We start from the raw sequence: 70,722 nt of genomic DNA on the forward strand, positions 1-70,722 counted from the left end.
TAAACTTTCACCTAAAGCACAATTAACAAAAAAAGAAAGAAAATCTTATGGGCCAATTCTACTCTGTCACATGGGGTCACTATGAGTCAAAATTGACTTGATGGAACCTAACAACAACAACACATCCTTACTATGGAGGAATAAATAATTGTAAAAAAGCATAAGGAAGCTTCAAATGTATTCATGCACAAAGATATTAAAAATATATATAAATGAAAAATCTTGCAATTCAACATTTATCAAATATTTGCCAAGTACCACTCATCGTACAAGTGCTGGAAAAAAAAAAACACAGTCCTGGCACAGGAATTCAAAGATGAGTGGAGAAGACATAGGTAAACAAAAATTATAATACACCATATAATATGATACAGTAGCACTGGTACAAAACCTTATGAGAAAGAGAGCAATTAATTCTGATCTTTGAAAGGAAGTGACACACGAGCTAAGTTTGGAAAGATAAAAAGACTCTACACACAGAGAAGAGGGAAAGAACACTTCTAAGCAGAGGGGCTGGCACAAGCAAGCGTAAAAAATGTTTGGAGAATATACTGTACATAAGGGGTATCAGGACACTTCCAGCGTAACTGTAGCATGGGGTGATGATAGTTGAAAAACAGAGTTAAACATAAGCTGTTGTGAGATTGTGCAAGGCCTTAAATATCATGCTCCACAGTTTTAACTTTATTCTAAAAGCTGGGTGGAAATGTGAAAAGTCTCCTGAAAAGTTTTTAAAGACATAAGGGACATAATCAGATCTGTACTTTAAAAGTCTAATATGGCAGAGGAGTAGACAATAAAAAGGAGGAGAGACCCACACAGAGAGACAATTTAATGACAACTAAGATAGTTCAATTGAGGGAAAAAAACCTGAACTAAGGCCTTACCAGTAGAAAAGCTAGGAGGGAATGGATTTAAGAGGCACGTGGAAGGCAAAACCAGCCATCAATAAATTAGAGACTGAAGCAAAGAGAGGACTTGAAGTTGCCTAGCTTAGGTGACAGGGTAGATGAAAATTCCAATAAGGGAGACAGAAAATACAAGTTGAACATTAAGTTTTAGTAAGGAAAGTAGTAAGTTCAATTTTGGCCCTGTCAGTTTCTACTTCCATAAAGATTACAGCTAAGAAAACCCTATGGAGCAATTCTACTCTGTCACATGGAGTCCCTAGGTCAACGGCACCCAGCAACAACAGAATATTTGAAAATACACAAGCTATTCACACTAATCAACACTTACTAAATGTTAGGCGATATGAAGTGTATTTTTGAACAGTTCTTATCAGCAACAACCATTCCTTCAGTTGCCCTTGTATCTGCTCCAAGAACTATGCCATCCTATTAAAAAAAAAAAAAAAAGTTTTGAAATAATTTTAGATATATAAATCACAGCTCTCTAGTCTAGTTCAGGGAAAACAATAATGTTGGCCATCCCCTGCTCCCCCAACCCCACACCCCAGCCAAATCTCCTGTCAAAAATATTGTGCCACACTAAACCTTATTAGTTGAATCCTGAGTAGGTGGTAGGAAATGCCATCCCCATTTTCAGATTTTAAAAATAAGGTTCAGAGATTCAGTGAACTCCTTATAAATCACAAAGCTAATCTAGGCAAAGTCTGGACTAAGACCCAGAAATCTTTCCATTAAAAAGAGCCACCTCTGTCAATTTCTTTTTAAAACGTTCCATTCTTTATCTTTCACAACAGTAATCATTATCTCTTTTGACCCTTACAACAATTTAAGGCAGGAGTTATTATCTCCATTTGCTGGATAAGAAAAGGGTGGCTGTGAAGAGAGAAGTGGCTGCCCGAGGTTGGAAGTAGCACAGAAGTGACCCCAGATGAGTAGCCCCAAATCTTCTGTTCTCCGATTATATCATCCTGTTTCCTACAGCAGTAACTTAAAACAAAGAAGTAGATTGCCCCCCGTCAATAACTGCAAACACAGAAAAGAAAATGAAGTGTTAACAAACACACATAATCCAGCGACAAAAGCAATCGCTCCAACGGGCCTTTTCCTAATGTACTCTGTAACATCAGCCCTTCCTGATCGGGCAAGGGGCGGTAAAGGAAACTAAGCAGTCTAGGTCCTGTTAACAACTCAGTCATTTCTGCTCCAGCTTACCTTATAGACGACCCCCGCGATGGTCGTGCCAGTTTTCCGGGCTGCTGGAAGCTTGTAACCTTTCTTTGCAAACTCGGCTTCCAAGCTGGCATTCCTAAATTCAAAAGAAAAAATAAAGTACTGAAGGGCAGGACCACACTGGGCCGCAGTGGCACGAGAAGTACTTAATAGAGAACTCAGGAAAAAAAAAACTACTATTTCCTTTCTCGCCCATCTGTCCACTGAATCCTCCCAATATCAGGGGTATAGTCCCCGTTTTTTAGAGAAAAGTGCCTAAAGAAGGGCTGCGATTCGTCTAAGGAGACAGTGTCCGAGGGAGCTGGGGAGGTGGGAGGGCTGACCCGGCATCAAGAGAAGCCCACGCTCAGGCCCAGATTCCCCTGAGTCACTCGATCGCAGGCCCCGTAGTCCCCCTAACACTCGGACTTTCCAGATCAGGCCGCGGCAAAGCTCCGACCCGGGCACCTCACTCCAACTCCCGCCCCGTACTTGGCCCCACAGCAGCCGCACCTGCGGCAGTTATCAAAAGAGAAACCTCCAACCGGTCGCTCATACACCGACACAGCTGCCATCTTCCCAAATAAGCACTTCCGGGCCGAAGGCGGGGACAAACAAAAAGAGCCAAGCACTTCCGGCACCGCCGATGACTTGGGCTGATAGGGCGGGGCGAGCTCCGCTCCAGGGCGTTTGGTCTCAGAGTGCTGGACTCATAGACGAGCCCGGAGATATTTGCAGTATTTCGCCCCCAGTGGCAGGGAGGACACCTTACGCCCGGAGCAGGAAAAGGACTTGTACAAGGTGGACAGACCAGAGACCAGGTCTCCAGCCGCCCAGACCAGATCTGTTTTTATCATTAATTCAGCTCCGCTGTGACGCGGAAGGGAAGGGCATGGGCTTCGGAGACAGACACAACCAGGTTCCAGGCCAAGCTCCACTATCTCCTTACAGTGAGCAAGTCAGCTTGACTCTCTGAATCTCAGTTTCTTCCACTGTAAAATAGAGATGACTCCTATCTCAAAAAACTTCCGTAAAATGGCCAACAAGCACATGAAAAGGTACTGGATATCATTAGTTATTATGGAAATAGAAATCAAAACTACAATGAAATGTCACTTCACAAATGTTGCTGTTGCTAGGTGCCGTAGAGTCAGTTCTGACTCAACGCCCATGCATACAACAGAACAAAACACCACCAGGTTCTACACCATCCTCACAATCATTACTATGTTTGAGCCCATCGTTGCAGCCATTGTGTCAGCTCATCTTGTTGAGGATCTTCCTCTTTTTTGCTGACCCTCTACCTCACCAAAGATGCTGTGGGACAGGGCAGTGTTTTGTTCTGTTGTAAATGGGTTTGCTGTGAGTCAGAACTGACTCGATGGCCCCTGACAACAACTGCTTTACCAAGCATGATGTCCTTCTTCTCCAGGGACTGGTCCTTCCTGAGAACATGTCCCGAGTATGTGAGACAAAGTCTCACCATCCTTGCTTCTAAGGAGCATTCTAGCTATACTTCTTCCAAGATAGATTTGTTCGTTCTTCTGGCATTCCATGGTATATTCACTATTCTTCACTGACACCATAATTCAAAGGCATCAATTCTTTTTTGGTCTTCCTTATTCATTTCTAGCTTTTGCATGCATATAAGGCGACTGATGGTACCATGGCTTAAGTCAGGCACACCTTAGTCCTCAAAGTGACATTTTTGCTTTTTAACACTTCAAAGAGGTCTTTTGCAGCAGATTTGCCCAATGCAATATGTCGTTTGGTTTCTTGACTGCTGCTTCCATGGGCATTGATAGTGGATCCAAGTAAAATGAAATCCTTGACAACTTCAATCTTTTTTCCATGGATTATGATGTTGCTTATTGGCCCAGTTGTGAGGATTTTTGTTTTCTTTTTGTTGAGGTGTAATCCATACTGAAGGCTGTGGTCTTTGATCTTCATCAGTAAGTGCTTCAAGTTCTCTTCACTTTCAGCAAGCGCGGTTGTATCATCTGCATAATGCAGGTTGTTAATGAGTTTTCCTCCAATCCCGATGCCCGGTTCTTCTTCATATACTCCAGCTTCTCCGATTATTTGCTCAGCATACAGATTGAACAGGTATGGTGAAAGGATACAACCCTGATGCACACCTTTCCTGACTTTAAACCATGTAGTATCCTCTTGTTCCATCCAAACAACTGCCTCTTGATCTATGTGCATGTTCCTCATGAGCACTATTAAGTGTTCTGGAATTCCCATTCTTCGCAATGTTATCCATAATTTGTTATGATCCACACAGTCGAATGCCTTAGTATAGTCAATAAAACACAAGTAAATATCTTGCTGGCATTCTCTGCTTTCATCCAGGATCCATCTGACATCAGCAGTGGTATCCCTGGTCCTCTTCTTAATCCAGCCTGAATTTCTGGCAGTTCCCTGTCGATATGCTGCTTTTGAATGGTCTTCAGCAAAATTTTACTTGCGTGTGATATTAATGATATTGTTTGATAATTTCCACATTCGGTTGGATCACCTTTCTTGGGAATAGGCATAAATATGGCTCTCATCCACTCTGTTGGCCAGGTAGCTGTCTTCTAAATTTCTTGGCATAGATGAGTGAGCACTTCCAGCGCTGCATCCGTTTGTTGAAAAATCTCAATTGATATTCCATCAGTTCCTGGAGCCTTGTTTTTCACCAATGCCTTCAGTGCAGCTTGGACTTCTTCCTTTAGTACCATTGGTTCCTGATCATATGCTACCTCTTGAAATGGTTGAATATTGACCAATTCTTTTTGGTATAATGACTCTGTGTATTCCTTCCATCTTCTTTTGATGCTTCCTGTATCATTTAATATTTTCCCCATAGAATCCTACACTATTGCAACTCGAGGCTTGAATTTTTTCTTCAGTTCTTTCAGCTAGAGAAATGCTGAGCGTGTTCTTCCCTTTTGGTTTTCTATCTCCAGGTCTTTGCACATGTCATTGTAATACTTTGTCTTCTCAAGCCGCCCTTTGAAATCGTCTGTCCAGTTCTTTTACTTCATCATTTCTTCCTTTTGTTTTAGCTACTTGACGTTCAACAAGTTTCAGAGTCTCTTCTGACATCCATTTTGGTCTTTTCTTTCTTTCCTGTTTTTTTATTGACCCCCACGTGTCTGTCAGTTTGTCATACTATGGGGGCTTGCATGTTGCTGTGATGCTGGAAGCTATGCCACCGGTATTCAGACACCATCAGCGTCCCCCATGGCAGACAGATTTCAGCTGAGCTTCCAAACTAAGACAGACTAGGAAGAAGGAACTGGCAGTCTACTTCTGAAAAGAATTAGCCAGTGAAAACCTTATGAATAGCAGCAGATTTTCAATTAGGACGGCTATAATACAAATAAATAAATAAATAGTGTTATCCAAGATGTGGAGGGATTGGAACCCTCATACATTGCTGGTGGGAATGTAAAATGGTGCAAGTGCTCTGGAAAATAATGTGGTAGTTCCTCAAAAAGTTAAATACAGAGTTAACATATGACCCAGCAATTCCATTCCTAGGTATTTACCCAAAAGAATAGAAAGCATATTGTCTTAGTTGAGTGCTGCTATAACAGAAATACCACAAGTGGATGACTTTAACAAACAGAAATTTATTCTCTCACAGTTTAGGAGGCTAGAAGTCTGAATTCAGGGTGTCAGCTCCAGGAGAAGTCTTTGTCTCTCCATTGGCTCTGGAGGAAGGTCTTTGTCATCAATCTTTTCCTGGTCTAGGAGCTTCTCAGCACAGGGATCCTGGGTCCAAAGGACACGCTCCACTCCTGGCTCTTTTTGCTTGTTAGTAATGAGGTCCCCTTTCCTCTCTGCTCCCTTCTGTCTTTTATATCTCAAAGAAGACTGACTCAACCTCACTATCCTATAGATTGTGTCCTACCTCATTAACATAACTGCCTCTAATCCTGCCTCATTAACATCACAGAGGTTAGGATTTACAACATATAGTTAATTAGATCACAAAATGGAGGACAACCATACAATACTGGGAATCATGGCCTAGCCAAGTCGACACACATTTTTGGGAGACACAACTGAATCCATAAAATGTGTGTTCACAAAAAAACTTGCACACAAATGTTTATAGCAGCATTATTCATTATCTCCAAATAGTGGAAACAACCCAAATGTCTATCAACTCATGAACTGATAAACAAACTGTGGTATATCCATTCAATGGAATATTATAAAAAGAATAAGATACTGATACATGCTGCCACATGAATGAACCTTGAAAAGATTATGCTAAGTGAAAGAAAACAGACACAAAAGGCCATCTATTATGTGATTCCATTTATATGAAATATCCTTAATAAGCAAGTCTTTGGAGATGGAAAGTGGTTTCTGGGGGCTAGGAGGAGGGTAAAATTTGGAGTGGCTTTTTAATGAGTAAAGAGTTTCTTTTTAGAGTGATGAGAATGTTCTTGGAATTAGATAGTGGTGATGTTTGCAGAACACTGTGAATATACTAAAAACCACTGAATTGTATACTTTAAAATGGTTAAAGTGGTGATTTTTATGTTATGTGAATTTTATCTCAATTTTTTAAAAAGACTGCTGTGAGATTTGGTTGTACATGCAACAAATGTCTATCTCAGTATTTAAAATGAAGTGAAATACGAAGAAAACATGAACCTTAATTGTGTCAAATGCAATAAGAAACGATTGTTCATCAGTCTCCATACCCAACGCCATTTTGAAGACAGAAATAAATTATAGATTCAAGTATTGGTTATTTTTATTTAAAAATTGAGTAAATATATCTCAATGCATTTGACATATGATCTATATTTTGTGTCTTAACATTTTGAGGAAAGTATATGACAGATTTTAAAATCTGGCACATAGCAGATGCTTGATAAATAGTAATTATTATTAAAACAGTCATTTAATTTTGTCAACAACCCAAAGAGGTAGATGTATAATTCAACCAATTTTACTGATGGAAATTAAGGCTCATTGAGGTGAAGTGACCTGCACAAATTTGCATAGCAAGTAAAAGACAGCCTCAATGATGGTGGAATGAATGGATTTATTTATTCAAAAAATATTTATTGAGCACCTACTATGTGTCAGGCATGGTTCTAGGTACAAATGAATGAATGGCATTCCAGGTGCCTGGAACCAGTGTCTGTCACAACTATGTGTTCAACAAATATTTGTCAAAGGTTGAATTCCCTTTCATTACTATTCTGGGTCTTTTGTGTGAAATAAGGAGAAGAAAGCTTTGTCCACCCACCTCCATGAGAATCTACTATTGGAAAAGTTTGCATATCTCCTTTGTGACCAACTTTCTGCTTTGGTCAATGCAAAAAAAAAAAAAAAAGTAAAAAGATTTGGGCTCTGCTCTAAAAAAGTCCACTTCCTGATAAGAGTACTGGACTATAGAATCTAGGCAGGAGAAGTCATAATTTGATATGCCCTGAACGCTGCAGGATTCAGAAAATAATTATAGAACGAGTGAGTGCCTCCACAACATTCATCGAACCCTCTCACTGCTGCCCTGGGCTTGGCCTTCAGGGAATGGACACAAAGATGAATTGATGTACTTCCTCCCTCTTGAGCTCACAATCCCAGGGAGAGGAGAAAGTCCCCAGAAAGACTCAGCCCTGTGTGCCAAGGGCTGGACAGAAGGCGGCATGGGGGTGGGAGTGGGGGTGCTGTGGAAGCCTAGAGGCTTGGAAGGAATGAGTGTGAGCTCATCAGAGTGAGAAGGACACTCCAGGCAAGAGGGACAGCATGAGCAGAAGTTTGGGATATAGAAAAAAATAAAACAAAAACCCTGGACACTCATCATTTTCAGGGAGTGTGATGAGTCTCATGTGGCTGCAGGAAAGGAAAGCAGGGTAGACTGTAGACCCCAGGGGGGGGTGGCAGAGCACCTGTGTCCCACCAGAGGGTCTGGGTGGGAGCTAGAGGAGCCAGGGATGCATGTGGGAATGACTCGTGACCGCGGTTTTTCCACAGAGCGTTTCTCTTCTTAATTGGGCTCCTTTGGTATCCTTTTCACATCCAGACTGAGCTGAAAGGCAGCAATGCCTCATCTCATGGCCTCTGGAGGTGGCACAGCAGAGGTGAGCAGGGTCCAGTAGAGGGCGGCCGAGAGCCTCCAGGCAGCCCAGGCAGCCCAGATCTGGCCCGTGAGTCACTGAGCCCATGACCAAGCAAACTCCACTCAGCCCCACACAGCACCAGGCTGCAGCCTCAGTGCCACCAGCCCACCAGCCTTGTTGGGGGCAGCCATGGGCCCGCAGTGCTCAGAGACCCTGCCTCACCATGGCTGCTGCTCCCCCAGGACTGCAGCCCAGCCCAGAATGCCCTCCCCAGGGCCTTGACACAGTCCTACTTAATCCCTGGCAGTGCCACCAAACCCAGTTGACCAGGGATGCCACCACCTCTGCTCTGGCTGTCGCTGTGACCTCAGGGGAGTCATCAGGCTCTCTGTGCCCCAATAACATGGTAACAACCAACATCCCCTGACAGCACCCAGCATCCTAACCACTGTCCTAACCAGTGTCCTAAGCACTTTATATAAAGGGTCTCATGAGATAATCCCACTTAAATGTGCCAGCCATCAGGAAAACAGATGAGCAAGAGACAGATACAGTGAGTGCCTGCCCTCAGGGAGCAGGTAGTCCCTAAAGATCGGGCATCAGTGCCTCACTATACAGATGAGGCAACCCAGGTCCAGAAAGGTGAAGTCACTGGCTCAAGGTCACACAGCGCTAAGTGGCAGAGTGAAGATATAAACCACACCCCTCCCAGCCCCAGACCGGACACCACACAACCTTGCCACTTCCAACAAGTATTGTCCAACTGGAACCCAAGCTCCCATGTTCCTGGGGCTTCACCAGAGCAAAAGCTAGGTTTCCTCCTGCAGGATTCTCATCCCAGGTCAGCTAGTTACCAGCTATGTGATCTTAGGCCAGTCTCTTCATCTCTCTGAATCTGTTTCCTCATCTATAAAATGAGAGAAATTACAATATTTCCCTTACTTCATATGCATCACTGAGACCACCCATTGTAAATTGTAAAGCACTTCATTCATTCATTTAGTGTTTATTAAGCTCCTCCTCAGTGCCATGCTCTGTGCCGGCCCTGGGCTGACCTTCAAGGGGCTGTTGGCCTGGGGAATACATCTCCAGTTCACTGTACTAAGTATCCTAAAGGACACACAGTAGCGTACAGCCATGGAAAAGGCTCCTGAGTCTGCCTGAGGCAGCCAGGTGGGCACCCAAAGAAGCAGGAGTTGCACCAAGACCAGGAGACAAGAGGGCACACCCCAAGTAGAGAGCTCAGCTCTGCATAGCCCCAGTATCACCTGGATTTTTTGAGGGCCCAGCAAGCAGTGTGGGCTGGCAGGGGCTGACTACCCCACCCCCAGTAGGCTGCCCAGGAACCCAGTATGAATCAGGCCCCAGAGGCCCACCCCATCCTCTGTCAGGATACACACTCATTGAGGGTGTCCCCCACAAGAAGACTTGTCCGTCTTCCCACAGCAGGGAAAGCAGCCCATGATGCTCCTGGTTGCTAAGGGAACTGGGCCTTTGTTTTTCCTTCTTCACAAATAAGCTATAAATAGACAGGGCAAACCTGGGTGCCTTCCTTTGCATGAATTAAAGCAGCTGCTCCAGGCCCCAGGGCCCCTGGCACAGCACCCAGGTGCCAAGCCTTCTTGGACGGGCCACAGAAACACAGCTCAGGTGGGAGGGGCACAGAAGGGCACAGGGCAATGTCTCCAAGTGTGGATTCTGCCCACCTGCTCCAGACTCTTCTGGGGTACTCAGCAGATTCTGGGGCCCACCTGAGACCCAGAGACTCTCAATCTCTGTGAGTGGGATCTGGGGATAGGTATTTAACTGCTTAATCCTAGGTAATGAGATGAGCCCTGAAGTTGGCCAACCCCAGATGATGGTGAGAAGGAGTGGGCATCCCTCCCTTCTTCCCATCTGGGGTCTGTGCATGTCACAAGGACACCATGAGAATACTTCCCACTTCCATAGCATGTAAGAACTTATAACTCCTCTCCCCACCCTGTTTAATCATCATGGGTAACATCTACTTATTGAAACTTTTTGATGTGCCTAGCACCATTAAGCATTTTACATGCCACACCCCCATTAATTCTCCCAATCATCCTATGGGGGGAGTGCTGTTATGATTTCCAGCCTTCAGACGGGGAACTAGCAGCTTGCAGAGAGGAGGTGACTGGCCCAAGGTCACACAGCTGGTAAGCAGGGGAGCTGGGATTTGAACTCAGGCCTAACCTGTCCAAAGCCCTTGCTTTTAACCCCAGCCTTTCCTTTCAGTATATCTGATTCTGTTAGTTACCCATGATGAAGGGTTATTAAGGGACCAGGCATGGGCTGGTAGCCACAGAGTGACGAAGGGTCAAAGCTGAGACTTGGACTTGGGTCCCTGGAGGGTAGGCTGCAGGAAGTAGGGTTGTTTTCCCTGAAGAGGGAAAGATTGAGGGAGACACGATTATCTGGTGTGTCAGGGCAGGCTTCCTGGAGGAGGTGAAGCTGAAACAGGGTCTTGAAGGATGCCAGTGGCAAGATGGGGAAAACATTCCAGGCAGAGGGAGCAGCTCATATAAAAGCTTGGAGGTTTGACAGAGAATGTAAGGTCTGCAGAACGGCAGCGAGGTCAGTATGGCTGTGTGCCAGGGGCAGGGGAAGGTAAGATTGGTGAGCTGAGCGGGCCCCAGTTATGAAGGGCCTTGTGGGCTGACTCAGAAGCCTGGGCCTATCCCAAGCACACTGGGGAGCTATGGAAGGCTTTCAGCAGAGACACAACATGACCTGTCTCAGGAAAATGGGCCGCCCACTTGGCAAAGGGAGTTTGAGCAGAGCATGTCGCCCAAGGTCAAGGTGCCATCAAGGCTGCTGGACTGTGGCCACTGGGTGTGTTCTCCATCTGAGCTTTGCAGTGTCCCCCTCTGAACAGGTCCCCCCCAGGCATGGCCAACTCCATCTTATCCATGATTCTAGACCTGTCTGACTCTTCCATGGCTAAGCAAATGCTGCCTCATTCATTCATACATTCCTTAAACAAAAGCTGGTTCTGTCTCTGTCACTGTGCCGGGCCCCTGGAACACAAAGACTCTGCCCTCAGAGGAAATAGATGCAGAAATAACTAAGAAAAAATGTAACCAATGTCACTGAACAATTTGTGTAGTAATTGTTAAATGGGAACTTAATTTGCTGTGTAAACTTTCACTGAAAACACAATAAAATATTATTTAAAAACAAATAACAACTAAGAAAGTTAAGGGATCAGGGTGTTCTGATAGAGACTGCATGGGATAACAAGAAGCTCAAAGGAGAGAGAAAAGTCACCTCCACCAGGGGAAGAAAAGCAGCAGTAAATACTTTAAAGAAGAAGTGAAATTGTAAGCAAAACTCAAAAGATGAGTAGAGGTTGGCTAGTTGGAGTTGCAGGGAGGTGAGAACAGGCATTCCAGAAGGTGGGATCAGTTTGTCTGAGCACTCTTACGGAGGCCTGAAACAGCCTGGCAGGTTGAAGAGCCTGAATAGAGAGGAGTGAGAGGGGAATAGCAAGACGTAAAGGTGGAAAAACGGCAGGGATCGAGGCAGGCCGGGACCGAGGCAGGCAAGGACCGAGGCAGGCAGGACCGAGGCAGGCAGGGTCTGTGAGCCAATTCAAGGGCACTCAGCAGGGCAGTGACGTGACCACATTTGTGTGTTGTGAAAATCAATCTGGCAGCTGGTTGGACAGGGAGAGACTGGAAACAAGGAGAGCAGGGAGGGAAATATGGCCATGGATCAGAGGAGAGGATGCCAGCCTGAATTAGGGTGGTAGCAGTGGCGATGACAAGAAGGCAACAGTCTCAAGAAATATTATAGAAGGTCATACAGACAGAACATGGTCAAAAGTTGGATGTGGGGAGCAAGGAAAGGAAGATCAACGTTGTTCTCCAGGTATCTGACTTGGGTGGCAAGATGGATGGCGGCACAAAGGTCCACATGGGTTCTCTTGGGGCAGATTATATTTGAGTTCCAGAATTGACCATGTGGGCCTGGAGCTCAAGAGAGGGATCTGGGCTGGGGGAAGAGATGTAGGAGTTCTCCAACAAGCAAGACAACGACAGAAATGCATCCATAGGAACATTCTCATCTATCTCACTATTTTCACTACCAAACCTAACAGAAACTTTTTTTCCATGCTAATACTCCGTGTTAGCGATGATGGGATGTTGGGATGAGATGAGTACTTTCATAGTTTGCTAACGGGAGTGTAAAGTAGTATAAGCTTTCTGCAAAGCCATTTGCCAGAATATTTCAAGATTCTTGAAGAAGTTCAGAACATTTGGCCTAGGACAAAGGTTGATGTGTGGATCATTGTAGCTTGTTTTATAATGGTGAAAATCTGGAAACCACTTTAATGCTAAGCAACAGGAGAATGGCTAAATAATTTATGATGGAATATATGAGGCCATTAAAATTGTGTTTTCAATGCATGTTTAATGACACAGAAGAAAGGGTGAGGAAAGGGCACAAAAAAATGGTTCCAGCTTTATAATGTGTGTTGAGTGCATTACATACGTAAGAAAAAACATCTTATTGTTAATAGCGTTAACTCCTCACTGATGGGATACCAGGTTATTCTTATTTTTCCCTTCATGACTCTCGGAATTTTTTTCCAAATTTTCTATTCTACCATATTCATTTTTTAAAAATTTATTGTGGTAAATACATATAACATAAAATTTGCCATTTTAATCACTTTTAAGTGTATGATCCAGGGGTGTTAATTATATTCACAATGTTGTGCAGCCAACACTAGCATCTATTTCCAAAACTTTTTCATCACCCCAAACAAAAACTCTGTACCCATTTCACAATAATTCCATATTGTCCTTCTTCCCGGAGCCCTGGTGGCACAGTGGTTAAGCACTCAGCCGCTAACCAAAAGGTTGGCGATTCAAACCCATCAAATACTCCAAGGGAGAAAGATGTGGCAGTCTGCTTCCGTGAAGATTTACAGCCTTGGAAACCCTATGGGGGCAGTTCTACTATCCTATAGGGTTGCTATGAGTTGTAATCAACTCGATGGCAATGGGTTCTCCTTCCCGCAGCCCCTGTGTCATTGATTGAATTGTGTCTCCCAAAAATATCTGTCAACTTGCCTGGGTCATGATTACCAGTATTGTATGATTGTGTAATCTGATGTGATTTCCTTACGTGTTGTAAACTCTATCACTATGATGAGATTATATGTGATCTCCTTATGTGTTGTAAATTCTGTCACTGTGATGAGGTTATACTAATGAGGTTGACAAGATTAGATGGTGCCTTAATGTAATCTCTTTTGAGATATAAAAGAGAGAAGTGAGCAAAAACACATGGGAACCTCATACCACCAAGAAAGCAGTGCCAGGAGCAGAGCACATCCTTTGGACCTGAGAGGTTCCTGTGCAGAGAAGCTCCCAGACCAAGGAAAGACTGATGCATTACAAGGACCTTTCTCTAGAGCCGAGAGAGAAAGAAAGCCTTTTCCTGGAGTTGATACCCTGAATTTGGACTGTGAGAGAATAAACTTCTCTTTGTTAAAGCCATCCACTTGTCGTATTTCTGTTAGAGTAGCTCTAGATGACTAAGACACCCTGGTAATCTGTAATCTACTTTCTGTCTTTATGCATTTGCCTATTGTAGATATTTCATATAAGCGAAATCATTCAATATTTGTCCTTTTGAGTCTGGCTTATTTCACTTAGCATAATGCTTTCTAAGTTCATCCATGTAGTAGCGTGTATCAGAATTTCATTCATTTTTATGGCTGAATAGTGTTCTGTTGAAGGTATGTACCACATTTTGTTTATCCATTCATCTGTTGATGGACACTTGGGCTGTTTCTACCTTTTGGCTATTGTGAATAATGCTGCAGTGAACATTGGTGTATAAGTATCTGTTTGAGTCTCTGCTTTCCTATATTTTGAGTATCTACCTATGAGTGGAATTGCTGGGTCTATGGTAGCTCTATGTTTAACTTTTTGAGGAACCCACCAGCATTGAGACAAACAGTATCTTGTGCCCCCCTAATGTCATGACCTGAGGAGGACACAGCATCACTTACAAGTAACTCCTTCGAAAAAGTGCTTAACTTGAATACAATCATGAGGAAATCATCGGACAAGAAAAACTGAGGAACATTCTTCAAAACAAGTGGCCTTGACTCCTTACAAAAGATGAAAAAAAGGCCTGGAGGACTGTTCTGGATGGAAGGAGTCTAAAGAATTGTGACAAGTGGTTGGTATCATGGACTGTGGTAGCCATTGTTTTTCTTGGTTCCCCTTCTGGTTATGGGCTCTGCTCTCAGTGCACCAGGGTAGTCACATGACCCAGCTAGGCCAATCAGAATATTTCCCTGCAATTGTTCTATTGGCCTTGGAGACAGGGGCTCTCTTCCATGGCTAAACTGGAGCTGCTGGTAGTCATGTCCCATGGAGGAGCCTGATCCCCACAGTGGGGGTGAGAACAATAGGCAGAGAAGCAGAAAGGAAAAGACAACCAGAAACAAGGCGAGAGGAAGTCCTGGTGGTGTGAGTCCCTGCTTCCAGTTTCCGAGACACCAACTCCTCATCTCACCCTTGAATGCTGCGAATCACTCCCAGGCTAGGACCCCATCCTTGCCCCTTTTTTTAAAGCCAGTTTCAGCTGGGTTTCTGTCATTGGCAGCCAGAAGAGCCCCGGGTAATATAGTTGGAATAGGAGCATCTGAAGGGAGCCTGAAGCCTGAAGTGACTACCTTGGGAACAGAAGAGGCAGCTGACGAGGGTCACTCAGGGAGCTGCCAGGTGGGCCAGGAGACCTGCTGAGATGAGGTAGGAGGCCTCGACTGCCCTGGGCCCCTGGGCAGACTCTGTGCTCCCCAGTAGTGCTTGGCAGCTCAAGCATACAGACAGAGTAGGTGACGGATTGGCCCAAGTTCAGCATTTGATAGGCAAGAAAGATGAGTGTTGGAGCCAGGAGTCCAAGAGAATCTGGATGGAGGCAATACCATTGCAGGGAAACAGTTGAGGGGCTGAGGGCTGAGTGATAGCCATAGCACTGAGAAGCCAGCGCAGGGAGAATGGGGAATGGTGCATTCAGAGCTGCAGCGAGGGGAAGATTCCAGATGTGGGGCACGTCTATAGGATGACAAGTCCCAAGCGTGGCCGTGGAAGTGGGTGCTTGACATGGAATGGAGCTTCAGTCCACCCCCCTGTGAGACAGGCATGCAATTGCTAGGTCCATCCAGCCACTTGGACAACAGAAATGGCCACTCAACTCTAGACCCAAGGGGGCTTGAAGGTCAGCAGGCAGCGAAGGAAGCAGCAGGGGTTAGGTAGGTGGCCGTTAGGGGGCACTTTCTCTCAAAAGCATCAATAGCTTTAATTAATGACCTCACCCCAGGGTGACAGGGCCAGCTGCCTTGTGCTGGATGTTTGGGTACCGGGCACCAGCAGGCCTGGGCATTCTCATTTCACATCTCGTACATTGACATGGAATGATATTAATTATAGTTCAAAGATGAAGAGAAACTCTGTTTCTTTTTGCAACTGCATGAGAAAGGAAAAACCAGGAAGGAATACCCTGATTTTAGGAGGAAAAATCATATGTGTGCCTGCAAGAGTGTGTATGTAAACAGAGAATTACCATACTGTTAGGTATGGTCACCTCCAAGAGAACTGAAAACATATGGTCACATAGGGCAAACAGTGTATGATCTGACTTTATATGAAATATCTAGAATGGGCAAATGCATAGAGACAGAAAGGAGATTAGTGACTACCAGAGGTTGGGAGGATATATATATGTTCATGCAAAAACTTGCACATGAATGTTAATAGCAGCATTCTTCATAATAGTCAAAAACTGGAAATTCCACGTCCTAAGTGTCCATCAACTGATGAATGGATGAACAAAATGTGGTATATCCATACAATGGAATATTATTCAGCCATGAAAAGGAATGAAGTACTCATACATGCTACAACATGAGTGAACCTTGAAAACATTATGCTAAGGGAAAGAAGCCAGACACAAAAGGCCACATACTGTATGATTCTATTTTCATGAAATGCCCAGAATAGGCAAATTCATGGAAACAGAAAATAGATTTCCAGGGGATGGACAGAGGAGGGAGTAGAGACTAACTGCTGACAGGTACAGAGTTTCTTTTGGGGATGATGGAAATGTTCTGGAATTAGATAGTGGTAGATGGTTGCACAACCTTATGAATATACTAAAAACCACTGAAGGGTATGTACACTTTAAAATGGCAAGTTTTATGTTATGTAAAGTATATCTCAACAAACGGAAGCTGCAGGTGGGGGAAAGACTGAGAGTGTGTGTCCCCAGGTCCTCCAAGCCTCTGTGTCCCCATTTGTTATTGAGGGATAGCGTGCATACTGTAAAATGCACAGATTTTAAGGATACAGTGGAATGAGTTTTGACAAACGTGTAACCACTACTCCAACCAAGATACTGAACATTCTATCACCCCAGAAAGTTCCTACATGCCCCTTTCCAGTCAATCCCCCATAAAGGCAACTATTTTCTCATTTTTAAAAATTCTAGAACTTCATAAAGGCAACTATTTTCTCATTTTTTAAAATTCTAGAACTTCATATGGACGGAATCATGCAGTGTGCACACCTCCTTTCTTTTAACTGTCAAATAAGGATGTAGTGGAAGGCCCAGCAGTGCCTCCTTCTGCCCCCAAATATTTCTGAAGCCTTCTTGGGGAAAGGGAAGAAGGTGGGTGCTGATGCCCCTCTGTGGTTTCTCTCTCCAGATCCCTGCTCCCAGTGTGAGAAGACACAACCCAGACTCATTCTATTACCCAAGAAAAAATTATCTTCCCTGGCCCAGAAACAATGGTCAAGAAATCCCACTGGACGTGGCAGGAGCCTGTCTACCCAGAAGTGAGGCGCAGCCACTCTGACGGCCCTCTGAGCCCCTGACTGTGGAAACCCTCAGGGGACTACGGTCCTATCCGTCTGCCAGCAGGAGCGCGACCAGCGCCAACAGCCGGCCCTTCCTTCTGCATTTCCGCTGTCAATCTGCCTGCTGCCCTGGGTTGTTTACTGGAAGCTGGCCTCCCTGCAAAGGTTCAAAGCCCTGGCCCTGGGCACGTCTGCGGCAGGAAGCAGGCCGGGCAGTAATTGGCGGCGCGGCCGTGCTAAGTGGCCAGCACTGTCCCAGTATCTTCCTTCAGCAGTCGCCTTTGAGTCGCTCCGTGCTGACCTTCCAGGCCTGAAGGGACTTCCCGCCAAATGCCGAGCCCGCACCAGGAACAACTTACTTGTTCCCTGAGAAATCTATTAAAAGGTGACAGCAGTTTGGGGGGCAGGTAGCCAGGGGCCCCCAGCACAAGAAGCCTAATGTCTTCCGTTTCCCAAGTGCCATCAGCCGACTCCCGCTGAACATATTGGCTCTGAGGAAACTGAACTAGAACTCTAACTTTTGGGGCCATGGAAAACTGACTTAGAGATGAGAAGAGGTGGCCATCCAGGAGTCCCGTCTGTAGTTTCATGAAGGAGGAGAAGGCAGGATCTGGAGCGCCCCAGACTTGGGTTCCAATCTGCCACTACCACTCTGTGTGACCTTGGGCAAGCCACTTTGCCTCTCTGAGCCTCAGTTTCCATGCCAATAAAGGGGATAAGAAGTTCTACCCCTCTGGTTGGCAAAAAGCAAATGCATGTGAAGTGCCAGGCACATAACAGATGCTCTGTGAGTGTTGCTGGATCAGACGCAGGCTGTATTTATTTCATTTTGCAGCCGAGAGAAGTAAGCCCAAAGTAACCTGCACGTGCATGTCCTGAGTGAGGCCTTGGCTGAGCCATAAGAGTAGCGCTGTAGCTGGAGGAGCTGAGGGCAGAGGGGGACAGGACACAGCAGCCTCTGGATTTCCCTGGGTAAGGAGCTCTTGCAATCTCCTGCAAGGCTCTGGCAGATGAATGAACTAATTAATGAGTTAGCTAATGAATGAATGCCCATACCATTGGTAGACTTGGTACCCTGAATACGGGCCTCCCAAAGATGTTCACATCCTAATCCCCAGAACCTGTGGACCTACTTTACCTAATAAGGGACTTTGCAGATGTGATCAAATTAAGGTACCCCCTGAGAAGTATTCAGAAGGCCTACCAGAATTCTCTTCCAGAATGACAGGAGATTGAAGCATTTATCCACCAACTCTGATCTCCTATTGTTTGAGGGTTACCCCAGGGGTAGAGGTTTAAATCCCACACCCAGGTTTGTGTGCAAGACAGGTGGGCTCCCATGGCATTGGAAAAGACTCTGGGAAAGAAATCAGAAAGACACCCAAAATATGCTTGAAGTAGCATGTGGTCAGCTTGCGTAAGTCACTTTATCTGTGCTGAAATCAGAGGTGGGATGAGGGTACATGCCACAAAGCTCCGGAGGCATTTGCTACAGTCCACCCTTTGCACCATCCAGGTACCTCATGCCCCACAATAAGTCTACTTAGTCAATGAGTCATCAAGTTCATGGCTGACCACAATCTTTATGAAAGATTAAGCACAAGAAGATTAGTGGGAAAAGATACAATCTCCACTGCTGCAAAGTCCCAAGAGTATCATTGATAATAAGTGTCTTTCCCTATCATTCATTATTGGTTTCTATCACTGTTGGCGCTTCAGCTGGTCTAGGTTGCTTACCTGGTGATGCCCCAGACCTTTTTTCCTGAGGGGATCTGGAACCTTGGTTGCCTTCCCTTGTCAGGCTGTAATTGCTGAAATTGCCAGTTCTCCATTATCACCAGGCATGAAAGCACCAAGAGATGCTTTCAGGCCTGGTGAATCCTCCAAGTTCTAGATACACTCCTCTTGTGCAAAAGGTGAATGCAATCAACTACTATTTAAAAGGTTGGCAGGTTGAGGCCACCCACAGGCAACTCAGAAGAAAGGCCAGGAGATCTAATTCCAAAAAAAACATCCATTGAAAACCCTATGGAGCCCAGTTCTACTCTGACACACGTGGGGTCACCATGAGTTGGAACTGATGCGATGGCAGCTGGTTTTTTCCCCTCATTATGCAGCAACTAACCTAGCTCCTCATGATAATCAGTATTGATTACCCCTGCCAGTACAACTCCTTTCCTTACCTTTTTGTTCCTAGGCCAAAGGTGGGTGTGAATAAGCCCTCAGACAGTGGTGCTGGTAGAGGCACTGCAGGCAGGCAAGGCAAACCCATATATGGAGTTGTTATCAGTTCCAGTAAGGAAGAATCATTGCCCCCTCCAGGGTATCAGAGTCTGATGTAACCAACTTGCCACCATGTAGTTGGCTAGTTTCCTCAAACAATGATATCTTATTGAGGGCTCAGAGACCGTCTCTGTTGCTGGCAGAGCAGATGTTCAGCAGCAGCACTATCTAGATCAGCTTTGGTAAGAGGGTGCTCGTGCTCTTGGCCCATGCATAGCCTCTGTCCCCACACCATGGCTACTCCATTAGGGGTCCAAGTAGTGGGTGGTCAAGGACAGAGGCTGGCTCATGTCCTCTGAACAACAATCATGTTCACATAGTTGCTCTGTGCCTCCCCTGCAGCAGATGTCCTCTGATGAGCATTAACATGAGGCATAAATATCTGCGCATCTTCTGCCCATTACCATAAGTCTATCCATGTACCCCTACTCCAGACCTCCTTGTCTCCAATCTTCCAGTCTTGCTCTTTGCCAGACTGACCAACCAGCCAAGACGTTTGTCACTACCGAAGAATCCATATAAATCCTTACTTCAAGCTACTTCTTTCTCCAGACAAATTAGATAACCGCATGCATTGTTCACAGCTCTAGGCACTGGGATGATTTCCTCTCACCACTGGTCCTTCAGGCCAACACCCCCACTCAAATTGGGGCTATATTTGTTAGCAGTCCATTTTTAGATCACATCAACATATTAACCCAATTCACCTGTGCATCAGGCCTGAGTCTCTTCTACCTCCCTCAGAGGCTCAGAGTGAATCCCTCATGTTGAGGCCTTAGGTGTGAGTTGAGAGAGAGACGCCTGTGCAAAAGACATAGGTGCCATCAAAGTCTGAACCTCACAGTCATGTAACCTCTGTCCTCTGATCTTGTTTGGGCCAAACTCCAATGTACTATTTTCATTGTATGATCCAGTGCTACTGCACCCACCTGACCTCATGACATGAAAGATCAGAAAATACCAGCTCATAATAGGTAGCTCAAATCTCATAGTTACTTGATGTCCCATGGTCACACTTCAGTCTCTACTTAGTCCAGTAGGATGCCAGGAGCTGATTTTCTAAGGGTAAGTAGTTCTCTGCTACAGAAGTCACAGACTTGCTCCTAAACCCTAGGGGTCTTGCTATGACTCTCATACCAGTCTGGAAGAAACTGCACAGATATCCTTATCTGCCATGGATACTGTCTTAGTTATCTAGTGCTGCTACAACAGAAATACCACAACTGGATGGTTTTAACAAAGAGAAATTTATTTCCTCACAGTGAAAGTAAGCTAAAAGTCCAAATTCAGGGTGTCAGCTCCAGGGAAAGTCTTTGTCTCTCTGTCGGCCTTCTCATCAGTGTTCCCCCGGACTAGGAGCTCCTCGGCACAGGGACCCCTGTCCAAAGGATGCGCTCTGCTCCCGGCACTGCTTTCTTGATGGTATGAGGTCCCCCTGTCTCACTGCTCACTTCTGTCTTTCATATCTCAAGAGATTGCCTCAGGACACAATCCAGTCTTGTAGATCAGGTCCTGCCTTACTAACACAACTGCCACCCATCCTCCCTCATTAACATCATAGAGGCAGGTTTACAACATACAGGAAAATCACACAATACCAGGAATCATGGCCCAGCCAAATTGATACACACATTTTCTGGGGGACATAATTCAAACCATGACAGATACCTACATGGTAGCCAGGTCCTGCAATTCTGTTACTAAGTAAACTATTTCCTTCTGGAGTGTATCTTCTCACTCAGACTATGCTAAAATTTGTTCTTAGTATTAGTCAGGAGCCAATAAAGGAAAGTGTGGTAGGCTGAATAATAGCCCCCAAAGACATCCAGGTCCTAATCTCTGAAACCTATGGATGTTACCTTATATGACAAAAGGAACTTTACAGCTGTGATGAAGTTAAGGATTTTAAAATGGAGAGATTATCCTGGATTACCCAGGTGGACCCTAAATGTAATCACAATTGTCCTTATAAGAGGGAGGCGGGGGGAGATTTGGCTACAGAAGAGGAGAAGGCAACGTGATGACAGAAGTGGCTTTGAAGACGGAGGAACGGGACACAGCCAAGGAAGCTGAAAAAGGCAAGGAAACAGATCCTCACCTCAGAGCCTCTAGAAGGCCGACACTTTAACTCAGGGAAATTGACTTTGGACTTCTGACTTCCAGAACTGGAAGAGAACACATGTGTGCTGTTTTAAGCCACTGAGCTCGTGCTAATTTGTTACAACAGCCATAGGAAACTAATCCAGGGGCAAGTTTGGATTTTGAGGAGGGCAATGTTTTGCAAGGCATCTACCTCAGGTAAGGTCTTTGCAAGGTCTTCAAGCACGAAAAGGCTGCTCTACTTAGCAAGAAGGAAAGGGCTCATTTTTTAATTTTTAATTAAATTTTTTATTCTGCTTTAAGTGAAAGTTTACAGTGCAAGTCAGTTTCTCGTACAAAAATTTAGACACACATTGCTATGTGACCCTAGCTGCTCCCCCTATAATGTGACAGCACACTCCTCCTTTCCACCCCAGATTTCCAGCGTCCGTTCAACCAGCTCCTGTCCCTTTTTGTCTCCTCATCTTGCCTCCTGACAGAAGCTGCAGAGAGGGCTATTTTGCTGGCCCAGAGGATTCAGGAGAAACTGGGGGTTAAGGTTTTCAAGAGCATTCACCCAAATGTCAGCATCCCAGGTCTCAAGGCCCCACTCCTGCCCTGTCAGGATCTTAATTTAGAATAGGAGACCTGTTGAGGCTGCCCATTCAACCTCCTTTAAGCTGTGCCGTGCTTATAATCCAACCCTGGGCCTGATTTTCATACTGTTAAGAAATCAGGTTTCCTTTAAACACCACTGTGGTGGCTTTCTGATTTTCACAGAATGCCCCGAGTTGTCAGACCTGAGGCAGTCATTCTCTTTCTCTAAGGTTTTCAAGACAATTAAAAAAAGCCAGCCAATTCTTATAATTGACAATGTCCCCGTATTGTGCGAGTGCTAGAGCCACTGCATAACCCCTTCCACCTACACGTCATCCCAATTCATCACAGCTGAGCATCTAAGTAATTGTGATGCCACCAAACCAAAACCAAACTCATTGCCATAGAGATGATTCCAACTCATGGCGACTCTATGTTAGAGGGTAGAACTGAGCTCAAAGGGTTTTCTTGGCTTTAGTCTTTACAGACGCAGATCGACAGGCCTTTCCTCTGTGGTGCCTCTGGGTGGGTTCAAACCGCCAACCTTTCAGTTAGTAGCTGAAAGCTAACCATTTGTGCCATCCAAGGATATGTGATGCCACAGCATGCCAGTTCTGCCTCAAATTATCACTACCCCTATTATCTCTAGCAATAGGTTTTTGTTGCCGTCTGATTGGTGAGTGATCCAATTTCAGAATCTCATTCTTGGGGTCTGTTTTATAGTGGGCCACTTCCTGTACCAACTGTCTTATTTCTTTGTAGAAAAATTATCCACAAAAGAATAAAACAGTTAAAATCAAGGGAAAGGAACTAAGAATGTCTGTAAGAGAATAATTATTATAATGAATTGAATTCTTGATACATATTTCTAATTGCTAGAATAATAAAACAAGGTTGATTTGGTATATGAGAAATTGCTGAAATGATCTAAGATAATAAAGGTTTAGCAAAAAAGAAAATGATGGAACAAACTGAAAAAATACATATATAAATGGAAAAACTCCCATACAAAATGCTGAATGAAATGTTGGTTATTACAGTTGTTATTAGTCTGTTCACTAAACAGTTCTACATCTGTCTTCCAAGCACATAATAGGATTAAACTTCCTGGATTCCTTGTGGGTGGGTGGGGCCAAAGAATTGCAAGCAGAAGCAATGTGTAGTACTTCAGGGCTGGAGCATTTAAATGCTGGTGTGAGTCCTTCCAGAGCTCTTTTTTACCCCAGCCACAGTGACTCCCAACATTCAGGTTCGTGCCTGCTCTATCAGCCTGAGTTCCACGGTAAGGACACTTATGACACAAGAACAGAACCCCTATTCGACTCACGATGGGCATGTTGCATGACCAAAAAAAGTCTATTATTTTAAGTCACTAAGATTTTGAGGTTGTTTGTTACTGCAGCACAACCTAGAATATCCTGACCGATACAAGGAAATTTATGAAGATTTATGAGAAAATATACTTTCTGAATATAAAGTATTTTATAAGAAGACTAAATCATCTTACCTTATAACAAATTGAATATTCCTTAAAATGCTGCTATGGTATGGAGACAAAATCAAAACCAGTCGACTTAAATTTTGCAGAAACCTTCAACAGCCATCCTATCCAATACACGTTGCTGTAATTGTCATTAATAGCTAAAAGAAGTAACATTTGTTTAATAAACATTCTCTTTCACGGCATATAGATATGCCAGGAATTGCAGACTGTGGCAGAGGCAGAGCCTGGTTTTATTTGGGGCAGCAAACTGCCCAGATGATAAATGACATTTCTGAAACTCCCTCGCAACCAGTGATATGAAAATAGTATTCTATAGCAGTTCTGGGAAGGTTGCCTAAAGGGAACTGACTTAGCTGGGAGGAACCCTCTTTTGCCCTTCCCCCTTTTCTCCTTCCTGTTGCCTAAAATGTGGGTGTAATGGCTGGGGCTCTGGCAGCCATTTTGGTGAGGATGCATAAGGAGAAGATCAATGCCTACGCTGAAGGATGATGAAATAGAAAGAAAGAAGGAATCTAAGTCCATAATGATTTTGTAAACCCAGCATACAAGACCTGGACTAGCCACCACCAGACTCCTTTTACATATAAAACGATAAATCCTTACATATTTAAGCCACTGTTATTTGGAACTTTTTGTTATGTGCAACCAAACTTAACATGTGGCCACAAGAAAAATACTAAATAGACAATAGATAATTGGTAACTTTGGTGAAGGGTAAGATGGTACACAATACTGGGAAAGCCAGCACAACTTGTTCAGGGTAAGGTCATGGAAGCTCCATGGGCAAATTCAAACTCCCTAAGGGACTAAATTACTGGGCTGAGGGCTGTGGGGACCATGGTCTCAGGGAACACCTAGCTCAACTGGCATAACATAGTTTATAAAGAAAGTGTTCTACATTCTATTTTGGTGAGTAGCGTCTGGGATCTTAAAAGCCTATGAGCAACCATCTAAGATACTCCACCGGTCTCACCCTTTCAGGAGCTAGGGAAAATGAAGAAAACTAAAGACACAAGGGAAAGATTAGTCCAAAGGACTAATAGACCACAACTACCACCGCCTCCACCAGACTGAATCCAGTACAACTGGATGGTGCCTGGCTACCACCACTGACTGCTCTGACAGGGATCACAATAGAGGGTCCTGAACAGAGCTAGAGAAAAATGTAGAACAGAATTCTAACTCAAAGAAAGACCAGACTTACCAGCCTGACAGACTGGAGAAACCCCAAGAGTATGGCCCCCGGACACCCTTTTAGCTCAGTAATGAAGTCACTCCTGAGGTTCCCTTTTAGCCAAAGATTAGACAGGCCCATAGGACAAAACGAGACTAAAGGGGCACACCAGCCCAGGTGCAAGGACTAGAAGGCCGAAGGGGACAGGCAAGCTGGAAATAGGGAACTCAAGGTCAAGAAGGGAGATTATTGGCATGTCATGGGGTTGTTAACCAATGTCATAAAACAATATGTGTACTAACTGTTTAGAAAAAGAGAGAATGTTGACACATTGTGAAAAATGTAACATGTCGCTGAACAATTTGTGTAGAAATTGTCAAATGGAAACCTAATTTGCTGCCTAAACTTTCTCCAAAAACACAATAAAATATTATTCAGAAAAAATAAAAAATAAACATGTGGCCACAAGCATTTCCGCCTTCACATCTTTCCCACTCAGAAACCCCAGAGTCAAGACCCTAGTCTTCTCACTCCACAACAAGGCATCCAGGGCAACACTCTGAACGGCACAGCTGGGGCCACATGCACATGGCCAGAGGAATGGCCCAACAGTGACCCAGGTATATTTTGGGTAACTTGTTTATTTACTTTTGAGAGAAGCAGCCGGAGTGGAATCAAGGGATTGGTGGGGGGAGGAGAATTCCCTAAAAGAAGGGGGTGGGGCTGGACACAAGGGAAGTCACCTGTGTCCACCACAGCTAGTTGTGGTGAGCCTCAGTTTGCCAGACTTGCAGGCTCTCTCCACCCTACTGTGCAGTATTTCATTTTAGCAGAAGGGGCTTCCCTCTTTAACCTCTCAGATGCAAGGACCATGAAGGAACCAACCAGGATCTGTCTGACCCTTTGCAAAGAGGTCTGTCTGGAGGCCATAGTGTGTGGGGCTGAGAGGATAAAGGCATGGAGGGCTCCAAGGTTGACCCCAGGAAGCATATCTCTAGCCAGCACCGCCAGTCACTCATGGGAGATGAGTGATGGAGTCAGATAGACCTGGGGCAAAGCCAGCCTCAGCCACTCTAGCTGTGTGGCCTTGGACAAGTTGCTTTACCCCTGTGATCTGCCACATCAGTTTCCTCAATTCTGCCTCAAGGCCTGTACTCCCTCTCCACCACCGTCCCCAACCCCTTCACACACACCACACCCGTTGCCTTTGAGTTGATTCTGATTCATAGCGACCCTATAGGACAGAGTAGAACTGCCCCATAGGGTTTCCAAGGAGCACCTGGTAGACTTGAACAGCTAATCTTTTGTTTAGCAGCTGAGCTCTTAACCACTACGCCCCAGGGTTTCCACCACCCCACACACAACTAGAATTCTGTTTTCTTTCTCTTATCCCATCTACCTATCCTCCAAAAGGCCGGCCTCAACAGCTCCATCTCATCCTGGCCAGGAACTTAGCCTATTGACACATTGACCCCGGGGATGTGGTGACACACTCGCCTTGATGCCAGGACATTCCGATGTGCCCTAAGAAACAAACTATTAAACTTTCAGATTTTCAAAATGACCTAAAATGCAAAATAACCTCCATCCTATATTATCTAGCCATAAAAAGGAATGAAATTCTAATACATGCTACAACATGGATGAAGCTTGAAAACATTATGCTGAGTGAAATGAGCCAGAACAAAGGATAAATATTGTATGATTCCACTTACATGAAATAGGCAAATGCACAGAAGCAGAAAGCAAGTTAGAAGTTACCAGGGGCTGGGGAAAGGAGAATAGGGAGTTAGTGCTTAATTCATACAGAGTTTCTATTTGGGGTGACGAAGAAACTTGGAAACAGATAGCAATAATGGTTGTATAACATTGTGAATATAATTAGTTCCATTGAAGTATACAGTTAAGAGTAGTTAAAATGGCAAACTTCATGATGTATATAATTTGCCACAATAAAATTAAACAAAAAATTTTTAAAGGAAAAAAAAAAACCTCTAACCAGTCCTAGGTGTGCCCTCCCCCACCCCCCACCCCACTGTTGACCCCACCCCAGGGAGGTAGGGCTGGAGGTCGGAGGCCTGGGCTCGATAAATAACTACTCCTGTTCCTGCCCCCAAGGAGCACTGGTGATGCAAAAGTTAAGCACTTTGCTGCTAACTGAAAGATTGGTGGTTGAAACCACCCAGCAGCTCCATGGGAGAAAGATGCAGAAACCTAGGAAACCCTATGGGGGCAGTTCTACCATGACACGGGGGATCACCATGAGTCAAAAATTGACATACAGCACTTAACAACAAGAAGGTCCCGCCTTCTCCCTTACAAAAGAAGCACAGCAGGGTCTATCTGATCCCTCACAAGGAGGTCCGTCTGGAGGCCATAGCAAGTAGGGCCGAGAGGGCAAAGGAATGGACTGACCTCGTCCTCCCTTTGTCCCCCGTTCCAGGCTGCCCAGGACACTCATGGCTCTCTCTTAACAGTACCAATACCCGCTTCGGGCTAAGCAAGTTTTAACAGACAACAAAAATAACTTTCTTCACTTGGTCTTTTAGATGCAGCTGTTTCTGGGCAGCTCTGTTCTCATTGCCCCCATAGCCTTGGAATTGTCTGTTCTCAAACTGACACTGTCTACACAGGACAGGTCGAATGCACATGTGTCCCAAGCACCCAGCACTGGGCCTGGTGGAGAGCAGGCATTTAGTGTTGTTTGTTGGAAACAAGGGAAGGAGGGAAGGGGTCTCCCACTTCCTCATGAAAACAGAGAGATATACAATATCCTGCAGAAAACCAGAGGGACCATCACACTCTGCCTGGAGCAGCGGGGAAGCAGTCAGTGAGCTTGAGCTGAGCCTGAGGCATGATGGACCTCTCTAGAATTTCTAGATATCCACCAGGCAGAGAAAAAGAGGAAAGGCAGCTCAGGCAGAAGGCACGGCATATGCAAAGGCATGAAGACGTGAAAGCATACGGCATGCTGACCCATTAATCCATTGCCGTTGAGTTGATTCTGACTCATAGCGACCCTATAGGACAGAGTAGAACTGCCCTGTAGGGTTTTCAAGGAGTGGCTCATGGATTCGAACTGCACTGCCAACCTTTTGGTTAGCAGCTGAGCTCTTAACCACTGTGCCACCAGGGCTCCTTGGCCTCCATGAAAAGCCTGGGACAATCCAAGATGAGGGTGTCTGGAGAAGAACGGGGACAGGAAAAGGGGTTGAGGACACTGGAAAGGAATTTGTGAGCCGGGCTTAGGAGTTTGGACTTGATCCCATGGATTTCAGGGAACACCAAGTAGATGCTTACTAAGCTCTAGCTGAATTAATGACCTGGTCAATTGTTGAACCAGAATAGGAGGAGGGGACCCCAACTCCATCCACTGGAGGGACCAGTAGCTCCAGGACCCCTTCCTCTGCCTGGGCCCCCAAGCAGCTGCTCCTCCCCCTCCCACTTATTCCAGCCTGGATGTTTTTCTCTGTACTTGATGAAGTTAAAATAAGTCCTCTCTGGGGTGAATTGCAGGCATTCAAATTGGATTGGCACACGGACGTCGAGCAGTTGGTGGCAGGAGCCAGGGGACCCAGAGAGCAGGTTTTCGCTGGAGGGGATGTGAGCTTTATTTCCCTCTTGGTTGCTGACAAGGAAGCAGCTGTCCTTCTCTGATTATTTTTACCTCGAGTCACAGCCGCTGCTGCTGAGCCTCCCAAGCGCCCTCGTGCCTGCCAGGGCCAGGTGAAGGGCCCACCGCCCTGGCCCAGCTCTGCCATGAGCCGCGAGCTCCATCTACTGCCGCCTCCACACAGGACCGAGAAACAGTCCCAGCTTCGGGCCCAGACATTTCCACCCCAGGGTGGGCTACTGTCTGGAAAAGAGGAAGCCAGAACAGCCCTGGAGAAATTTGAAACAAAAAAGAGGGGAAAAAATTTCCTGACCAATTCCCCTCCTCTATACAACAGCTGATTTCTTCTTTTTGTTTCAGTTCAGATTTTTAATTTGATGAAACAAAACCTGAATACTACTTTACTGTTACCAAATCATTTCCAGGTCTGTCATATTGTTCCAGCCTTGAAAAACCCGAGGTGAGTGTCATTAACTCCATTTTATAGCTGAGGCTCACAGCGGGGAAGTGGCTTGCCTGAAATCACACAATAACAAAGTGGGAGAAATGGGATTTGAACCTCAGGTTGTCTGACTCCAAATCCTGTGCACTATCTATGGTATTTTCTTGTCTTTGTCCACGTATAACAGTTAGGAATGTTCTCGGCTGCAAGTGACAACAACAATGCCTTAAATAAATTGGGGCTTATTTTTCTCACATACCAAGACCGGTGGCAGGTAGTCTCCAGGTTAGGGGAGAGGTTAATGGTGTCATGAACCTAGGATCTTTCGATTTTGCTGCTCCACCATCCATTACAGGTTGCCTTTTGACATGCTTGCTGCCTGATGATCACAAGAAGGCTGCTGTAGCTCCAGGTATCTCACCTGCATTCAAGGCAGGAAGGAGATACGGGAAAGACGTGTGCAAGCTATGACAATCTCTTTTATCAAGAAAACAAAAAGATTTTTCTGAATTTGCCACAGAAGATTGTTTACATCTCAGTGGCTGGAACTGTGTAACATGCCCACCCACAGCTGCAAGAGAGACTGGGAAAGTGAGCATTTAGTGGACAAAGGAGAAGGTTGGTAGGTACAAATGCTGTCAGTCACAGCAGTATCTGCCACAGTCCAGAGAGTTGCACTAAGTTGCAATAATACCACATGTAATTTTTGTTTCCTACTTTTTTCTCTTATTATTATGTCATTTGCAGTTTCCTTATTCTCTTATTATTATGTCATTTGCAGTTTCCTTATCATTATGTTGTCTTTGAATCCTCATTTTTAGCAGTCTAATAGTATTACTTCAAGTGGATAAATCATAATGTACTTGTTGGACATATAAGTAGCTTCCAGTTTTTTCCAATATTATATATACTATTACAATTAACATCTTAATACACAAAGAATTTTCATTTAGTTGGGTGTCTCCCAAGCATAAATTTCACAGAGTAGAATTACTTGGGTCAAAGATTTTAACATATTTTGTGCTCTTAATATATTACCCTATTGATTTCCAGGAGGGTTGTGCCATTTTTACACTACGTACCAGTGAGTAAGTATATTGATTTCACCACAACTGTGCCAGCACAGAATTTTACCATTTTAAAAAGGTTTTTGCCAAATCGGTATCATAAAATGGTGACTTGAAGTTGCTGTTGTTTTTATTTCTTTTATTAAAACCAAGGAGGAACATCTTCCCCCACATATTTTTCACTTCATATTTCCTATTTGGTGAAGTATTTGCTCATTTCCTTATCCAATCCTTTTCCAGAGTAGGAGACCATTTTTATAGAAATGGTCGTACTGATACTGGTATCAACTCTGGGCAAATTGCAACTCAACTTTCTCATTTGATCCTCCCAAGTTCCTGGGAGGAAGGCTGGGCGGGAAATAGGGCCCTGATTCACAGATGAGGGGGCTAGGGCTCAAGAAGTTCATATAGCTACAAAGAGGCAGGTCCTTTGACTCCAAGTCCAGTAGTTGTTCTTGATCTTTTTTTTTTTAAATAAATAGTATTGTAATTTTAATTGTATTGAGATACAATTCGCATAGCATACAATTTACCCATTTAAAGTGTGCAACTCAGTGGCTTTTAGTATACTCACAGAGTTGTGTAACCATCGCTACAATCAATTTTAGAACTTTTTCACCACCCCAAAAAGAGACCCAGTGCCCATTAGCAGTCACTCTCCATCGCTCGTTTACACGAGGTAAAGATCAAAATATGTTTAAGCTTGGACAAAAGAGATGGCTGGGGTGGGCTGTGTGACGAAAGCTGAGAAGGCTTGTGCTGTGCCATGGACTTGCTATGTGACCACAGGCCACAATTCCCCTCTCTGTTTCTTGGTTTCCTCCTAATACAAATAAGTATTCAGTGCCTGCTGTGTGTCAGGCTTCGGGTGGGGCATGTCACAGATATTCATGACCTTCTTTCAATAGGGGTGAGGAGTCCCACTTTATAGAAAAGGAAACTGAGGCCAAGAATGGAGACACGACTCATTCAGGTCCCTACGCTGGTTGGTGGCAGAGAAGGTCCTGGAACTGGGGCTGGGGGTTCTGACTCCTAGTTCAAGGCCACTACATCAACTGCCTCTGGCTCCAGGGGCTCCCCCAGTGACAGGTGAAGACAGGTGGGAAGCAGAAGAGGCTGCTTTTTCTCACTGGTTCAGGGAGGGGAGGGCTGCAGGTTGGCGCTAAATAGTTGTTTCGCCCTCCAGTGGCCACAATCAGAGGTGCAAGTGTCAGGCTTTGGGGGCTACCCAGGAGGAGTCCCCTTCCCATTACCCCACACAAACTCCCCAAACACACACTCACACACAAACATTAGAGTTACAAGGTGTCTGTCTGGGTGTGTCTAGGTCTGTTGAATCCTTCCTTCCTTTAGTCACTCAAAACTTACCAAGTGCTCACTTTGGCAAGACCTGATCTGGATGTTGGGGACACAGGGCTCCCAGGCTGGAGGGGCAGGCATAAAATTTCCTTAAATTTATAGAGATCAGGGAGTCTTGACTAGTCTAAGAGGGATAGGCAGAGAAGGCATCCTGGAAGGTCTAAGCTGAGACCTGAAAGATAAGTAGAAATGAACCAGAAAAGATTTGGACTAGGGATATTCCACATGGAGGGAACAGGATATGCAAAGGCCCAGAGGTGAAAACAGAAAGATGTTCACTCTGGCTAGGGAATGAGTGTGAGAGGGAAGAGGTTCAGTGAGGGAGGAAAGAGGGCAGGAATGGATCATTTAGCCTCTCGTGTCTTAGTTATCTAATGCTGCTATAACAGAAATACCGTAAGTGGGTGGTTTTAACAAACAGAAATGTATTTTCTCACAGTTTAGGATGCTAGAAGTCTGAATTCAGAGTGTCGGCTCTAGGGGAAGGCTTTCTCTCTCTGCCAGCTCTGGAGGAAGGTCCTTGGCTCTGAGCTTCTGCTCCTGGGCGATCTTCACGTGGTTTGGCATTTCTTTTCCCCATCTCTGCTTCTTTCCCTTGCTTGTTTAATCTCTTTTATGTCTCAAAAGAGACTGACTTAAGGCACACCCTCTACTAATCCTGTTTCATTAACATAACAAAGACAACACATTCCCAAATGCAATTATAACCACAGACATAGAGGTTAAGATTTACAATACATATTTTTGGGGGACACAATTCAATCCATAACACCCACCCAAAAAAAAAAAAAAAATTGCCATTGAATCATAGTGACCCTACAGGGCAGGGTAGAACTGGCCCATAGGGTTTCCAAGGCTGTAAATCTTTATGGAAGCAGACTGCCACATCTTTCTCCCATGGAGTGGCTGGTGGGTTTGAACCACTGACCTTTAGGTTAGCAGCCAAGTGCTTAACAACTGCGCCAGCAGGGCTCCTCTATAACACCATGTGAGGAAAATTGGACTTTCTCCTGGAGGTACCAGGGAGGCATGGAAGAGTTTTGAGCAAGGGGAGGACAAGATAAGAAGGAAATTTTAGAAATATCACTCTAACTGCTATATGGAAAGGTGACTCAGGTAGGCAAGAGGGGAGGTGGGGCTGGCTCTGGGCCTGTCTGAGTTTCTCAGGACCCAGGGTATGTGGGGAAGTGGGAGAGAAGAAGTTCCACTTTGTCTACAGAGTAGAAGCCATTTTCCCCAGAGAAAAATGACAATGAGGTTGGGTTGTGGGACTCACCTGACCCGAAATACTCACAAATCTATTCTCACAGGTGCCCATCATGTCCCCGAGAGGAAGGGGTGATTCTCTCTATTCTGTGGAATAAGAAACAGAGGTAGAGAGACTTGTCCAAGTCATATAAAAGTTGCTGGGTAGTTAAGCCTAGATTCTGTGGGGTTTGAGGCATCTCCAAAGCAAAAACATCACTGAGGCCAGCTCATCCTTCCAAAATACCTGGCCCTGGCCCTGGGCTATGTGAGGTTTAGCTGTGACCCTGTGTTTCTGGGGTTGCTAGGGCAGAAATGGAAACCCTGATGGTGTAGTGGTTAACAGTTTGGCTGCTAACCAAAAGGTCAGCAGTTCAAATCCATCAGGTGCTCCTTGGAAACCCTGCGGGGCAGTTCTACTCTGTACTGTAGGGTCACTATGAGTTGGAATCAACTCGACAGCAATGGGTTTGGTTTTTAGGGCAGAACCAGGACCCAGTGATGAGGACTCTGACATCCTCAGGCCACCTTCAAGGCTCTCCTGGACTCTGGCCACCCTTGCAGCTCCCCCCTGCTTCCCCAGACAATAAGCCTAAGGCCCCCAGCAGCTATTACTCACCCACGGCCTCCAGGCCTTGTCTTCAGAGACAAGGGGCCTGTCAGAGGCACCTGGCTATAAAGCCAATGAATGGTCCTTGGCTGCCATCCCGACAATGTCCAGGCTCTGGCAAGAAGAGATTAGGCTGGGCCACACACCCAAACCGGTTCCAGCTGCTTAGGGGACTCATATCAGGGTCCATGGAGTATCCCCCACCCCAATGGCACTTGGCTGTCTCCAGGAGTGACTCCTAGGAAATGCGGCCCCATGGAAGGGAGGGATTGAACTGGGGGTCTCAGGAGCAAGGGCACTGCCAAGCATGGGAAGATCATTACTCAGGTTACAGGGCAGAGATTTGGGGTGAGACTTGAAGGGGGGGAAAAAAGACCAGAAGACATACAAAGGAGATTGACAGCATTAGGGTTGACACAAACTCCTCTCTTACCCACAGACAGAAAGAGCATGGGCGTAGGAGGCAGACCGGGAGTCCACCCCTTCCTCACTATATGACCTTGGGCAAATCTGTCCTCTTTGGGCCTCAGTTTGCACATATATAAAATGGGATCCCCAAGAGTCCCTGCTTTGAATGAGATGAGCAAGTGTGGAAATGCCCCTCCCAGGGAGCTGTAGAGCAAAGGTTCCATTGCAGGCTTCTTCCCTCCTCTCTTGATGGCTCTGAAGGCTGGGACTTGGTTGAGGGGGCAGGTAGGTCACAAACACAGGAGAACCAAGTCCTGTATACGCTCGCTCTGCAGGCCCATGAACCTGGGAGATAGTCAGTGCTCTGCCCTAACGGGGGGCCTCTTATTCCCCCAATTTCATTTTGAAAATTCTCAAACCTAAAGAAAAGCTGAAAGAATAACACATTGAATACTGCTATATCTCTGTCCACTTTGATCCCTTCCTTCTTTTAAAAATAAACCATTGTTCATTGTATTGGCAGATGTTTCGGCATGTATATTTTCACCACGGTAAAAATAAATAAATAAGCCATCATGTTGTCAGCAAGCTATTTGAACAAGTGTAAAAATTAAGTTTTGAAAAGAACGTTAAACTGTGTGCCAGGCACTATATACAAGCTACAAGGACGTTCATTACGTCAAAGTCTTTTAAATCTGGTAGCGAGCCCATAAGTTGTGTACTGTTGTCATCCACACTTTACAGATGGGGAAACTGAGGTGTAAGGAAATTAAGTAACGGTCTCAGGCCAGAGAGATCCGTCTGAACCCAAAGCCTTAGCCCTGAGGTCACTCAGTCTGACTTCCCTCCCAATCAGGAATCCCTGCTACTATGTCCTGAAAAGCGTGCACCCGATCCTGCTACACACTTCCGTGCCGGAGAGCTCATCACCTCTGCATCCTCCCCAAACCTTCAGACTCCTTCTACACCCCCGACCCCACCACCTGGCCCAGGCTCTGCCTTCGGAGGCCAAAACCTCAGTTTCCTCCCCAGAGGCAGTGCCCTCGCCCCGCTCCGCCCCGCCTTGCTCCGTTACCTTTCCAATGGCCGGGATGAAGACGCAGAGACCCGGGTGCAAGGCCAGCTCTGCCACTAGCGAGCTGTTTAACTTTGGCGAGAGCCCTCAGCTCTCCGAGTCTTCATCTGGAAAATGGGTTTGACAGCCCCTCCCTCACAGCGGGTTGCAAGTAAAGGAGATGAGGCCTGCACGGGGCCAGCTCAGGGCAAGTAGTAAAAGCTCGGTACCGAGTGCTCCATCCTCCGCCACACCCTGGCTTTGGACACAATTCTTCAGCTTCCACAAGTTTATTTTGGAACCAAATCTCACAAGGTGGCCCCCTCTAATCGGGTGACTACCTGTGTGTTGGGGGTGGGGGCTGTGGGCAGTGACAATAGGCCTTGTTCAGGGGCTAATGGTCACCGCGCTTCCAAAAGCAGGCGGGTCTCTGGCCTTCCCAGAGGGCGGGGATCCGAGGGGCGGGGTCTCCTAGCCCCGCCCCCGAGGCGTTGCCACTCGGGGCAGGGTCGGGCTGCGAGACCTGGAGCGTGCCTCTGCCTCTTCCAGACAACCTCACAGACCGCAAACCGAATGCAGGCACCAAGCTGAGCGAAACGGGTGAGGACCGGGGCCTGTGAACAGGGGACGGATCCCTCGGGCTTGGGGAGGAGACAGCGCGGGTGAAGGGGAGGTCCCTGTCCGGGTCCCATCAACCTACGGGGGGTTTCCCCATTGGAGAAGGACGCGTAGTGGCAGCCGAACTTTGCATATCTCTGTGAGTGTTAACCACTGTTGACTAGGTGGGAGGGCAAGGCTGGTGGGAGCCAAGGAGGTTGAGGGGCAAATACAGGAAGACGTGAACAAGGGAGTGGCGGAGTCAGCATTTACTTGAGCCCATACAATGTGCCCAGCACGGGCTAGGGGCCGCGGCCACAGCCCTGGACTGGACTCTTATAACCTCCCCACCCACCTTTGGGTGGACGCAGGCGCTATTTAAAAGGTTGTGGGGGGGGATAAATTCGAACTTCTCAGAGTTCAGAAAGTGTGAACCGCCATGACCTCCTGTGACATCATTCCCTGATGGCTCTAGACTCTCAACAGGCCTGAGACCCGGCTGTTGGGACACAAATCAGTTGCCTTGGAGTCAACTCCGGCTCGTGGCGACCCCATGTGTGTCTGAATAGAACTGTGCTCCATAGGGTTTTCAATGGCTGATTTTTCACATGTAGATCATCAGGTCTTTCTTCCAAGGAGCTTCTGGGTGGCCTCGAACCTCCAACCTGGAGCATTATTTCAGTGCCAATGTTTTCCGAGGCCCATTAAGACCAAGAAGGCTCCTCCTGGCTTGCTAAGCTCCCCCAGGCTTCCAGAAATGACCCCCAAACCACCCATGACTGGGTATCCCCAGCTTAGCACAGCACCTGGCAGTGGGGCAACAGGCCCCTTAACGATGTTGGGTGGATAAAGAGATTGAAAACCGACCTTGAAGGAGGTGCCACTGAGGAAATAGGAGGCCAGTCCAGGCAGGCGGCCAGCAAGCTTAAAGGTCTGGAGAAGGGATGCTGCCTGCGGAACTGAAGCAGCTTGGGGAGCAGGGGAAGAGATGACTGCATGGGGGAATCGTGGGACAGGTGAGGCTGGGGAGGCTTGAATGCCAAGCTATGAATTCCAAAGAAAACAAGGAAACCACCATGCCTGAAAACACTACCACCACCACCGGGCGAGGACCCTGAGCTCTGTCTCCACCCCTCTCTGGCCTTTGAACTATTGCTACTCTCCTCCACCCTCAATTCACCAGGGCTACATCGTTTCTGAGCTTCAGTCCTGGAAGGGGCTCCTGGAGACCATCCCTTTGTGCAAGTAAATGTCATCCCCAGTGGGTGGGCCATCCCGCCCAAGGCTGCAGCCTGGGCTCCCAGCCCAGTGAGTTGGCTCCCCGCCCCATGGGTTCTGGGGAGCAAACAAGGAGCAAGATGACCCTTCCAGAGTCAGAAGAGGGTAGCCAGGCAGGACGCTGAGCTGTTTTCCTGTTTTTGTTTTTGTTTTTTTCTTCCTCAGCCCACACTGGCTGTGCCTGTGACCCCCGTTGTCCCCCACCTGCCCCTGCTGGACCCAGAATGGCCCCTTGGCACCACTGCCTCCTCTACCTCTTGGTACCTAAACTTCGGGAGGGGGATTCAGGGGAGGAGGTCAAAGGGACTTGAGGCTGTTAGGGCTCCAAGTGGCCATCCCACATCACAAGATCACTGCAAAAGTTACATAAGCCCTTGGCAGAGAAATAGAAGTAAAAGCACCACTAGGTGCTACACCTCTTATATTCACTTATCAGCTTTATTCCCCACAAGGGGGAAACAGGCTTGGGGCGGTGAAGTGACCTGCCCAAGGTCACACTCTGGGTGAGACTTGAACCCAGGTCTGACTGCAGAGCCTACAGCTTCCACTAGACCCTTTGCCCCACCCCGCTAGCACACAGTAGGCATTCAGTAAACCGCACACTTGGGTGCACTTGTCCCAGCCCTCACCTCGCTCTTTCTCTCTTAGATCAAGAGTCTCTCTGGGACACCCTCCAACTCCCCAGGTGAGTCAAGGAAACCCTGGGACACAGGTTAGTATGACGAATCCCTTCCTCTGCTGCCTCAAGGAGTCCCCTCTCCCCCAGCTCAGCCAGCTTGTGGTCCATGCGTGCACTGGCCTCTAGTGCAAAAGATGCAAGAAGGGCCACTTGGTTTGTCACCCACCATACCAGACCCTGTGCTGAAAGCATCACTTGGGCCCGCCCCATTCCTGCCATTTTACAGATGAAGAAACAGGCTCAGCAAGAGGACACAACTTGCCAGGTCATACAGCATGGCCAGGGTTCAGTCTATCCAGGCGCCAATGGCTCCAAGCCCAGCGTCCTTGGTGCTGCCCAGTCCCAGAAGTGTCAGATGCCCATCCATGTGCTCTCCCACACCCTCTCCTCTCCAGCTCCAGCTCCAGTGGCCCCTGGTGAGGTGGTGGAGACAGCAGGTGGGGTGTGCAAATATCCACAGCAGAGACTAAGCTGGTGGCAGGCCCAAGAGTCCTGCGAGCTGCGGTTCGGCCACCTGGCATTGGGGCCCCCAGATGGGGTCCTTGCTCTGAGGCTGCGCGACCAGGTCTGGATAGGCCAGAGCGACGCCCTTCTGCGGAGACCGCCGCAGAGGCGTGAGTGTGAACCCCTGAAGTGGGGGGCAGAGGCTCTGGTGACCTCTAGGGATGGGTGTCCACAGTGGCAGCCCCACAGAATCAGTCCTCTTTGCATCTCCAGGTTCCCTTGCCCTGGATAGATGCAAGGGATTGGCCCCAGGTATGGGCGTTGGAGCCCCCTTTTCTTCCTCTGTGGGGAGGCACCCCAAAGTCCGCAGCTGCGCCAAAGGACAGTCAGAGGCAGGACCCTGTGTGTAGTAGCTGGGGAAACTGAGGCCTGGGCCTGCGTGTTCCCGCAGGCGCGCGCACCATGGTCGCTCTTGTGTTCGGCGAGAAGACAGCGGACAGGGCAGCGTGGGTGCGGACACCCCTGCCCGAGCTGGGGGAGCTCACCGCGTGCGCTCACGTCCAGTGGGACACCGCCTCGCCCGACACGGCCACGCTCTTCTCTCTCGCAGTGCCCGCGCTAGCCAATGCGCTGCAGCTGCGCGCCTTCGCCGAGCGCGGGGGCGCGGTGCGCGCCGCGCTCGTGGTGCGCGGGCACCATGCGCCCTTCCTCCCCGCCTTCCGCGCTGACGGCCGCTGGCACCACTTGTGCGCCACGTGGGAGCAGCGCGGCGGGAGCTGGGCGCTGTTCGCCGACGGGCGGCGGCGTTCCGGGGCCCGGGGTCTGGGTGCGGGCCACCCGGTGCCGCCCGGCGGCGTCCTCGTGCTAGGCCAAGACCAGGACTCTCTAGGCGGCGGCTTCTCCGTGCGAGACGCCTTCAGCGGCAACCTCACCGACTTTCACTTGTGGGCACGAGCGCTGAACCCCGCGCAATTGCGCCGGGCAAGGACTTGCGCACCACCCCCCAGCGGCCTGCTCTTTCGATGGGACCCGGACGCCCTAGACGTCGCTCCGTCGCTGCTGCCCACCGTGCGGGTGCGCCTTCTCTGTCCCGGTACGGCCCAGCCGGGCCTCCTCGTCCCTAGATCCTGCCTTCTGGACGTCCGGCCCCGCCCCCTGACCATCAGTCCGGCTAGCAGTCCTCGCCCGGCTCCCTTGGCTCCAGTACACTTTTCTTATGTGTTGCTCTGGCCCCGCCCCTGGCTCCAGTACACTTCCCTTCTGACCCCGGGGACCTAGCCCACCCCTTGGCAACTTGGCCCTGCCCACCTGCTGGCCACCCCGCCTACTGGTTGCGGTGTCTCGCCCTGCCTTTGGGCGGTCTGTGTCCACTCCCTTGGTCATCCGCCCAGTGCCGGTAGCCCAAAGTCTGGGCTCGCCCCCTGGCCACTGTGCCCCGCCCGGTGCTGACCCCTCCCCCCGGTTCCCAGATCTCCCGCTAAACCCGGACCGTGCGTCCTGGCGCCCCCTCAGGTGTGCAGGTGCCTTCAAGGCCCAGGCGGTTGGGTGGGTCACTGTGACTGCTGGGGAGCCAGGGCGCGGCCCTGACAACTCTCTCACGCCTGTCAGTGCCCTCGGAGGAGTGCCCCACGTGGGACCCAGGACTCGGCACTGAGGGCTCTGAGTCCTGCCTGCAGCAGCATCTCTTCCTCTGCTGCTACCGGACAGGTGCGCCCTGGCTGCGCCCCTGGGCTCTACGGGCTCTAGGGAAGGGGAAGCCAGGTGTGGACCAGTGCAGGATGAGAGGAGAGAGTTTGGCAAAGCCTGGGAATTCAGAATCTTCTCAGGGCTTCCACGGAGTCTAGATCACAGGACGGTGGTGATTCCATCTATGTGACCTTAGGGAAGTGCTTTGGTCATTTTGTGGCTCAGTTTTCCCATCTAGAACACCATGTGTGAGGTTCGAGACACACAGCCGGTAGTGGGCTCTTCCTCCCTCGGGCCTCCCTTAGTGGGGCAGTTGAGCTGTCTGGGTGGTCACTGGGTAGGTTGGCACCTCTGTGCAGCTATGTTGCCCAGGGTCTCGTCTCGCATCTGCTGCTTTGCAGAGACCTATCGGCAGTTGCAGGATGCCCAGTCGTGGCCCGGCCAGGATGTTATCAGACGAGTCAATGCATTGGCCAATGCTACTGTGGTGAGTCACCCTCCCAAGAGGCCTGGGGAGGCTGGGGGCACTGTAGGTCATCTCCCTGAGCCTCAGTTTTCTCCTGCATAAAAGAGACACCCAGATAATATGTCTGCAGGAATTAAAGTTGTTTATGCTCCCTAATTTGGAGCTCTTAAGAGCTGGGGCCTTGTAACAAGGTAGACCTGGACCCACCAAGAAGACCCAGACAGAGCCAAAGTGATGACCCCTGGGGAATCCCCTTGTGACAGACAGACCAGCAGCCAGTGGTTCCTCTGTCCACAGCTGCCCCCTGACCCCCTCTCTGAAGTCCATGGGGCCCTGTCACTGGCTGAGGCCTCTCACTTCCTGGGCATCCTGGAGAGAGTCCTGGCAAAGGAGGTAGCTCCACTGGGGCCAGCTGTGCTACTGGCTGTCATGCACTTTCTGAAAAGGGTGGCGGCCCTCGGGGCTGGGGAACCCCAACTCCTGACTGGGCCTTGGGAGCAGCTGGGCCAGGATGTCCTGTCTGTGGCCAGCCTGGTCCTGGAGGAGCAGTTGGCCAACACGTGGCTGTCAGTCAGCAAGGTGAGGCTGGCAGGGATGGGTGGGGCAGGGACCTGGGCTCTGATTCCAGCCTTGCTGCCAGCTTGTTGTGTGGCTGTGGGCAAGGCAACACCGTCTCTGGGCTCCATCACCCCATTCATCTGGAGAAGCTCTTCTTTCATCTGTTTTATAAGTTGAACTTCCACATACAACTGCACTTGAACAACAACTTCTGCAACTAAATATTAAGAGCCACTCATCAATAAGGGCCTCCCCATATCCAAGAATCTGCTGACCAACTTAAGTGGGAGGTCCTCTATGCTGAGTGTTCAGCCCATCTCGTCTGCCAAAACAGCCCAGACACTCTGGAGGACTTGAGAGATGCTACTAGATGGAGAGGTGTTGGAGACCTCATCCCTGCAGAAGTGGCTGTAGGCCTGGAAGTGATGAGCCCAGAGAAGGAAGGGAACAAGAAATCGTGGACATTGCCTGCAGATCTCTGGGGCTGAGAAAGCACACCGGGTCCCTCTGTGGTCTCAGGGACAAAGTGGAACCAGGGCTTGGGGGTAGTATGGGGATGGTACAACACAGGAAACTGGTTCCATGGAATGGTTCACCTGGACAGGTGGTGAGCTCCCCATCCTAGGAAGGGTGCAAGCTTATGATCAGACTGTCACAGAGGGGCTGCAAGCATTTGGTTGGGCATCTAAGGCACTTTGGTAGAGTGGAAAAAGATGGCCTCTGAACTTCAGTTTTCCTCCCTGGAGAATGGGGATTATCACACCTGCCTCACTAAGACAATGGAGAAGAGTAGATGGGTGAATTGCCGGGCCCAGAGTAGGTATCCTGTTAATATGCATTCTCCCCTCCTTGCCCTGCCCCCCCCCCCAACATGGATTTCGTTTTGGAATCTCAAAGTTGAGCACCTACTATAGGTCTAGCACTGAGTCAGCCTGAAGAAGGGGGAGGCATGGCCCAGCCTTCAGAGTGTGTCCTTGCTGGCAAATGACAGACCAGCAGGCACAGAGTGCTGTAAGGCCCTCAGCTTGACTGGGGGCAGCTTGGAAGGCAGGACTGGAATGGTCAAAGGAGGTGAGGCTGGATTAGGCAGGGCCTCAAACACCAACCTGAGGACTCAGGACTTGATCTGGAGTCCCTAGGGAGCCACTGAGAGTTCTGGAGCAGACAGAGTCACCAATCAAACTACATTCCTCACAGATCATTGAGAGTGTGTGTACTTCAGTAGTCAGTGCAGTGGGGTATGCAATGTGCGAGGGACTTGGGGATGCTGGGCTTGCACACTGAGATGCGGCTTCCTGTCAGGTGGTTGGTGGACCCATGTCTCTGGTGGCAAGTGTGCACCACCTGGCACCCCTGCTGAGCACCATACTGACCTCTGAGCGGTCCCAAATGCACATCCAGTACCGCCATGCCGGTGAGCCTGCCACCCGCCCATCCCACACAGCTGGGCCCTGGGTTGACAGCTCTTCCCTCAATCCTGGTCACTGGGATCTCTGTCTGCACTTCTACAGACACTGCATTTTGTTTTCTGCCTTTGCCCATGTGGTGCCCTCCATCCAGAATGTCCTTTCCCTCTTGAGTTCCTGGAAAACTTCTGTACATGCTTCAAAACCCTGCTTGAGCACTAACTCATCCAGGAAGCCTTCCCTAGTTTCTCCTCTCTCCTGACAGTCAGTTCCTCCCTCCTGAAAATCTCTCATTGCATTTGTGGTAACTGTATAATGAGATTGCCTCCCTCCACCTGAAGCTCCCCCAAAGGCCTAGGATGTTTCTTAGTCATCTCTATCTCAGGGCCAAGCCCAAGTACCTACTCAGTGAATGTGTGCAGACTGAGTGGGGAGGCACGTATCCAGGAACTCAAGGCATAAACGTGTGTCCTTCAGGTGCCCACTGGTTTCTGGTGGCTCATTGCCTCCTAGTGACACCCTTCTCAGTGGTCCCCCTCTCCCCAGACTTAGAGAGGTCAGATCTCCCTTGGGCAAGTTGCTGAACCTCTTTGAGCAGGAGCAGCGGCCCCCTAGACCCTGTGGCAGGGAGAGGGGGAAGCAGACCCTGCCGGCTGGGCCAGCTCGGCAGAAAGACCTCCCTTCTGAGGCCCAGCCACCCGGCCCCATTTAATCCCAGGCCTGGAGGTGCGGAGCTTACGCCTGAGGGAGGCCAGCACAGGGGGCTACACATTCACGATGCCTGACGGGCACCCAGAGGGGCCTGGCCACATCCACATGCCCGCAGGTGAAGTGAGGCGACTCCTCAGGAAAGGTGGGTAAGGGCGAGGGGGTGGTCTGGGTCAAACCTTAGCTCTGATAGTTGCTAGCTGTGCTACTTTGAGTAAGTTACCTCACCTTTTAGAGCCTCAGTTTTCTCATCTGTAAAATGGGGAACTAGTACTTGCCTCGTGGGTTATTATGAGATTAAATAATGCCCCAGGCAAAGCACCTACCACATAGAAGGTGTTCACTTAGTTTCCTCCGCTGAACCCCACACAGTTCCCCTCTGAACTGGGTGGTGAGAGGACCCCCCGCCCAAGCCCTTGGTGCCATGTAGGGGTGAAGAAATATGGCAAAGGGCTTTGGAGCTGTGAGGTTAAGCACAGGGCACAGGGATTATGGCTGGTTGGAATTCTGCCTTTGCCACTGCTTTGCCACTTATTAACTGTGTGATCTTGGGCAAGTCATTTAACCTCTCTGAGCCTCAGTTTCCCTATCTGTAAAGTAAGGAGAATATTTCCTTTGGGGCTTTCCATGGTGCTTGATCCATCACTCGGTGGGGTCTTGGGTCCCCCTCCCACTCATCCAGGCCTCTCTGGAGTCACCATGATCCACAGCTGGTTCACCTCAAGTGTCTTCAAGCACACTGTGGAAGGGCCTGGCCTAGAACCCCAGGCTCCTGACAGCTCGGAGGAGGCGGGCAGGATGCAGAGGTGAGTAGGCCCCAGTAGGCTGCTGAGGGCCTGCATTCCCTTCCCAGGGAAGGCCAGGCCCCTATCCCATTCCAGAACCTCCATTCTGGTAGGAAAAATTGTCCTTAGAAGCCCAGACAATACATACACCTCCCCCCTGACACACACACACGTACATTTGTGGGCCTGCCAAGGATGTGGCTGGTGGAAACCTGGCTCAACTCCTATCTGGGACCCTGGCTTCAGTGTTGATACTCAGGGAGGGAACACAGCTTACCCAAGTCACCAGCAAGACCCTGAGGCTAAACTGAAACTCAAGTACCCTAAGTCCCAGCTCTGGACTTTCCTGATATCTGGACACGGGGGTGCCATCTCTACCACAGAGGCCTGTATGAGATGAACCCAGCCATACATCACCTATCCCCAGCCGCTCCAGTCAAGTGGTCCCCTTAAAAGCTCTCTTTCTCCCCGCAGGTTCCTAAGCACACAGGTGGGGTCAGCCATCATTTCCTCTGACGTATGGGATGCCGGCGGGGAGGTCAACATTGCTGTCACCTTTCACCTGAAACACCAGGCTCAGGTACAGGGTGGGACCCCTGGGAAACAGCCACCCTAGTACCCTTGTCCCGGTAGGGCCCTTCACCTGCACCCCTTAATATTTGTTCATTGGACAACCAAGATCTAAACACTTTTAAGGAAAATATTCATCCACAACCTATACCCATGGTCCTCAAGGGAAGGTGAAGGGAAGTAATTTATTGCACGTTCACCTTATGCCAGGTGCCTTAAATAAGCTGCATCAATTTAATCCTTCAACCCCACCCCACACTCCATTTCTCATAGGCGAAAAGTGAGCCTGAGAGAAGCGATATGATTGGCCCCAGCTTGTACATGGCTGAGCTGGGATTTCATCCTAGGTCTGGGTAACTCGAAAAACTGATGGTTTCCATTATTATATACCAAAATATGTGCACATGGAGGCATGCAGTAGGCTTCATAAGAGTAAAAATAATCTAAATGTCCGTTAATAGCGGATTCCTTAAAGAATCAGGTAGATCTATACAATGGAATAGTCTGCTGAAGTTATATAAGGAATGAGGTATTTCTGTATAAACTGACATGGAAAGATCCCCAAGACACGCTGTTAAATTCATTATCTTTAATACATAAATTCATTCTTCCTTTGTACACATTAGAACATTTCAGAGAAAGCTAGTCTTCTTTGCTCACCGCCACTAATCCTGGATATACACACATATATATGCATACCCCACAGTTTAACAGTTTTTTGTATATCCTCCCAAGACTTTTAAAAAATCAACTTGATTGAGGTATATGAATCTACATACAATAAAATACATCCATTTTAAGTGTACAGTTTGATGAGTTTTGACCAGTGCACTACCACCCCAATCAAGATACAGAACATTTCCACCATCCCAAAGCGTTCCTTTGTGCCCCTTCCCGGTTCATCTCCTTTCACTCACACCCCAGGGAAGAACATTCTGTCTTTCACCATTAAGTGCGATGTGCGTTTTTGTAGATGCCTTTTATCAGATGATGTAAGTTCCCTTCTCTTCCTGGTTTGCTGAGAATTTTATCATGAATGGCTATTGAGTTTTGCCAAATGCTTCTTCCACATTGACGTGAGCATATGATTTTCTCTTTTATTCTCTTAATATAGTAAATTATATTGATTGATTTTCAAGTATTAAATTAACCTTGGATTCCTGGGATAAACTTTATTTGTCCATGACACATTATTTTTTGTATATATTGCTGGATTCAATTTGCTAATATTTTGTTAAGGATTTTTGTGGTTTTGTTCATGAATAATGTGGTCTGTGGTTTTCTTGTAATGTCTTTGCCCAGTTTTGGTATTGGTAATCCTGGCCTCATAAAATGAGTCCGAAAGTATTCTATCTTCCTTTTTTTTTCTGAGTTTTCCAGGATTGGTATTATTATTTCTTGGTATTATTGGTATAAATGTCTGATGGGATTCACCAGTGAAGTCAACTGGGCCTGGTGTTTTCTTTGTGGTATGATTTTAAATTATCAATTCTATTTCTTAAGTTGATATAGGATTATTCACGCGTTTTGTTTCTTTTTGAAATAGTTTTAATGGTTTGTGCATTTCAAGGAATTTGTTTCACCTCAGTTGTCAAATTTCTAGCATAAACTTGTCAGTAATATTCCCTTATCTTTTTACCATCTGTAGGATCTGTAGTGATGCTTGCATTTTCATTGATTGGACTAGCTAAAAGTTTATCAATTTGTTTATATTTTCAAAGAACTAACTTTTGAGAAGGTAGTTGTATATTAATTATATGACTTAAATTAAAAATAAAAATAAAAAGTAATCATGGTAGCAAATTTGGAAAATAAAGAAAAGGATAAAGAAGACAAAATTCTATCACCCAGATATAACTACTGTGAACATTTTGGTGTATTTCCTGCCAGCCTTTTTCTGGCCATACAGAATGTTACATATATATATATTTCTATTGCAAAATAAAAGCCCTTGATTTTTCAGCAGAGTCATATACACATTTCATTTCCCTGCTCATGTTGTCTGCATTTTTTCCATCAGAGTCCCCCCTTTGCCATCCTGTCCTTTATCACTTGCTGTACAATCCTAATATTTGTAGGCTTGTGCTGCGACTCAGGTCCGTAACCACCACCTTCATGGGGGATGTTCCAAAATGAGCACGACCCTCTCCCGGTCATGTGTCTAGAGTGTCTATAGTCTTTTATTTATTACAACTAACTCTGCCTAACCCTGTGAGAATCCTCACTCACAATGTTTTGATTCTGGTGACTATTTTCTGGTGCTATATGACCAGGTATGGGGTTACCGGACACAATTAGTTCTATGACTTTTGAGTGTACAACTACATTTATATTTCCAGTTGTACCACTTTAAAATGCCATCATTGGTGTAACAATCATCCATTTAAAACGTATACAGAAGCTTGTATCTGTGTTCCCAGCACCTAACATAATGGGATGCCAATAAATGGGATGATAATTCAGTCAACCCTAGAAATAATATGTTCTCTGGAGGCATCATCCATCATCACGGAATGCTGGGAAAAGCATGGAGTTGGCCATGCCAGAACCATTCTCAGCTCTATCATGGCCTGGCTGTGTAATCTTGAGCAGATTAATTCACCTCTCTGAGCCTCAATTTCCTCATTGGAAAATACAGGAATTTACACCTGCCTCCTAGGTTGCTACGAAGATCAACCATAATAAAGGGCATGAAAACGCTTTGCAAAACACTAAGTGTCATGTTTTAGTGAGGTGACATTGCCATTACCCTCACTAGCTGGAACAAATGGCCCAAGCCCCAAGTTCAGGCTGCCTTGCCTGCCTGGGTTTGTTCCAGTACAACTCGCTGCCTGATGTGTCCTCACTGCTTAGTGACATCTTTTAAAAATCTATATTGTCATTTTTAATTACAAAAGAAATAACACATTCATCATAATATATTCAAACCCAGACTTAACTGTTGTTAAGTTAGCTGTGTGTTTGCTTCCAGGCTTTTTGTGTGTGTGTTTTCACAAAAAACAGACCTTAGTTTTATACATAAATGGACTCGTACCTAATGTTCTGCAGCTTTTTCCTTTACTGAACAATGTATCGCAGAGATCTTCTCACATCAGTATATAAAGCCCTGTTTGTTCATCTTAACAGATGCAGAGCATCCCCCTACTGATGGACACTTAGCTTGCTCCCAGTTTTTCGATATTATACATGATGCTAGCACTAAAGTCCACTCACCTCACCTTCCCTTCCACTTCCCCACTGGCTTTTTAATCAGCCCCTTCACCCATGACCCCTGCTGACAGCCCCTGGTGCTTCAAACAGAGGGGCTTCAGCATTCTCCACCATCTTTCTGGTTGCTCCCTCCTTTTCCACACACATTCACGCATGCCCTGTGCCCCCACACTCACACCTGCACTATGCCCCCACACACGTTCACGCCTACCCCGTGCCCACCCACACTCATGCCTGCCCCGTGCCTCCACACACACTCACGCCTGCCCTGTGCCCCCCCACACTCATGCCTGCCCCGTGCCCCCCCACACTCATGCCTGCCCCGTGCCCCGACACACACTCACGCCTGCCCTGTGCCCCCACACACACTCACGCCTGCCCCGTGCCCCCACACTCACACCTGCCCCATGCCCCCACACACTCATGCCTGCCCCGTGCCACCACACACACTTACGCCTGCCCCGTGCCCCCACACACAGTCATGCCTGCCCTGTGCCCCCATACGTACTCACACCTGCCCTTTGCCTCCCCCATACGTACTCAGACCTGCCCTGTGACCCCCATATAAATTCACATATGTCTCTGTTCCTCCTCACACTCATACCTGCCCTGTGCCTCCCATACACACTCACACAGCTCTCACCTGCCCTGTCCCTGTTTCCTGCTCGTAGGCCTTCCCTCAGAAGCTGGTGGAGCCCATCTGTGCTTTCTGGAACTTCAGCAGTAGGTGAGTTTCTTTAAAGAAGGCATTTGTTTTTGTTTCTTAAGGACATCTACCCTGCTCAGGCAAGAGGTAGAGCTCAGGCGTGTTTTTGGTCATCACTCACCAACCCCCTCACAGAGGTGACTCCAGGCCCCACTCAGTTCAAGAACAAGCTGGGGCAGGAGAATTTGTTACTCAGGAGGTAGTGAGATCCCTGTCATATGAGGTATGCAAGCCCACTGTGTGGAGTGCTAGGAGAAGACTCATCTCTCAAATGAGTATCAGACTTGATTATATCTGAGGCCAGGGTCCTAGAGCCTTGGAAGGGGCAGAGGAGGGTACAGAGATTAATCCCATCTTCCTGCGAGGACCTTGAGCTGAGGGAATGAGCATCGATCACTTTGCTTAGTAATTACTGCAATTAATCAATGATAATCAGTCATTGATATCAGCCCTGTCCTCCCATCATCCCTGAGAGGGTTAAGTACATTTTACAGATGGGAAACCGAGGCCCAGTGATTTGGCCAAGGTCACATACTGGTAGAGGAGAAAGGCTTTCCCCTGCTTGCCACCTGCCCCTGCCCCCCACCCCCATGTCCACCCCGTTCAGGAGCCTCTCTGTTCCATCCCCCCCAAGCCCGGACACAGGGGGCTCCTGGGCCACTACTGGCTGCTCCGTAGCTGCCCTGTACCAGGACTCCACCGCCTGCTTCTGCAACCACAGCACCAACTTTGCTGTCCTGTTACAGGTGTATGACATCCAGGTGGGCACCTGGGGCTATGGGAGAGAGGTGATTTTAGAACCAAGTCTTAGAGGATGAATAGGAGTTAAGCAAAAGGGCATCCCCTGATGAATGCTGAGGAGCACTAGCATTTAAGGGCTGGAGGGGCTGCATGGTAGACTTGTCACACAAAGCTTCCAGTGCAAGGCCCAGGAGTTGAGGAAGATGAAGTAGTAAGGTGAGCATGGGTCAGATCACACAGGGCCTTGAACGCAGCTCACAAGCTTGAATTGTGATCCTATTAGCAGAGGCAGCCTTGGAGTAGCGTTAAGCAGGCGTTGAATTTGCCTCTAAGGCACTCTCTGGTGCCAGGGAGTGAGACCCGAGGTGGAGAGAGCATCAAGGGGAATATGGACCTGGTCTAGGCAGAGAAAGGGGCCCCCAGACAGAGGTGAGGGGGATAGGGAGGAAACTGGATTGAGGCAGGAGGAGGAAGCAGGTCAGGGATGAAGGCCTGGGCTACTGGGGGATGAGGGACTCGTCTCTGAGGGGGACACAGCGGGGGAATGGGCTTGGGTGGGACACAGGGGTCTGCGACGCCCATGAGTCTGTGGGTCTGGTGTTCAGGAAGGGGGTCTGTGCTGGAGAGGAAGTGGAGAGCTGGTAGGTAACACTGTGGGCCAAGATGAGGGTGGAAGTAACAGGAGACACAACCCTGAGGGGCACCAGCTTTTAAGGACTGGAGGGAAAACCAAATTACAAGGAAGGTCAGGACAGGGTGGGCTCACTGAAGCCAGCGAGGGGCTCTGAGTGGTCACTTGCTCAAAGGTCAAGTTAAACGGACTGAGGAGTACTCAGGACCTGACGCCAGGACTACTGGGGTGACTTGGCATGCTGGGGAAGACACTAGAAAAACATTATCAAATGCATGCTTCTTATAAAAACAGCATGAACATTTTCCCACGTTAGAAACAGTCCACATGCAGCCCCATTTCTAGTAGTGTCCACCTGCATGTGATGGTGACTAATGACTCCTACCAGTGAGCAGGTCGGTTGCTTCCAATCCAGTACTCTTAAACTCGTTGCTATCAAGTCGATTTCGACTCATAGCGACCCTATAGGACAGAGTAGAACTGCCCCATAGGGTTTCCAAGGAGCTGCTGGTGGATTCAAACTGCTGACCTTTTGGTTAGCAGCTGTACCTCTCAACCACTGCGCCACCAGGGGTCCTTGGTGCTCTTAGTAGCTGTCAAATCAGCTGGGCCAATTAGGGTCCATTTAGAGGGAGCCAGCAGGAGAGAATGACACTTGAAGGCACATTGCTCAGTCCTACTGTGTGCAGGCCTCCACCCTGCCAGCTGGTGCCATCACTGTCCCGCTTTACTGCAGAGAATGGGCTGGCAGTGGGGGAAGGGGGGCGGCGGGGCTCAGAGACCCCAGGCTGAAGGTGAGGTCTGGCCTGGGTCAGGTCAGGGTGGTGACGGGGTGACAATACTCTGAGGTCTCTGTCACTCCCTGCAGAGAGGCCCTGAGGAGGAGTCATTGCTGAGGACTCTCTCATTTGTGGGCTGTGGTGTGTCCTTCTGTGCCCTCGCTACCACCTTCGTGCTATTCCTGGCAGCCGGGTGAGGAGAGCTGACCACAGCCCCGGGCCCTGCCGCCCCTCATAGGCCCCCAATTTCCCCCTCAGGTCAGGTGTCCATCCCTGACCCTGGGAGGCCCTTGGTCCACAGCCTCCCCTTAGGATGTGCCAACCTCCTTCAGAGCTGCTGTCTCTGCTTTCGTGTCCCAGGTCATTAGCCCAGCCACAGGGGACCCAGGAGAGGGGCAGGGGGCCTGAAAGGGTGTGGGTGCTCCTGGTGGTGTCCTTGTTAACTGATTCCTCTGCCTGTCCAGGGTCCCCAAGTCAGAGCGAGTCACAGTCCACAAGAACCTCACCTTCTCCCTAGCCTCTGCAGAAGTCATCCTCATGGCCAGCGACTGGGCAAAGGCCAACAAGGTAGGCAGCCAATGGGTAGACTTGTGAGCTCAGAGGGACCTGGACAGCACAGCCACCCCTGCCCATGGATGCCTGCAGGCCCTGCCCCTTCTCTGGGTGGTTCCCATCTTTACTTGGATCCATTTCCCTGGGGAAGAGAAAGGCCCAGAGACGAAAGCTCATGAGTGGATGAACTGGACCCAGGGCACTGCCCAGAAACCTTACGTATTAATACCTCCTCGGGATGGCAAGGTCAGGTGTGGCCCTGTGGCCCCAAGGCAGACTGCACCCATGGCTAACTGTGGTGGGAATCCCCCACCCCCAGCAGGTGGCGTGTGTGGCTGTCACAGCTGCAATGCATCTTCTCTTCTTGGTCGCATTCTCCTGGATGCTGGTAGAGGGGCTGCTGCTGTGGAGCAAGGTGGTGGCTGTGAGCATGCGCACGGGCCCGAGGATGAGGCTCTACTATGCCACAGGCTGGGGTGAGGTTCCTCTGCTTCCTGCTCTTGCTTGGTTCTCCTCAACTCTGCCTTACACTGCGTCCATTGCTGTCCATCACTGCCCAGCACTCAGCACCACCTGGCACCCATCACTTGGCCCCCAGCACTGCCTGGCACCCAATACCACCACTACCAGGACCCATCAGTGCCCAGCCCCATCACCACCCGGAACCCATTTCTACCCAACACCCAATACCACTCGGTGCCCAACACTACCTGGCACCCATCTCTGCTTTGCGCCCAATACTGCCTGGTACCCAACACAAATCTCCACCCAGCACCATCACCACCCAACACCCAACACCACCCAACACAAATCTCCACCCAGCATCATCACTGCCCGGCACTCAACACCACCCGGCACCCATCTCTGCCTGGCATCCAGCACTGCCTGGTGCCCAATACCATGGCACCCATCTCCACCCAGCACCCATCTCTGACACAAGCTCAATTTTCTGAGCTGTCAACCTCCAACTTCACCCAACTCCAATTTTTCTAAATCCTCTCCCATTTCAACTACCTCAACTCCCTGCCTCTAGTGCCATCACCCCCGCCCCCCGCAGTCCTTGAACAGCTAACCCCCATGCCAATGGCCAACCATCCATCTCTTTGGATTCCCAACCCTAAGCCCTCAACCCAGTCACAGCACTTCCCACTCCCAAAATACTTATGGCCCCAGTGCTACCTCACCAGTATCAGGCTCTCCCAACCTTGCTCCCCAGATCTCCCCAATTCTCCCCAGTATAGCCACTACTATGGCACAGCTGTGGGCTACAGCTCTGGAGGGGGGCTGGGTCCTGGAGAGGAAAAGAGTGGGTGACTTGGTCCTCAGGTCAATTCTTCTTCCCCTAGGTGTGCCTGTGGGCATCGTGGCCCTCACCCTGGCCATGTCCCCCCATGACTACGTGGCCGCTGGGCACTGCTGGCTCAACGTGCACACAGACACCATCTGGGCCTTCGTGGGGCCTGTGCTCTTCGTGTTGACTGTGAGCTGGGAGGTCTGGGGGCTTGGAGGGGAGAGATGTGTCAGAGGCAGGGAAGTCCCTTTTACCCACTCATACCAAATCTACAGGCCAATACCTGCATCCTGGTCCGCGTGGTGCTAGTCACTCTGTCCAGTGCCCGCCGCCGTGCCCGCATGCTGAGCCCGCAGCCCCGCCTGCAGCAGCAGATCAGGATCCAGTTATGGTGAGGCCCAGGGGAGGGGGAGTGTAAGGTCAGCTGATGCCAGGTGTGAGGGTCCTTGAGTGTGAGCACATGTGAGTCCATGTTGGGGAGCATGTGCCCCTCTGGCTGTGAATGTTCATGTGTACATGAGCATGTGTGTGCACGTGTCCTGGCTCTGTGTGCATGACGCTCACACATGTGGACTGTGTGTAACGTGTACGCTCGTGCATAGCATGTACTGGGGGATGGTAGTTGATCCTGCATGTATATGCGTGTTGGGGGGGTGATGTGTACACCAGCCACTGTCCTATGGGCTCACTGATGGTCTGGTAAGGAGGCCAAGGTGGGGAGACCCCAAAATCAGATACTCCCCAGGAGCCCAGGTTCAGTGTGAGTATCTGGATCCCTACCCCTGCCAAGAACCTCTTTCAGTCTCCAGAGCCACACCCTGCTTGAGAGGGGACACCTCTGGTCTTCCACCCACAGCTCCGCCTCCTCTCTGGCCTTCCTCTGCCACCTCCACCCCCCACCAAGGGCAGAGCAACCCAAGCCAGTGGGTCCCTGAAAAGCCAGGGAGTCCCAGAGCTTCTTAGAGCCCTTCCTGACTCCGTGACCTCTCATCCTACTGCCCAGGCCTCAGCCCTCCCTCTGAGCAGCTGCTACCCCCTTTCTTTAAGCCAGGCTTGTGAGTGGGACCCCACGTCCCCAGTGCCCAGTACCCCTCTTCCTACCACCTCTGAGTCTTTGAGAAGGGGCAGAAAAGTGCAGCCAAAGATTTCAGCTGTGCCTGAGTCTTGAGCTGTGGTCCCTGGTCTACAGCTCCAGCCCTTCCCCAGGCATTACTCTTCCCTGGAGCCCTGAGAGGAGGCCCCCAGGCCACCCAGGCCTCCCACAGCCCTGCCTGCTCTCCCACAGGGCCACGGTGAAGCCGGTGCTGGTCCTGCTGCCCGTCCTGGGCCTGACCTGGCTGGTCGGCATCCTGGTACACCTCAGCCCAGCCTGGGCCTACGTGGCTGTGGGCCTCAATTCCTTCCAGGTACCTCCAGGCCCCGGGTAGTCTGGGATTGGAACTCTGACATGCGCTGTGAGGCAGTGAGCTCTCCATCATGGGAGGCACCCAACAGCAATCCAGGCCTGAGCAGTAGGGGGTGGGGCAGGGGGACACTGCACCCCCTCCCCTGACAGAGACAAGCCCTTCCTCCAAGACCCATGTTCCCAGAGCTCCATGAGCTTCAGTCCCAGCTCTGCCTTCTTAGCTGTGTGACCCTGGCTGAGTTTCTCTACCCTGACACAGGGTGGTGAGGGCAGCAGTATCCCCCTGCCATGGCGATTACTCCAGCTCTTTGCCAGGCAGCCCCCAACCCCAGGGTGGGGTAGGTCTCCGAAGCATTCCATCCCTATCTGTGCCCCTCATATGAGCAGAGATGCAGCCAGGGACCAGTGTCACTGTCACTGCCATCTCTGCCACCCTCCCTTCCCCTCTCATTTTTTTCTGAGTCTCAGTTCTTTGTCTTTGAATTTTCTGATTCTCTCATTGTCTCCCAGGTTCTATCTCTCACTGTCTCCCTCTCAGCCATATCTATTTTTTCAGGCATTGATCCACCTGCTTCTCTTCCTTGGCCTCTCTTTAAGTCTCCCCTTCTGTCTCTTTATCTCTGACACCCCTGTCTTTCCGTCTCTGTCTCATGCCCTGCCTCTCTATCTCCTTGGGTGTGACCCTCTCTTGCCCCCTCCTAGTCAGCCTCAGGCTTTCCTTGAGGGTCTCCTGGTAAAAGCAGGGGAGAGGCTGCCGTGTAAGGAGCAGGAAGATGTGGGTCTGGGCGTGCCACTGACATTCATGTGACCCTCTCAGGCAGGTCCCTGACTCAGGCTCAGGGCTTCCTTCTCTGGTACCCTCTCTCCTGCTTCTCACCCCAGCCTTGGCCTTTCCCTTCTCCTCTCTTTTCTGTCATGCATTCTCTCCCCACCCTCCTCCAACCCTTGTCCTCTTACTCACTCTCCTGTCGGTCTTGAGCCGAAGCTGACCAAGACTTGCCCTCAGACCTCCCCCCGGCCCTTTTTCCTGTCAAGGTGGCCAGGGAGCAGGGTTGGGCTGGAGGAACTAGAATTGGCCCAGCCTCAGAAATCACTCTTCAGGGTGATTTGTTTTCTTCTGACCCCCTGTGCCGGGTTTCATGAAAGGAGAGCAAAGGTTCACTTCTACAACCAGCTGTAGCTCATACTTATCTGGCTGAGAGAGGCCTGTGAAGCCTGGGCAAGTTGAAACAGGCCTGTTTCTACATCTATGTAAACCAGTTGCTGTTGAGTCAGTTCCGACTCATGGCAACCCCATGTGTGTCAGAGTAGAACTATGCGTCATAGGGTTTTCAAAGGCTGATATTTTGGAAGTACATCACCAAGCCTTTCTTCTAAGGTGCTTCTGGGTAGACTTGAACCTCCAACCTTTTGGTTAGCAACCTAGCACATTAATCATTTGTACCACCCAGGGACTACTCATTTATATAAACGGGATCATATACCCACCTCATGGGACCATTGGGGTTCAGTTGAAATATTTGCAAAGGACTAAGCACAATACCTTGCACATTCTAGGAGCCCCATGAAGGTAAGCTTTCATTCATTTATTCACTCAATAAATACTTCCCCAGTGTCTCCCCTGTGCCTGCTCTGGGCTACATATGGGGGAATATGGTGGTATGTGGAATCAAAGACTTCACCTTCTTGAAGGTCTTAACCTTACGGAGAGACAGACACCAAAACCACACAACCACAGTATGATACAATTGAGGCTGAGAGACCAGGGAACAGTTGGGTGCAGTGTGGGGACAGAGGAGCCACTTAGGAAAGGCATAGTCTGGGCACTTCCTGGAGGGGGTGATTCTCAGCTAAGACCTGAAGACTGGGTGGGAAGAGTACATTTTAAGCTAGGTGAGCAAGGTGGGATCAAATGGAGGGGGCAGGAAGGGGGGCAGAGGCCAGACCATGCAGACATTAGACTTCATTCCAAGGGTACTGGGGAGCCACGAAGGGTGTTAAGCAAGTGCTGGTATAGTTGGGTTGGAGTTTGGAAAAATGCCTTTGGGTGATTAGTAGTGGGTGGGAGGAGACTGCCCGGTCCTGCGCCATCCCCGCAATTGTTATGTTGGAGCCCATTGTTGCAGCCACTGTGTCAAACCAGGACCAGGCAGTGTTTTGTTCTATTGTACATAGGGTCGCTATGAGTAGGAACCAACTCGATGGCACCTAACAACAACAACAGGGCGAGATGGGATGGGAAAGGCAGTTCAGAGGCTAAGGAGAGAGGACAGACTGGATGTGGAGGGCTGGGAGGCGCCAGGGCCTGCCTTGGTGACGGGTGGGGGTGGGGGAGGTTAGGGTGGAATCATCCCAGTTGGTGTCCCGGACACAGGGGGAGCAGCAGGGTTCTCAAGGTTCCCCCTTTGTCCCCTAGCCTGAGCCTCAGGGAAGGGGCTATTACCTTTTGGCGTTGTCTGGTTGGCATCAAGGGAGTCCTGGTCTCCAAATCCCATCTGCTGGGCCATATTGTGGCCTGGAGGGTGGGGCCCAGAGGCATAGAGATCCGAGGGCTGCCTGGTGGCCAAGAGGCTGAATGCGAGGGGTCGGGTGGGGCAAGTCTCTCTCTCTCACTCTCTTTTTCTCTCATAGAAAGCCATAGCTCTGGGCTACACCCTTCCAGTGGGGGAGGGGAACAGGGCAGGGTTTGAGGCCATCTTTCTGTGTCTCTGGATGACTTTGGATGTGTCTTTGGGCATCTCTGGGTGTGACTCGGCTGAGGCCCGGCGACCACTGGGGGGCGCCGTGTCCCCAGGCAAGGCGAGAGGCCGGGCGGGGGTTCCCAAGCAGTGACACCTGCCCGCCGGGTCTGTCCCCAGGGGCCGTATATCTTCCTGGTCTACGCCGCCTACAATGGGGAGGTGAGTCGGAGGGAGCCGGCTGCGAAGGGCGGGGTCAGGCAGCGAGCGCGGCTTATCTGCGCGGGCTCCGCGGCCCACGGGGGTCAGCGGAGGTCCCGGGCCTGACCTCGACGCTCACCCCCCAGGTCCGGGGCGCCCTGCGAAGGATGACGGAAAAGAATGCGACCGAAGCGACCACGGCGCTGGCCGTCGCGGGGGCGGGAGGCCCCGCCCACGGCTCCGCCCACGGCCCCGGTCCGAGCGCCGCCAACGCGCTTTCCTTTCAGACCCGCTCTAGCCCCGCCGGCAGGGCCTCCAGCCCTCGGCCCTCAGGTCCCTGGGCGGTGGCCCAGGACAGCCCCATGGCCTTAGTCCCACCCCGGAGGCATGTGGCTGTCAGAGGTACGGGCCTCACCACTCTCCATTCCCAGCGCTACCCAGTGCTTGTTTCCCCAGTGCTCAGGCAGAGTTGGGAGGGCAACAGCAAATTCTATTAGTCCGTTTGAAAGACAAAGAAACTGAAGCCCAGGCAACTGGGCCTTAGATTCCTTAGAAATGGCACATCCCTCACGCCTCCCCCTCCAGCCTGCCAAGGAACAGGGAACCCCTAATGCCCAGCCCAGAAGTGGAGCTGGCCGCTGACATCTTCCCTGGGTCACCATGGGGCAGGAGATTGAGGGATCCTGAAGACAGGTGGGTGGATGGGGTTCCAGGGCTCTGCCATGGTGTGTGGCTTGAGTGGCCAGGTCAGGAGTTCCAGTCCCAGTTCACTTTCTGTGCATCCTTGGGTAAGTCATCTTCCCTCTCTGGGCCTCCATTTCCTCATCACTAATCTGTGGGGTAAGCCTTTGGGTGGATCCTTAGGGTCTTTGAGAGTGAGATCCCCACCCAGGGTGGGAGAGCAGAGGGAGAGCTTCCTGCCTCAGTCTCCCCAAATTCACCAACTTGAGCATTTTTCCCCCACTAGGGACCCCCAGCCTCAGAATCCCCACGACCTTCTCCTCCATTGCAGAGCCCGAGAGACCGGTGAGGCCCTGCCAAGTGTGGCTGCGAGAGTTGGGGAAGCCACAGTGGCTAGGGGTGGGGCTGGGGTGGGGGCCTTCCCCTGGGGATTCAAGAGACCTCTGTTCTTCAGTTACTGGGCTGAAGAGCACTGGGACTTGCTGACTGACGAGGACTGAGCTTAATCTCTGTATGCTGGCAGAACCTGAATGCCAAGGCCACTGTGGGGAGGGAGTCATCACCATGGTAGCCATGGGCCCCGGGGCAGGGAGGAGCAGGAGTGGGGACCCACCCCCCCTTGACAGACCTCTTCTGTCCTCAGGCTGTGGAGCTGACAGCATTCAAGACTTCAGGTATAGCTCCCACTTCAGGGGGATCCCTTTTTCCCCTTTGGCCTAGACACCCCCTTTGCTCTACTGTATCAGGATGGAGGTGATTTAAGAAGCAACCATACCCTACCTCCCACCATTTAAGGGGCCCTCTCTACTCTTTCCTTGTTGGTGCCAGAAGGTCCTCTATTAGCACGCTGTGGGCTCTGTCAGTGAACATGCAGTGCACCCTGGGAGAGGGTTAGTTAAGGAAAGAGTTTGTGGGACCCCTTTCTGGAGCTGGTGCACTGGGAGGGGCAGTGAGCAGGAAGCCCAGAGCCTGCCTTCCAGCACCCCCAGCCCAACCTCCTATCTTTATCCTCCTCTGAGGCCCCCTATCCTGATGCCTCGTGATCTGAGAGGCCTTGCAGGCCCAGTGAGGAGCAAGGCCTTTCCTTCAGGGCCTCAGTTTCCCCAGCTGGACAGCTGATGGGGGCATGCTGGAGGGCCGTGTGGGCAGCTGGCAAGGCTAGGGCCACCCTAGGCCTTACTCAGGGAGGGGCCTGAGGCCTCGGGAGCTCAGCTTGGCCCGAGGGAAGCCGTGGGGACCCAGCTTGCTGTCTTCAGTCTCCCTGATCCTGAGTTCTCACAATCTTAAAATAGAGACAACCCTATGAGGAGCTGGCCCAGTACCACCCAGCCCCAAACCACACAATCAAATCCAGTGAGGGCTAGAGGCCTGTTGATTGAGCTCTTACTGGGGCTCTGTGCTAAACTCCAGGCATTTAATCTGGTGACCTAGGAAAATGGAGGTGCTGTTAGCATACCATTGTGCAGATGAAAAGCTGAGGCACAGAGAGGGACAGTGACTTGCCAGGGTCAGGGGCAAAGCTAGGGTCGGGCCCACGCCCCCACAGATGAAACTGAGGCATAGCAGTAGTCACATGGGCATACACATGGACACATTAGAACCCAGGTCCGTGTGACCCCTAGCCCGGACTCCCAGCTGGCCTCCACCACTGGCTGGTGTCTCAGTCCCTTGGAGCCTCAGCGTCCCCTTCAGCAAAATGGGCTAATGGCGCCCCCTGCAGACCTGTTGGGAGGGCGCAGGCGCCCAGCGCCCAGAGTAGGCGTTCCAAGGGGGCCTGAGCTGCCCCCTCCTGCTTCCCCCAGCCCCCCATACCCCCACTCCTACCCCCATCCCTGCAGGCGCATCGCGTCTGTGGGAACAAGAGAGTGGCAGCAGCGCCTCTGTGCTCAAGTGACAGCGCCTTTGTCTTCATTGAATGGGTGCGTTGCTAAGGCCCCTCTTAGCAACAGAGTAGCTTCCACTTCGGCCGAAGGCCCTGGCTCCACCCTCTGGACCCCTAACTCCAACCCCACCTTACGGATCCCCCCATACACCTGCAACCCACTCAGGTGGCCTGAGCAAGAGTTGCCATGGAGTGGAAGGAGGCTTCTGGCTCTGTGTCCCTCACGGCGCCTGCCACTGCCCCTCCTAAAAGCCCACCCAGCCCACCAGGGGCATGCAGAGTTCTTAGGATGGGGAAACAGGCTCAGAGAGATCAGAAAGACTGCCCAGGACAAGCCAGGCCAGGATTCCCACCAAAGGTCTCCCCCAGCCTCAGTTCTCAGCCTCTTCCCCATCCTGCAGGTCCCCGTCCTGAGTCTCTGCCAGCCCAGCCCAACGGGCATATTTTCTTCCCAGGATTCTAGAGAAAGTACATCCAGGACTTTCCTCCAAATTCTGCCATAACTGGACAGGTCTGCCAGGGGACCTCAGGCCTGGGGACTGATTCAGCCCTAGACAGGATGAAAGGCCTGGCTGGCAGCCCGAGTAAGCGGCAGCGCCTTGACCACCTCCTGCCCCCACTGGCCTCAGCCTCTCCCTCCTTTGAATGGGAGCATGAACTCCAGCCCTGGTGCTCCTGCCACCCCTACCAGAGCCCACAGCTCAGTCCCCTGTCTTTCTGTCTGTCTGTGATTCGCCCCTCTTTTCCACCCTGTCCCTACCTACTCTGAAGTTCCAGCGTGTCTGCAGTGTCTCTGGTAATAAAGGGTAGTGTTGAGGCTCTGCCTGTCTCTCTGGGGTCCCCCTGGCCTGGGAAGAGGGAGGGGATGCCAGGCAGCTCTAGGAAGAGGGAGGGAGAAAGGGAAGCTGCCTCTTGGCTTTGGGACTCAAGATGTCTCCAGCTTCATCATCAGGGTAGGTGCAGCCAACATTTATTAGCACCCACTATGTGCTAGGCTGGGTGTTAAGCCTTTTGCTGCCTTAAAGCTTCAAGTCCTCACCTCAACTCTGAGACTATAAGCCCTACTGTACGGTGAAGGAAACTGGTTCAGAGGTCTCCGATAGGGAGGCAGCAGAAAGGGAGGAGAGGAAAGGTAGCCGAAGCGGGGCACTCTATCCTGGGTGGGGCTGGGGAACTGCTGAATTTCAACAGGAGAACAACTCTCTCGGTCTAATATTTAGGTTAGGCAGAGCCCCCTCCTTGCTGCTGGTGGGTGCAGTAAGAGGGGCCGGAGCTTGCAGGGGCAGCAAAGTGGTGCTGACCTGGGTGTAGCGGTGATGGTCCCCTACTGCCTGCATTTTCAGTGTCCTCTTTTCCTTCCCCTTACCATCAGAGGGCTCTTGTCTCCCCTGAAACTAATCATAGGGATTTATGGGTGGGGGAAAAAAGCCCTGGTGGTGTACTGATTAAACGCTTGGCTGCAAGCCGGAAGGTCAGCAGTTCAAACCCACCAGCCACACTGCTGGAGAAAGATGTGGCAGTCTGCTCGCATAAAGATGACAGCCTTGGAAACCCTATGGGGCAGTTCTACTCTGTCCTACAGTGTCGCTATGAGTTGGAATCGACTCGAAGGCAACAGGTTGCCTTGGTGGGGGGAGGGGCCTGGAAGTGGGGACAGAGGGGTCCTTTTCACTGTCCCCTCTCCCTGTTCCTATACCCGTCTTCCCTTCACACACACCCTTTACTCTCCAGCCAAAAGAACCGCTTTTCAGTCACCACACACTATTGGCTGGATACCCCTCCATCCCTTTGTCTGCAATGCTCCCAACTCTTGTCTTGCTGGTGAACTGATCATCCTTCCAAACCCAGTTTGGATGACACCTCTACTATGAAGTCTTCCTGTTTCCCCCAGCCCCCCAGAGCAGAATCAATCACGTCCTCATCTTACCTGGCTCAGTGACGTGATGTATCGCATCAGATTATGATCTAATTAAGACAGTCTCCTCTCACAAGGCTGGTCATTCCCAGGGCCAGGAACCAGGGGTGCTAAGAGAGAGAGGCACACCTTTTTCTTTGCATAAAAGCCATTGTTAAGTCATGTGCCTAGGGCTCCGGTGGCCTAGAACTAAAACCAAACCCATTGCTGGGGCACTTTTTCCTAATTTACAGAGTCACCGGATGGACCAAGAGTGGCCCTGAATGTGAACTAGTTAAGGTGGTCAGGGCAGATCAGGATGCACAATGGTCTTTCTCAGCTATATGACTTTGGAAAGGCCATTTCACCTCTGTGCCTCAGTTTCCTCATCAGTAATCTCAAGGGAAAAATGTTCCTTCACCTTACTGAGGGGGAAGAAGTCAGCTGTGCTCACTGCTGCCACCAAGCTTTGGGAGAGCTAGAGGTGGAAGCAAGGGAATCAGTGAGGGCGATGTGAATAGGCCAGGCTAGGGGGGAGGCGGAAGAGGGGTCAGTGGGTGGCCACTGAATGGACAGAGGAAAGGGCCAGTGCTCTGGAGTCAGGTGGACCCAGGTTTTGAATCTGCTCTCCCAGATCACATGCTGCGCGGCCCTTGGCAAGTGTCTTCCCATTCTAGGTTATTACCCCTACCACACAGGGCAGCTGCAGGGACAGTGAGATGAAGGATGGCACACAGTAAGTGCTCGATAAATGACTGCTCCCTTCAGCTCAAGATGGACACTGAGCTGGCATGGCCAGGGTGGAACAGAGGCTGAGGTCCCAGAAGGCTGAAGCGTCTTCCAGACCTCCAGGGTGTGGCAGGGTCCCAGGGATGAGGTAGGGTCCAACCCCCACTCCCTCAACCCTGCCAGCAGCAGCTAGTGTCCCCTCACCCTGGCCCCCACAACTTATCCTGCCCCCCCAAACTTTGAACCAAAGGTGTCTGAGTGTCACTTCCTTCGCTATTGGAACACTGCCCCTCCCCAGACCATTCCACAGCCACCCAGAAGGTTCTGCTTTGGCCCCAGAATGTAAACAGGCAAAGGTAGCTGGAAACTAATTGCAAAATTTATTCCAGGGCTGCAGGAGCTGGGGAGATTCTTAAGGGCACTTCTTGTTTTGGGGATGTGGGTCTCCGGCCTTGGCGGGGGCACACGTTTGGGAGGGCAGGGGTGGGGACTGAAACAGGGCAGTGGAAGGCAGGGGTCAGGGATGCCCAGTCTCCCCAACTGGGCCGGCTCAGCGCAAGCTGCAGTGGCAACATGAAGCAAGACAGACAGTGGATGCCCAGCTGAACAGCCGGGGCCTCTCCCTAGTGCTTGGCCCTGGAGAGTGTCTTTCAGGGCCTACGGCAAGAGGCCAGCAAGCTGAGGCCCAGGTTCAAGGGTTTGCAGCAGGGGACCCAATGGGACAGGGGCCAGTGAGGGGCTCATCAGCATTGTCCCTGATCTAGAGACCCCTACACCCTCCCCAAGTTTGCCCATCTGAGCCCCCACCCTCCCACCCCAACATACACAGGGCATCCTGCTGTTCACCTAGTGGGGGAGGTGACGAGCAACAGCTCTTCTCTGGACTGGGGTGGGGCCTCAGAAATAATGACCCAGCACCACCCACGGGGTACTTGGTATGAGAGTATCTGGGGTGAAACCATGGGTCGTACTTGATGCTAATCCCCAAATCCCAGCCTTAATCCTCAAATCTGTCTCCTGCCTGCCCCCCACACACACCTTTCAAGGAGTATCTAAGAGATTAAAAACCAAATGAACAAAAAAACTAAAGCAACAAACTTCTTGACTACAGCCTTGCAGATAAACACCAGCCTGGGCTGGCCAACTTGGGGTGGGGCTAGGATGTTGATTGTGCTAAACTTCTCTGGTAGGAGAAGGATAGAAAGATGATTGTAGCAAAATTATTTTCAGATGATGTGTCAAAGTTCTCCCCTACAGAAGTCAGATGGGGTGGAAGGGCTAGGGACAGGGTCTTTTTGTCCTAACCAGTCTCCCAGTGTCCTCTGGGGCCCAACAGCCACTGCCTAGTTTAGCAAACTCAGTTACCCCTAGTTTACAAAACAGAGGGCTTCCCTCCTGGTCTCTATAAGGGAGTTCTGGAGACCCTCTCTTCTCCTGCAGTTGATGCCCAATCAGCCTCTCCCCGCCTGCTTCTGCTTCCAGGAGAGGGGGAAGGGATGACCTCTGACCCAAGGGACATGGAGGCCCACCAGGGAATCCCAAACCTCCTCTCTGGACCTGAGCTCCAGTCTCCAGGACAGACAACTGGGGGCAGGGGAATGGAGGGAGTGGTTAGCAGCTGCCCCCTTGGGGCACTCTGAGTGGTAGGCAAGTGCCAGTGGCTAGTGGGGGCTACCCCACCTCAGCCAGGCTCTGCTCATCCTCACCCACCTTCCCAAATACACAGCTTCAGAGAACTCGGGCAGGGCCTACAGGGTGGGGCTCCTGGGTTGGCAAAATAAACCATCTGGGAGGGTCAAAGGGGTGGCTCTGGCCCCTTCCCTGGCCCTAGTCCCTGCCCCAGCTGGCCTAGGCTCAAGTCTGCTTAGCTTGCAGCATCTCAATGAGCAGATTGTTGCGGGGCATCTCGTTGCCCAGGTGCTTGTGGTACAGGTATTCCTTGGCCTGCATGCTTAGTGCCCGCACCTCCACCAGGCACAGCAGCAGCTGCTGGAACTTGTCCCCACAGTGTGGGTAGTGGCACAGGGTGTAATCAAGCAGGGCAGCATTGGCCTTCTCCTGAGCATCCTTCACCAGGCTGTGGTTATTCAGGAACTTCACATCTGAAAAGGGAGGAACTCTGTCACCATTCTGTCACCATTACCATCAAGGTTGGGCCAACACTGCCACTGGCATCACCAACATCCCCTTGGTCATCAAAGGCATGGGCACTACCACCATCAACAATGCAACCACAATTTCCCCATCACAACCATATCCCATCACCTTGTCATCACCATAGTTGATGAGTACCGTCACCATTATCAATCACCAATACTGACGTCTCTGTGTTTCTTACAAACATGGGCACTGTCACCATCAACAACTAAACCACAGTCATCCCTGTCACCATCATTATTGCCATTGACATCATCACAATGGTCACCATGAACACCACCACCAGTCAACAACACCAGCACTAACTCTACTAGGTGTATCTTTGGGCATGTTACCTAACCACTCAATTTCCTCATCTGTAAATAGGGGGTGACAATAGTGGCTACTTCCCAAGACTGTCACGAGGATTTAGGGAGTTGATACATGGAAAGTACTTAGAAGAACAGTGTCTGACACAGTGAGGCTCAAAATGTTGGTTGTTATCATTATCACTCTTACTCTCAGCATTATCAACACCGTTGCTGCCATAATCAACACCATCCCCATAACCATGGTCAAAAACATCCTGTTGTCATGATCCCTGCAGTCATCACCATCAGCATCACCAACCTGCCACAGTCATCACCGTCACTCCCATTAGTACCATCCCCAGCAGGAACCCATCATCAGCACCGCACCATCAGCTCCATCACCACCATGACCAGGGAGGTGCACTGTGAGTGGAAGGACCCCACCTCACGCCTGTAAGGCATGTGGACTGGTGGCCCCATTCAGAGAGCAAGAGGCACTCCTTTGGTCTACCCTATGACCAGTGAAGACGCTCCATATCAACAAAGTGAAGAGACAACCTATGGAATAAGAAAAAATATTTGGCAACTATATATCTGATAAGGGTTTAATATAAAAAATATTTAAAGAACCCCTACAATTCGACAACAAAAAGGCAAACAACCCAATCAAAAAATGGGCAAAGGACTTGAATAGACATCTCACAAAAAAAGATGTACAAACAGTCAATAAGTACATGAAAAGATGCTCAATGTCATTAGTCATTAGGGAAATGCAAATAAAAATCCAATGAGATATCACTCTACCCCCACTAGGATGGCTATTTGATAATGGAAATAAATTTAAAAATGGAAATAACAAGTGTTGGTAAGGATGTGGAGAAACTGGAACTCTCATCCCTTGTTGGTGGGATTGCAGCTACTGTGGAAAACAGTTAGTTCCTCAAAAAGTTAAACATAGAATCACCAAATGATCCAGAAATTCCACTCCTAAATATAAACCCAAAAGACTTGAAAGCAGGGACTCAAACAAATACACTTACACTAATGTTCACAGCAGCACTATTCGCAATAGTCAAAAGGTGGAAAAAACCCAAACGTCCACCAACAGATGAATGGATAAACACAATGTGGTGCTTACATACAATGGAATAGTATTCAGCCATAAAGAGAGATGAAGCTCTCATACGTGCTATGATATGGAGGAATTTTGAAAACATTTATGCTGAGTGAAATAAGTCAGACATAAAAGGACAAATATTGTATGATTCCACGTACATGAAATATCTAGAATAGGCAAAGGCATAGAGACCAAAGTTTATTAATGGGGTGGGTGGGAAGGGGAAATGGGGAGCTATTGCTTAAGGGGTACTGAGTTTCTGTTAAGGGTGATGAAAAATTTGGAAATGGATTGTGGTGATGGTTCCACAATATGCTGAATGTAATTAATGTCACTGAATCGTACACATAAAAATGGTTGAAATGGCAAATGTTTTGTTATACATATTTTATCACAATAATTTTTTAAAAAGAGATAATCATCCTAAGCAAAAAAAAAAAAAGAGGCTCCAGTACCAAAGGAAATTCTCTCATGGGGCCATGGGAGGACGTGAGCGAAGATGTTCACTGCAGCAGTATTTATGGTGGTGGGAAGGTGGCCTTGATGGCCATGTGAGGGCTGCACCCCAGGGCATCTTGTGCAATAGGCAGAAGAAATAGAGTAAATATGACACAGAGCAAATGGTCAGATCTTTTCAAAGCATGAAGGAAAAAAAAAAAATGAATGGAAAAAATTTAAAGATACAAAATGAGATCTATAAGGCAAAGCCATTTATATAAATTAAAAATACTCATACACAAACCACACACATTATGTAAGAGCAGGGACAAACAAGAAGATCTGCATTAAACACGAAGGAATGGTTGCTTATGGGAGGGAGAGGCAGGAGACTGGCTCTTCATGGACCAGTGATCACTTATGCCATGAATGAAGGAGTGTGACTAATTCATCCCCTGCACCCGAGGTCCAGGGAAGGGACAAAAAAGAAATTATCTCTGGAGTGACAGACAGGCCCAGGTTCAAATCCCAGCTCCACCATTTAGGGGCAGTGGCCCTGTGGATGAGTCCTTGCCCTGCCCTGGCTCACAAGGCCTTCCTTGTTATGAAACGGGTAGTGTCCACCTCGCAGGAAGGGGTGGGAATGGGGCAGAGCTTGGATGATGGGGGCCTGCACCATGCCTGGCACCTGAGGATGCCCAAGGTGAGTTAGTTTGTTGTCACTCAAATTCTTATCAGCCTGCAGGCCTCTTTCAGCTCCTGGGCAGCATCTCCAGCTGGTGCTCTGTCTGGGGCTCAGGATCAGCAGGAGATGAACAACACAATTGGTCCCCAACCTCCATATCCTAGCCTAGCCTTGCCTGGGATGTGGCATTCAGTGGCTCAGAAAATGGTTGTCCATCTGCATCCCTTCCGCCCCCATCGCCCTCAGCCTTGTTGCTGCAGGGGAGTCCAGAGCCCAGCATGTGCAGCCCTTGGCCCCTCTAATCTCTCTTAACACCCACTGCGCCAGGAGGGCTTGATGCTCTTGGCAACCCTGATCCCCACCCGCCCCCAGCACGCCTACTGAGGCCTGTGTTGTCCAAAGTTGGATTTAGGGAAACCTGAGCTGGGCCCAGGGCTTATGACAGGATTGAGCCCGAGCCTCCAGCCCTTCACTCTCCCTTCAGTAAGCAAACCAGGGTCATTTCTTCCTCATCCCCCCAGGATTGCCATTAGCCCATAAGACACCATTGTGCCAGTTAGAAAGAAGTCCCCCTTGTCCATAGAGACACAGCTTGGCAAGGGACATGCAGGCTGGATTTTAGCCCCTACTTATCCCCTGCCTAGGTACCCTTGTGCAGTGAACAACCTGCCCAACTGTATACAGCAGCCCTGCTCCCTAGCCTGGCCTACTCCAGATACACCCAAAAGGTCAAGGAAAGTCCTCCCACCTAGCTAGCTTTCTGGGAGTAAAGGGTGCCTCCTGGACCTATCTCAACATCTTCCCATCCCAATCCTGTTCCATCTGCCATCCTGTTATTCGTCCCTCACCTTCTCTGGGACTGGGCAATTCTCCTGATACTCACAGTATGAGGCTGGGGGCCAGAGAGGGGCAGGGACCAGCTCAAGGCCACACAGCAGTCTAGCAGCCCAGAGAAACAGCTGGGAGCAGGGGTAGGGAGGACAGGCTGGGGTGCTGGAGTAAGGGCAGGGATGGGCAGGCCCGGGGAGGACCAGGACCTTGGCTTTACCAGGATTTACTGTCCTCAGCAGCACTGAGCCAGGGACAACAGGGTGGTGATGGAGGACAGTGGGGAGTAGGTGCAGAGCAAAGAGAGGTTTCGAGGATGGGCCCCCTTCTCCTAGCAGTTCTGGATCCTTCAGCTCCTAGCAGGCTAGAGACCCCCACTGCCCCCATGAGGGAGGCTATGGGGCTGGGATGGGGAGCATAATGGCTAATTGAGCCCTAGCCACCACAGTACAGACTGTGGACCCAATTTCCTGGCCACCCATCAAGCACCTTGCACCCAGCTCAGTGAAGCCCCACAGACATCCAGAGAGGCGGGAAGGGCATGCCATTTTACAGGTGGGGGGCCCAAGGCTCAGAGAGTCAGGGTGGTGCCTGGGACACACACTAGCTGCCAGGGCCTGGATTCAAACGCAGGTCTCACTGACTCCAAAGCCGAGGCCTCACCTGTGGGCAAATAGGGGCTGGGTGGCCCCTGCCAGGGCATCTGGATGGAGCTTAGACACTGGCTCCTGGGCAATTGGACATGATAACTTCATGTACCTTCCAATTTAGGAGTTTTTTCTAAGGCCCCCTACTCCTGGGGTCCAAGGTTTACCCAGAGAGGCTACTCTGGACTCCAGCCTCAACCTCCTCCTCACTTGAGACCTTGGACAATTCAGGTCCCTTCTCCCAGCCTCCACTCCCCTGTCTAAAGGGACCTCGTGAGGATTCTATGGAATAACTGATGTGACAGAGCGACCATCCCACAGAACACCATGCCCTCTCCTTTAGACGAGGGAGCAGGGGCCAAACAAACCTGGAGACCCCCCATTCACTGTGTCAGACATTCACATCCCAGCTCCACCACCAGCTGAGTGACCTTGCGCAAGTCACCTGCCCTCTCAGCCTGATTTTGGTCATCTGCAAAGTGGGGGCAAATGAATTACCTCACACAGGGAAGCCAAGAACTGGAGATAATTTGTGAGCCGCCCTCAGGTTGGAGACAGGATAGATCGATGGAGACAAGCCTGCATCCCCCAGTCTGTTAGGGCTCCCAGCAATCCTGGAGGTGGGAGGAGGCTGGGAGATGGCACCCCCCCCACCCCCACCCCTTCAACACCTTGGAGAGCAGCCTGCTAGCTCTGTGGAGCCAGGGGCCCCCAGGTTCTCAGAAAAGCCCCCTTTTCACGGTTTAATTGAATATTTGAATAATCCTTTCATTCCAGCGAGGCATAAAGAATGTTGTCCCAATAGCGGTGACTCAGGCAGGCGCCCCCGCGCACAATGGCCTCTCGAGTGGGGCTGCTATTCAGGCCGCCTTTTGTTGGCGCGGAGCAGTGGGTAAATTGCAAACGCTTAAGGGAATGCTGCTGCCGCCGCCTCAATGGAAATCAGGAAATCGAATGTTAGGTCAATCCATTAAGCTTCGATTAAGTCCTCGGCAGAACAATGCCAGCCGGGCCCATCTTCATAAACACCGTGATTGCCAGGAGAGAGGCACTAATTTTAATTAAACCTCCTTACCTGCCTGTGCGCCTGCCCGAGACGGCTATTTAGACACCAAATGGCACCCTTATGCGGAGGCAGGCTAGAAGGAGATGCTGAGTGAGCTGGGGGGAGGCGGGATGGGATGGGGGGACAGTCATCCCATGAACCCAGGCTGCCCAGCCCAGGGAGGTGCTGCCTGAGAGTGACACCCAGCACGCCAGCTGGAAGTCTACAGGCAAATGCTGGCCCTTCTCCAGGCCCAGTTTTCATTGAGGTCCCAGCTCTGGTGGTCTGAGTGGAATCCTGAGAGGGACCCACGTTCCAGACTCTGGGCAGATCTTGCCTGTATTTGTCCACTTCAATCCCAGCCCCAAGTCTAGCCTCCTGCATGGCTCCCAGCTGCCCACCTGCCATCCTTTTCCTAAGCTCAGTTGGAGGGACCTTGCTAAAATGCAATTTTGATCACGTTACTCCTTCCTTAAAATCCTTCCCAAGAGAAGGTTCAAGGTACTTGGCCTGGCATTCAGGGCCCTGCACAGCTCAGCCCCCTGCCCACCTCTCCATCCCTTCTTCAACCCCTATAGCCAAACAGAATTTTCAGGATTCCCCCATCCCTTTCCCCATGCCTTCAGTCTGGAATGCCCATACTGCTGCTTGCCTTGTTTCACCCAGAAAACTCCAACTCATACTTCAAGGCTCAGCCCAGAGGCCCTTCCTCCAAGAAGCCTTCCCAGATATCCTAGGCAGAATTGGTTTCTCCTTTCCTCTCTGGCCCAACCCTGACCACACTGGTCCACTAAGGCTCCTCTCCCAACCCAGAACTTATCAACCAAAGTGTCTGTGGCCCACCTGGCCTCCTCTTCACTGCTCTCCCATGAGCTAGGCAGGTCCAGGTCCTGTGATTGCCAGGAGAGAAGCAATCTCTTTCTCCCCTGGCAGCCCCACTTCATTAGAGTCTCTGGCCACCTGGGCCGGCGGTTCCCCCATCCACCTCAGAAAGACCAGGCTCACTGCCCCCAAAGGCACCATGCCACCCTCACTGCGTGAGGTAAAGATGGCAAGTACTCCGAGCCAGGGCGTCATGGAGAAACACAGCCCTGGGAGACAAGAGACTGTGACCTCTTTCATTCATTCACTTCATTCATTAACATGTTCCTTTGCTCATTAACTTAATAATGATGATTACCATAAAACAATACTAATGCACACTTACAAGGGTCCAGGCCACCTACTGAATGGGAATTCTCTCATTAAATCTTCATAGCAACTCCATAAGGTAAGGACTATTATGATAGCCATTTTAGAAATGACCACTCAGAAAGGGGAGTGACTTGTTCAAGTGCACACAGCCAGAGAAGAGCCCAGATGTAGAACCCAGGGTGTCCATCCCTACTCTCCGTTTCTAACCACTGCTCCACCCTGCCGTACGTGCATGCACACACTCTCATTTCCCTATCCTGCCCCTCCATCTCATTCTAGCCAAGCACTGTGCTCATTCCCTGGTCTCTCAGGCCTCAGTGGCCTCATCTGGAAAACAGAATAAAGGCTAATGCCTCAGCATGAGAAGTGGGCTCAACTTACACCCCATGGAAGGCAGAGTCCTGGGTTTATCACCAGATGGACACCAGAGCTACGCTGGGCCTGGCAGGCCCAAGCTCCTGGGGCCTTGGTGGGAAGGGAGACTGTGTCTGCAGGGCGGGTGTCACAGGTCCCTGTGATCTGGGAAGCCAAGACATTGTCCCTGCTCTGCAGGGGGCACCCAAGGATAGCTTGAGCCTCTGCCAAGGAGACTGGTGGCTGGAAGCCCACTGTCTACCTGACCCTCCATAGGACCATCAGTCAGGTCAGGAACTATCACCTCACAAACCACCCAGACCCCCACAGATTGCACACTTCAATGCTGTGTACCCCCAAGCACTGCCTACCCCTCCAAATCCCTCATGTCCCCAAATCTCCCCAGTCACTCTCCAGCCACACACATTGTTCACCCATTGTGACACATAAAAAACCACAAGCATGTAAATTAAAGTTCGTAGTCTGCACATGCAAGCACACACACGTGCAGAAACAAAGATACGGACTCAAAAACACGTAACAAACGCTCAGAAACTCCTGGAGTCTCCATACCCACAACCACACAGAACTACAACCACGCACATCAGTGGCTCTGTTTCCTGAGCCCAGCTACTCTCAAAGACAAGGTTGGGGGGGGTACTGGCTGGAGGCAGAGGTGGGAGGGGGCTTCCCCCAGGTGAAGCCAGCCAGGCCTGGGCCCCTGAGGCTCCTACCAGGGCTTCAGGCCACAGCTCCTAACTGGCTGCCCAAGATCCCCACCACCACCACCATGGTTGTCTCCTACCAACGCCCACGTAGCAGCTGGTGTCCAAAGAGGAGTTCTAACACAGCCTTTCAGATAAACGTCCAGGACTTTC

General features: G+C 49.8%; 3 protein-coding genes across 4 annotated transcripts in view; 1 reads left to right on the forward strand and 2 right to left on the reverse strand.

The window, feature by feature from the left end:
* The window catches only part of PSMB7 (proteasome 20S subunit beta 7), a 75,102-nt gene extending 72,363 nt beyond the window's left edge, over positions 1-2,739 (reverse strand). The window contains exons 1-3 of the mRNA XM_004375653.2: positions 2,634-2,739; positions 2,124-2,217; positions 1,240-1,337 (exon numbers count right to left, since the gene is read on the reverse strand). Of these exons, the coding sequence (XP_004375710.1) occupies positions 1,240-1,337; positions 2,124-2,217; positions 2,634-2,695 (254 nt within the window). The 5' untranslated portion in view covers positions 2,696-2,739. The remainder of the gene's footprint in view (positions 1-1,239; positions 1,338-2,123; positions 2,218-2,633) is intronic.
* A 31,830-nt stretch (positions 2,740-34,569) lies between these two features.
* Positions 34,570-58,478, forward strand: ADGRD2 (adhesion G protein-coupled receptor D2). Its single transcript, XM_004375820.1, has 24 exons — positions 34,570-34,671; positions 34,955-35,148; positions 37,056-37,123; positions 37,488-37,700; positions 37,982-38,623; positions 39,139-39,237; positions 39,618-39,703; positions 39,980-40,261; positions 41,543-41,654; positions 43,037-43,160; positions 43,614-43,719; positions 47,591-47,646; positions 48,233-48,386; positions 49,866-49,969; positions 50,241-50,343; positions 50,651-50,804; positions 51,675-51,808; positions 51,895-52,010; positions 52,905-53,025; positions 55,883-55,924; positions 56,050-56,305; positions 56,871-56,929; positions 57,228-57,258; positions 58,423-58,478. The coding sequence occupies exons 1-24, from the start codon at positions 34,570-34,572 to the stop codon at positions 58,476-58,478; spliced, it is 3,414 nt and encodes a 1,137-aa protein (XP_004375877.1).
* Positions 58,479-62,467: 3,989 nt separating this feature from the next.
* The window catches only part of NR5A1 (nuclear receptor subfamily 5 group A member 1), a 21,892-nt gene continuing 13,637 nt past the window's right edge, over positions 62,468-70,722 (reverse strand). The window contains exon 6 of one of the 2 annotated variants that reach the window (XM_004375654.1): positions 62,468-63,191. In XM_004375654.1, coding sequence (XP_004375711.1) covers positions 62,944-63,191 — 248 coding nt within the window. In that variant the 3' untranslated portion in view covers positions 62,468-62,943. The remainder of the gene's footprint in view (positions 63,192-70,722) is intronic. The other variant, XM_012555375.1, reaches the window with a different exon arrangement.

Source organism: Trichechus manatus, unplaced genomic scaffold (assembly GCF_000243295.1).
Source record: "Trichechus manatus latirostris isolate Lorelei unplaced genomic scaffold, TriManLat1.0 scaffold00038, whole genome shotgun sequence".
Taxonomy (NCBI): Eukaryota; Metazoa; Chordata; class Mammalia; order Sirenia; family Trichechidae; genus Trichechus; species Trichechus manatus.

Coding starts and splice junctions, on each gene's coding strand:
- ADGRD2 (XM_004375820.1), top strand. CDS start 34,570: ATGAAGACGCAGAGACCCGGGTGCAAGGCCAGCTCTGCCACTAGCGAG. Junction 50,344..50,650: donor ACTGGGCAAAGGCCAACAAG/GTAGGCAGCCAA, acceptor CACCCCCAGCAG/GTGGCGTGTGTGGCTGTCAC. Junction 56,306..56,870: donor GAGGCATGTGGCTGTCAGAG/GTACGGGCCTCA, acceptor TTCCCCCACTAG/GGACCCCCAGCCTCAGAATC.